Source organism: Diadema setosum, chromosome 21 (genome assembly GCF_964275005.1).
Source record: "Diadema setosum chromosome 21, eeDiaSeto1, whole genome shotgun sequence".
Taxonomy (NCBI): Eukaryota; Metazoa; Echinodermata; class Echinoidea; order Diadematoida; family Diadematidae; genus Diadema; species Diadema setosum.
In genome coordinates, this window is record NC_092705.1 from 20,110,788 (window position 1) to 20,182,876 (window position 72,089).

The 72,089-nt window shown below is 36.2% G+C and overlaps 2 protein-coding genes across 2 annotated transcripts; one reads left to right on the forward strand and one right to left on the reverse strand.

Moving 5' to 3' along the window:
- Positions 1-2,353: 2,353 nt before the first annotated feature.
- On the forward strand, positions 2,354-42,511 carry LOC140244276 (alkaline phosphatase-like). The gene is made up of 9 exons (XM_072323922.1): positions 2,354-2,436; positions 10,442-10,662; positions 11,801-11,987; positions 13,693-13,868; positions 19,724-19,925; positions 21,183-21,323; positions 23,060-23,251; positions 23,459-23,596; positions 40,446-42,511. Exons 1-9 carry the CDS (start codon positions 2,379-2,381, stop codon positions 40,730-40,732), a joined length of 1,602 nt encoding a protein of 533 aa, XP_072180023.1. The 5' UTR covers positions 2,354-2,378; the 3' UTR covers positions 40,733-42,511.
- A 7,421-nt stretch (positions 42,512-49,932) lies between these two features.
- On the reverse strand, positions 49,933-51,156 carry LOC140244381 (galactosylceramide sulfotransferase-like). Its single transcript, XM_072324020.1, has one exon. The coding sequence runs from the start codon at positions 51,154-51,156 to the stop codon at positions 49,933-49,935; it is 1,224 nt and encodes a 407-aa protein (XP_072180121.1).
- Positions 51,157-72,089: the final 20,933 nt, after the last annotated feature.

Here is a 72,089-nt window from a genome sequence, read left to right on the forward strand (position 1 = left end):
ATGTGACGAAGAGTCAAAATCTCTAAAGATTTCCGTGCTTTCGGAACACATCAGGCAAAACGTGCTTTTGTAGTCTGCTAGACAAAGTAACTGTGCGAGTGTTGTTGTTATGTTGGGGTGTGTTTTTTTTTCTTCGTTCTGTGGGGTGTTTGGACTTTGCTTCGGCGTCAGTGGCTTTACGGCTATATTATGATGAGTCGCAACGCACACAATATCTGCGATAACGAAAATATCACAGCAATATTTACATACTTTCAGAAACCCCGGTAAATACGTGCAAGAACTAATTATAACAACTCAAAGTGGCAGCATCATGTTAGGCGGAAGAAGTGGATAGGTGCTGTTGGGACGTAGCTTTCTCTGAACAACTTAACAGATTGTAAGAGCACTATAATGTATAATTATTGTAGTGATCATTCATTTCTCGAGCTTTCAGGCAGCTTGGCCTGTGTTAAGAGACCTGGGGCCCGTTGCACAAAAGTTATGGTAACTTTGCCATCCAGTGGTAACTACCATGGCAACAATATACTCAACAGCCAATCAAAATCAAGAATTTCATTGAAGTTACCACTGGATGGCAAAGTATACCATAATTGTAACTTTTATGCAACGGGCCCCTGGCATGTGATACAGGCAAAGAGTGGCGAACACGATCTCCCTCAGCAATGATATTCAACGCATGTTTGCAACTGTTTACCGTTTCATTATTCAAAACACGTGTACGTGTTGTGAGATGTACTATAGTAGTTGCCTGCTTTCATTGTATATTATATATGTCCGAAAGCACGGAAATCTTTCACTCTCTAACAGATTTTGACCCTTCGTAACATTGCTGAGCGTTGTATACTACTTGTATATAAGATCATGTATGATACTATATAAATCACAACATTAAGGGCATTATTTATCATTTACAAATCAAATGAATACGCGGCTTTAGTGCTTCAAAAATAGTTATAAATGTGTGTGTGTGTGTGTGTGTGTGTGTGTAAGTGTATAGAGTGAGGATAATCTTTATAGTTACTATGAGTGATATATAGGCTACATTATAATCTTTGACGATAAATTATGGTGAACATTGTTTCCGTAATTATTTCATTTCATTAATCATTTTAATGCGCATGCCCTTAATGTGAAAGTGGCGCCTTTGAGATAGATTCAAGAAGGACACGCTTCACCTGCAGTCTTCTCAGTGATACCCATGTCCCTCAATATAGCCAGCAGATGGTGTCGCATTTCGTTGTCGTCTGTACGCCACATGATCCCCAACGAGTTTATGGCGACCTTCCTGTCATGATTACGATTATATTCATTGATTAAAGGTACTGTTTACCATTGGGCGTAGTGATAAAAAAAAAATGTTGAGTTATCACATATGATGCCTATATGTGTAGGTCAGTTGTATCACAAAACATCCTATAAAATTTTGGCAAAAAAGCCTGAAATATAAGAAGATATCACTATTTTCTCAATAAACCATAATAATCTATCTATTGTTAACATTTTTGTATCTAATGATACTTATTGATTGTACTGATTTACATTTTCACATTGGTTGTTTTTATTCCTAGCTCACATTTTAGAACTATTTTTGAAGCACTAAAGCTTGGTGTTCGTTTTATCTGCAAATGATAAACAATGCATTTAATGTCTTGATTAATTAATCTGGCTGTCTATACAATTTTCGTCAGTGTAATCATAAGATGTACCCATGTACAAGTCTAGAGAATGATGCGGAGCTTACTGCCTGATAATATTCACACGCCTGCCCCTTTCTTTTCCTTTTTTGTTGTTGTTGTTGATAATTAAATCTCTCATTTCGTGAAGGGTGCGTAAAGACGCTTTATCTATAGCCAAATAAAGTTAAATCCATTTATGAGTGTGCAAAGTGTGTGTGTGCGTGTGTGTATGTATGTGCGTGTGTGTGTTTGTGTGTCATACGATGTCAACAACACCCTTGTTTCTTACAATTCGAACAGAACACGCTGTTCCAACGAAGTGGGACATTCAACAAAGACTAGAGGGCAAAGGGACAAGGAAACCACGAGTAGACAGGAATTGGATCAAACTTGTAAAGAAAGAAAGAAAGAGAGAGAGAGATAAATATAGGAACAAATCTACCCAGATACCACTCCCTTGGTAGTGCTACAATGTTATTCAACAATGTTGGAAGGATTGAAAGACTATTTATCTGAAACATATAACTAAGAAAAAAAAAAAAAACCCCAACCTACTGCCCTGGGGACTAGGGTAGCGGATTGTGACGTCGTGACGGGCTGGAACCACTGCTTATAAGTTGTTATACCTGCCAGGTATGCGCACTCTCATACACTGTCATATCCAGTGTCGCGTTTGAGGCGGACAGACTCGCAAAGAAAATGTTTCGCTTCGTCCTCTTGACTGTCGCCTACCTCTCTGTCGTAGCCAGAGCCCAAGGTATGACTTAACATATCGTTTTTATTTCTTTTTGTGTGTATATCAAACACCAAGTTTAATTGTCTTTTAATAGCAGTTTTCCATTCCAATGGTAAGAATCGAAAAGGCTTTATTTCTGAACGAAAAGAAAGAATGTTACTGGACACACACACAAACACACACAAAAAAAAAACCTCGATGAGGTTTCTATAACTCTGAGGAAATTAGACTTACCCATTTTTTTTATTTTTTAATGTCAAGACAATATAAACTTTAACGCTTTCTGGTTGTAGATCCTGCATTAATAGTATAAAATAAACCTTTTAAACTTTTAAACGGCAATCATAAGCATGATAAGCACGGATAAGTATTATTTCCTATTAGAGTCAAACCCATTGAATGGTGACATTTTGTTGCAACTCAGCAAGCCGACCTGTAATGTATCAGTTCATTGAAATCATCCATAGAGCACAAATTTGTAAGTAGCTACCATTTCTCTTTGACCAGGCAGTTGTTACCGTGTCAACTCATTCTTTCTCATGTAGTCTATTATGACGATGCAATTTTACTATGATTAGATGTAACTTTTTCCTCAATATTTCAAATTCTCTGCTTTATTGAATGATCACTCGTACCATTGTGAATGGCATCACGCTTTCAATCATGATTGTAAAAAAATTGTTTGTGACAGTACAGCTGCGATAAAACGTTCGTAAGTCTCATTGGCTGAGCGGTATATTAAATTCCTTCAAAATAAAACTAATATCTCAATTTGGTCGTTACGTCAGACACTTATGAAGCCATCGTGTCATAGTGTGTATCTTCGTCTACAACCAAACAGTGGTTTATCTGATTCCTACACTGTAAAATGTAACAGATATGCTTCGTAATGCACAAAGTCCGCCTTGTCGAATACGCCATCTGTGTTTTGTCGGCAGAATCCTGTAAGTTAAACCTATATTATGCCAAGTAGGGTTTAACAGAAAAGAAAAAAAAAATATTTTGAACTGATTATCCTTGCCACGAAATGTTTTTACTGAAAAATAAGCGATATACATTTCATTTCCTGTATAATTATACTAACCAATTGCTTAAACAAGACACTGTTTATTCAAAGTTCCTTTCCGCCACTTGTTTACACATTGATGATTATGCTAAACTACTTAGTGTTTTAAACGTATATGTCACACAAGTGAAGGAGGAAAAATATAGAAATAAAAAAATAGACGTGAGAGAGAAATAGAGAGATGGAGAAACAAGGCAATAAGAAGGAAAAAAAAGAAGAAATAAAGAAATACGTTTTCAAAAGATTCTTAATCATTTTACAGTGTATCGGCCAGCTTGAGATGCGTAGGTGATTTGTTCGATAACTCTGCGCCTGCTATTTGAAAAAAAAAAAATCTTGAATGGTTGATATTGTGGTGGTGGATAAAAGAAATGTTGACTGAGTGCGAAGGTTTCTTGCCGGACGATATTTTGTTATAAACTGTTGTAGATAAGTATGACTTAATTCTTATAACACATGAACAACATAGCTGAAAATTTGAAAAAAAGGCACTGCTTTACCCTCGCCCAATGCAAACTAAAAACTGCATAGGACCTGCGTGCTCATTAAGTTGCGCACGAATTATCAATCTGGCTGCTGAGGTTTGTATTTGTTGCGATTCTGGGATGTTATTGTTCGGTAGACCATTATTATGAAATACCATTTCAAAAGTCAAGAGGAGACATTATGTGAGCATGAACAAGTCTCTCTCTTTTGATCTTTTAGAAAGAAAAGAAAGAATCATTTCAATCCTGTGCAAAGCAAACAAGGCCGCTTTACAAAATTTGATTCACATGAGTAGACAATGTCAAATGTTTATCCAGTCTCACATCAAGAACCCTGGCAGAGTCAACAGTCTGTATCAGAGTGATACCTTTAAAGAGGAAATCCAGTACAAATATAAATCAATCTGATAAAAAGAGTAAAATCTTTCGAGTTTAACGGTAAAATTTGACTGAAATCGGATGAAAAATAAGGAAGTTATGACATTCTGAAGTTGTGCTAATTTCTGCAAAACAGTTCTCGTGCAGTGGATGTGAATATGCAAATGAGTGAGCTTGGGTATAACCATGTCATACCCTCACAATTTTCCATTGATCGTGGAAAAAAAAAAAAAGCCGACGAAAATTCACGGTTTCTGTCATTGAAGTGTGAAACATGATGTTATTCCTGGTTGAATATTCAGAAAAGTGATCAGTTAGATATAGGATTTGAGCCTCGGGCATAACTGCGTTTGAATGAAAAACTGGAAATTTCAGAATTATATGTACAAACTATATGGTAAGTACTGTTGTGGGTGAGTACATGCTCACTTTGCATGTTCATATATAGACTGTACAATGCTGTTTAATCATGACTTTATTCAAGTACAAGGCAGTGTTAGAATGACATGTATACAAAAACTAGGTCCACCGTTTCATTCACAACGAATGGCAGGTTAAAACACGCACATGGGGTACAAAAAAACAAAAAAACTATTGAAGTTTACATTACCGCAACACAAAATCATATACCATATGACGCACAAACTCTCAAATATGAATCAAATATCAATAATATTACTGTGTTTCAATAACAACAATTGTATGATTATCGTCCACAATATTGATACAATAATTATCGTTAAAGAATTATGATGAAGTAATACAAACATACAATATATAAGCCTTATCATCATCGTCATCATCATCTCATCACATCTTCACCAACTGGAATCTTTATTTGACTCTGTGCGCCGTACCCCCCCCCCCCCCACAACCACCTATTAATGATAAAACCCTATCTTTACAACTAAAACCATTTTAGAAATAAAACACAAATTACAGTATTAACACAGAATTTTGCATTTTTGAGTTGACCCTTCACCCATGATTCATTCTTCATATATAACGATAATCTCATAATATAACCTCAGCTTTCCGAACATATGATTTGACCTGAGATTCCCTTCCCTTCCCAACAGAAACAGAACACAAAAATCTATATATAAAAGAAATACAACCCAACCGCAGCGACAAAATAAACTTTCACCTACTATCCTCCTCTCCTACCTGCGGCTACCCTTCTCCTCCCTGCACTTTGACTAAGTTTTGCACTTTATCATGCGTTACGTTACAATACACGACAGTCGACTGCTTGCGGGCCCATTTTGACTCTCTTTCAATAGCGGAGTCAATCGCTTGGTTAACAACACGATCAGTTTTGACCCTAGATCTGGTGGAAGCGAGAGATTGAGACTGACGGTAAATGTCACATAGGATGGGAAAATAAATTAACAGATGTTTCTTAAATTCTTTGCAGCTTGACCATGATTTCATTGTGAACGAACTCGCATACTTCGGCTGGTTTGCCACTAAAACAAGCGAACCCAGACATTTATGAGGTTCTTCTTTGATTGAACGAGTACGTCCAGTGCCGATTGAATATTCAATCTCTTTTGGGACGCCACCGCAGATAGAGAGACTGCAGTATTTGGAAGGCTTTAGCAGGAGTCCCATTGATGCTGTGCTTGAGTGCAATTTGTCAATTATTTTTTGATGTTGTACTTTGTTGTTCGTAATCAAATTAAAATCGTCTGCGTACGGAGTTGTTATGATTCTGGTGCCATTCAGATCAAACCCCAGTCTTTCCTTCATTTGTCTGAGATACATAACAGAACATAACAGAACTAGAAATGTCGCTTTGGCGACTGGTATGCCTCCGCCATAATGCATGATTTTCCCAATAGGTCTAGATAGTACATGTGGACAATGTGTGATTACATTTTCACAAAATTGGCAAAATATTGAAATGACAAGTTTGTCACAAATGTGTTGAATGTTCACCTTCCTTGACCTAGGTTTAATTGGATGAATAGGAGAGCATGTATCTAGGGATTTAAGGACTTTTAACTCGACTTTGACCCATTCATACATTTAGGCATTCAGTAATTTTCAAGGTACAGGTGTGGAGAAAAAGTGCAATTTCTGAATTGAATAGTAAATTGTTACCATTTTCATCTGGCCCTTGACCCTAAAATTGATAAGATAATCACTTTCAGGTAGAACATGCATAATATGTACTAAGTTTCAAGATAACTTGAGCCACTTCCGAGATATGGAGGAAAAAGTTAGTTCAGCACTTTCACTTGATCTTTGACCTTTTGACCTTTGAGGCAAAAAAAAAAAGAAGAAAAAAAAACTTTCCAGAGAATTTCTATTAGGTTACACATGTATGCATACACCAAGTGTTAAAAAAAAAAACCCTGCTGGCATTGCATGATAGGAGGGAAATAGTAAAATTTTGAAGTGTTGCACTTGACCTTTGACCCCTGACCTTTGACCCCATGAACCTCATGAACCCCATGAAATATACTATGTTCCATGAAGATACCTTGAACAATTTTCCAAGGTATGGAGAAAAAAAAAAGAAGTTTTAATATTTTTACTTGACCTTTTGACCTTTGACCTTTGACCTCATGACCCAAACTTTCACCAGAGAATCTTGATTGGGTAATACATGTATACACTAAGTTTCAAGAAAATATCTTTACGTATTCAATAGATATGGTGGAAATAGTGAAATTTTATGTATTTGACCCTGACCTTTTGACCTTTGACCTTTGACCTCATGACCCAAACTTTCACCAGAGAATCTTAATTGGGTAATACATGTATACACTAAGTTTCAAGAAAATATCTTCAGGCATTCAATAGATATGGTGGAAATAGTGAAATTTTATGTATTTGACCTTGACCTTTTGACCTTTGACCTTTGACCTTGAGCATGTGCACCCAAAAGTTGATAGGCACAACTTCACCCCCTAATACACATACATGCCAAGTTTCATTAGGATACCTCAACAGGTTTCGATAGTTACCTTGTCCACAAAATTCATTACGGACGGACGGAAGGACGGACGGACGGACGGACGGACGGACGGACGGACAACCCGAAAACATAATGCCTCCGGCACCACTTCGTGGCGGAGGCATAAAAAGGATAGGTAAGAGGGGGTCTCCCTGAAACACAACTTTTTTTAAACCTAAGAGGTTGAGACAACCATTTGTTACCTTTTGCACTACCTTGCAATCTATCGTATAAATTGTCGATACTGGTCGATATACACCGAAATATTGATTGGCGCATGAAAACGATGCAAGGAATGTGATATTAACTCGTGGCTAACAGCCAGATCGAAAAACGTTAGATGCACCGTGCGTTTCGTGGCTTTACTGTGTGCAATGATCTCACGTAAGACTTGATTATGCACAACGCCATTGATGAAAGCCTTCTGCACATTCGGGTCAATGAAACGACTTGTAGTCAGCTTGCTAAGCGGTTTGCAAGTATTTGGTGAAAAATTTTGTTTACACAAGAAGTTAACGAAATAATTCTGAAATTTTCGGGTGCATTTGTATCCCCGTCCTTGTGTATAAGCGTTACATGGCAACAGGACCAGCTCTCGGAGGTGGGGTGGTCATTTGTTTTAAGAAGTTGAGAAAATAGAGTGGCCCAAAAATGCTGAACACAAGGAGTATTTCTCAGCAAACCGTACATATTATAGGCCATCTGGCCCAGGAGAGGAGGAATCCTTCTTGGTTTGTAACACCAATTTTACTTATTTGGGAGTAACCGGGATTAAATCAAATTCATGGTTTGATTCATCCACGTTGGGAACCATTGGAGCTTATTAAAGTCAATGTGCTCAGCTCGGGAGTATCGTTGTGGATAATACTCATCCGCCGTTTCTTTCGAAAAGGAAATAGTTTGGGTAGCTTTGTTAAAGGCGCTGTAACAGACTTATTTTGAGAATTTCCAGAAGTCTTTTCTGTAGAGATTTTCCTGGTAGGCTGCCGTTTTCCAGCTTTCCTTTAATAACATCGCTTTTTCAGAAAAAGATACTGCTTTAACTGCTGACCGAAAGTTTTTTCTGTCCTCCTCAGTGCTTTCTTGCTAAATGCTTTTCGACGGAAAATGTTTTTCTTTTTTCGCGCGTCAGCTAGAGTTTTCGCTTCATAAATATTATGTTCGACGTATGCTCGTGAGTTGTTTTCTTTGACGAAAACTCCCAAAATTCTGATCAGCGACTGGTTACAGACTGGTCACCGACCTGTTGCTGACTGTTTGCAAAACATTTCGCGACTGATTGCCAACCAGCTCGCCAAAGGATTGCTAACAACAACAACAACAACAATAATAACAACAACAACAACAACAACAACAGCAACAACAATAACAACAAAACAGATGACAAATTGGCGACTGCTCACAGGAAGACTTGCAATTTGTCAGCAACCAACTGGTCGGCGACTGGTCAGCAACTGGTCGACGATGTAATGAGGACCATTAGAATTGGTCGTCGATTGTTTGCTGATCTTCGTTAAAGGACAAGTCCACCTTCATATACATGTGGATTGAGTGAATGCAGTAATATTAGTAGAACACATCAGTGAAAGTTTGGGGGGAATCGGACAGCCCTTTCAAAAGTTATGAATTTTTGAAGTATCTGCATGCACAGTCACTGCTAGATGAGAAGACTACTACAGTGAATGATGTCGCATGCGTACAACGCTATAAAGAAAATATAAAGAGAATTTCACAAAATTTTACTTTTTCAAAAAAGTGCACATTTCCTCGACTTGTCACTGACGTATGTTAAAGGTAATATTATTCCCCCTTGCCTTCTGAAAGAGGGAAGTCAAGTGTTCTTTTTAATGCGAGAAAAGTGAAAAAATGTTGAATTTTCTTTATATTTTTTTATATCGTTGTACACATGTGACATCACAAGCTGTGATAGTCTTCTCATCCAGCAGTGACTGAGCAGAAACTTCAAAAATTCATAACTTTTAAACGGATCGTCCGCTTTTCCTCAAACTCTTGCTGATGTGTTCTATTAATATTGCTGCATTCATTCAATCCACATGTCTATGAAGGTGGACTTGTCCTTTAAGCTCTCGGCAACAAGTTAAGGATCCCTCTCTCTCTCTCTCTCTCTCCGGTTGCCTACCTCCGACCGTAATTTTATGCTAAAGGCCAGAAATCACTAAAAACCAGTCCCGAAGAAGTTGGCAACCAGTCAACTACCGGTTGCCGACTTTTTTTACGACCAACTTAAAGGACAATCCACCCTCATAGACATGTGGGTTGAGTGAATGCAGCAATATTAGTAGAACACATCAGTGAGAGTTTGAGGAAAATCGAACAATCCGTTTAAAAGTTATGAATTTTTAAAATTTCTGCTCAGTCACGGCTGGATGAGAAGACTACTATAGCTTGTGATGTCACATGTGTACAACCATATAAAGAAAGAATAAAGAAAATTCATCATATTTCGATTTTTCTCGCATAACAAAAGAACACTCGACTTCTCTCTTTCAGAAGGCAGGGGGAGTAATATTACCCTTAACATATACGTCAGTAACAAGTCGAAGAAATCTGACTTTATTTAAAAAGTAAAGTTTTGTCAAATTCTCTTTTTATTTTCCTTATATTGTTGTACGCATGTGACATCACACACCGTAGTAGTCTTCTCATCCAGCAGTGACTGCGCAGATACTTTAAAAATTCATAACTTTTGAACGGATTGTCCGATTTTCCCCAAACTTTCACTGATGTGTTCTACTAATATTGTTGCCTTTACTCAATCCACATGCATATGAAGGTGGACTTGTCCTTTAAGACCAGAGAAACCTTTTGTTGTTGAGGAATATATTTCTTTCTTATTTCAGGCTGCTTTTTGCCTTTCTTTCCTGTTTTCTGTGGGTGTGAGTATATTGTAGTCATACAAACTAGAAAGTGAGATAAAGGAAGGAAATTCTCAAAATGGTAAAAGAAAACTACAACAACAACAGCAACAAAATCAATTCAAGTTTGTTTGTTCATTTTTCGTAACACCGTATTGACGGAAAGGATCAGCACCCACAAACAAACAAACAAGCACGCAAACTAACCAAGAAAACCCAACCAGAGTGTGATGTGTATTATTTTTTGGGTAATCAGATGCGGCTTATTGGAACAGAGTTGGTCAGGACACCCTAGATCGCGTCTTGGCGGTGGACCAGAATCAAGGAATTGCCAAGAATGTCGTGCTATTCATTGGTGACGGGATGAACACAGCCACGATCACCGCCTCCCGCATCTACCGGGGACAGCTCGCCGGACGTTCCGGGGAAGACGATGTTCTCTCCTGGGAGACCTTTCCAAACGTCGGCCTGATGAAGGTACAGATAAATGTCATTTGAGGAGAGTCATGAAAGAGAATCAGTGAAGCATTGAGATGCATGTTGCGTTTTTGTTTGTTTGTTTGTTTGTTTGTTTACAGACAGTTAAAGTTAATACAGTTAATACTGAGAAGATTGAACTGTAATTGAATTTTTAGTTTAATTTTCCATATTTTTCCAAACTAATTGAAAGCCAAAAGGTAAAAGATATCAATTTGTCAAATCATTCGCTTTTAGAGTGTGTTTTGTTATTTTTTGTGCAATCATTTCAAAATCTTCCTCCGCCATATATCACACTGTTGTAGATCAAACCGCGTCGAATTTGCATTCATTTTGAAAGAACCGTTTCACCGGAGAGGTTGTCTCTCTTCCACCTACCTGGTTTAACTGACAGTGACTGAGCAGGCGAATCATTTGCGTAGGATGCGAAGTCGAACAAAATGGCAACGTCCAACATTTGAAGTTTAGTCTGCAAAAGCTCGCCCAACCGGTGCGGGGTTTCGGAAGCGTATAGTCAAATTAATGTTCGCTGGCATCGTTTTTTATTTTAAAAAATCGCGAATTTTTTCCAGAATCCTAGTCTGTGACTGCCTTATGATTTGTTCTCGAAAATTAATTAAAAGTGGTATGGTATACAGGAAGGTCAAGTTAGTGGTACGATGTACATAGTGTACCGACAGTGTAGTGCTTTTGCGCCATTGATTCTATTTCTTTTGTAAATCTAGGGTATGCTGCTCTAAGTGGTATAGCTAGCTCTCAACGGCATAATTCTCTTGACTCATTGATAAGTTTCATTTCATTTATCATTCACTTTTATTGTACTATTTGTACAACTTGAGTGAAAAAAAAACTTTATAAAAAGCATACAATACAACAAAACAGTGTATCGTACTTTGATATGGATACACGCATGCACTGATTACGTTTAAATCAAATGAGGAGGAAGAAGCAAAGACCATAGCAGCTCCCCAATGATATCTAGAAATAACACATAAATAAAACAAAGCAAAAACAAACAAAGTAAAGAAATATTAAAGGGAAACACAAAGGCGATGTTTAAGAATTCTCAATACAGTGTATATGAAAAGCAGTTTTTCCTAGTGATACATGGTGTATTTGTAATCCATCTGTCCAACAGACTTACAACACCAACCACCAGGTGCCAGACTCAGCCAGCACTGCTACGGCCATCGTCACTGGAGTGAAATCCAAGTTTGGTACGGTCGGGGTGGATGACCGGGTAGAGCGCGGACAGTGCAGCAGCATATCTGAAGGAGTCAAAGGAGGACAACTTGACTCATTGCTCGTTCTGGCACACATGGAAGGTATAGACAACATTTATAACACAGCTCCAGACTTTAAAGGGATAGTACAGTATTGGTGGAGGCGAGGACTGGGCATGTAACTTTTTGCGAGATACCAAGAAACCACTTGTGAAATAGTACAGAGCATCCCATTCTAAGACAAATTCCAAGTTTATTTGACTGAAATCGATTTTGGATGGCTGAGACATCCAAAAACAAAGTGAAATAAAGTTATCGTAATAAAAGTTAGGTCCCACCGTTTATTAGGATTACTCTGTTTTGGTATCTCAGCCATCTCTAAACCAACTTTCATCATTAAATACTGAATTCCTCTTTGAATTACGTACTCAATTATATTTCATAGGAGGTTTCTCATTATCTTGCCCCAAAATGCCAAAAACCTGAAGTTAGGTCTCATCCAAATCTATACGATCCCTTTAATCAAAGTTACACTCACAACGAAAAATTGCGACGGGTTTAGTTTCCCGATCACTACCTGTCCATGGCTACCAAACTCCATTGTTGTCATCTATCACCATTACCATTCCCACCATAGTCGAGATTAACACCATTATTCATTAACATTCCCATCATCCTATGGTCAACACAAATACCATTCGCTGTTCCCATCATGGTACTGACTATACACCATTATTCATTACCATTCCCATAATGGTCCAGTAAAATACCATTACCATATTCCCACCATGGTCCACTCCAGACTAATACCAATACCACTCGGATCCCACTACAATACAGACTATACACCATTACTATACCCACTTTAATACAGACTAGTCTAAACGCCATTACCATTCTCACCGTAATACAGACTAACACCATTACCATTCCCACCGTGATACAGACTATCACGATTAGGTACCATTCCCACTTTTAACAGACTGACACCATTACCATTCCCATCGTAATACAGACTAACACCATTACCATTCCCATCGTGATGTACAGACTGACACCATTACCATTCCCACCGTGAAACAGACCAACACCATGGGTCATTCCCACTTTAATACAGACCAGGGAGGTCTCCCACCTCCCTGTACAGTCTAACATCATTACCATTCCCACCTTGATACAGACTAACACAATTACCATTCCCACCGTGTTACAAACTAACATCATTACCATTCCCAACATGGAAACCATTACCACTTCCCCCATGATGTAGACGAACGGCATTACCATGGTCACTATCACAGCCACCCTTTACCTCACCACTGCAATCCTCATATCCAATAACAACGGTCACCATCAGGTCTCGTAACTTCTGCCGCCACCAGAGAAGTATAGTTCTGGACCCTTTTTATTGATTTTTTTCCCGCTGACTGTATACGCGTTAAGCCGAGTGATGGCGCAATCCCGAGAACTGCAACCGCTGCTGCAACGAGAGTTCTCGGGATCGCGCCATCACTCGGCTTAACGCGTATAGTCGGCGAAAAAAAGAATCGATAAAAAGGGTCCACAACTAGACTACCACCAGAACTGTAATCCACAAAAATCCCTTGAGATGGCACAACCCATATTGTATATTATTGCAACCACTTCGTCTACCTCAGTTACCATCATCCTCTCTGCACAGGCATGCAGTCCGGACATCATCACCATAGTCACTGATTTCATTAAGATTGCTGACTATGAGAAGGAACATAATGTCCTTTCAATATATTGTAATGCTTGATGCTGTTTTACTTTGTCGGTGTTTAAGAGAAAGCCACAGGATTTGTCTCCACTGCACGCGTATCGCACGCCACCCCTGCCTCCCTGTACGCACACTCAGTGGACAGAAATTGGGAAGGTGACTATGAGGTGCCAGCCGACCAGTTAGCGCTCGGATGTACAGACATTGCCAGTCAGCTGGTCTACAACAACTCGTTCATTAACGTAAGTCCATGTGTTTTATATGTGTATAGATATATACATAATATACATATAAATATTATATATATAATATATATATATACATATATATATATATATATATATATATATATATATATATATATTATATATATAATATATATATATATATATATATGTATATATATATATATATATATATATATATATATATATATATATATATATTATATGTTCATCTTGGAATTTTCCACGTGTTGGACTTCGAATGTTGTAATTATTAGAAGAAAGAGTCTCAAGTACGCCATGGATCCAACGATTACACAAAAATTTTATTACAAAATTTTCGGTCTGCCTCAGACCTTCGTCAGTGCAAAGACAATGATGGACAATGATAAACATGAATCATAACAACAATGCTATGCGCGTCATGCGCGTAGTGCGTTGCCCTGGAGCTGCGTTGTCAAGGAGAGCGCTGATACGTATGGGGGTATGGTAGAAAGTGAAATCTCAATGAATACTGAACTCAGACTCAACAAAAGTTTCAAGTGCTTGTTTGAATCATACTATGCTATATATACTCTTTATAAAAATACATAGCTTTATATACGTCCTTGTAATAATAGACTTTAGCGACTCTATTTTTTTCGTAGATAAACTTCGAAGAAAAGACGCATATAAAGCATTGATTACAAATGGAGAAGAAATTAAAAGGAATGAGCTAATAATACAACTAGTTATTAGAGCATCTGTTTACTGTAAAAATAAAAATTGTATATATATATATATATATATATATCCCTAGTTGGCACCTTAGGGAGACATATTGGGGGAAGTGTCTTCATTAGGGAGACAACTGGTCATTAAGGAGACAATTTTCGTGTCTCCATTGCGTAAACTGCCATTGAACATGTATATAATAAATTTGCATATAAAACAAACGGCAATGTCTTCCAAATGACCCATCTAGGAGTATATATATATATATATATATATATATATATATATTATACGGATAATCAAGACATCATATCAAAAAAATAGTGTTCAGTACAAATATAATGAAATCTCAACATTAACTCAATTAAAATCTAACTCAACAGTTCCGAGCGTATGTGTATATTATATGCATGCCAATGTATGCTATATATACTATATATAAATACATTACTTTATGTATACATCCATGTAATATTTGACTTTTGTGACTCCAAAAAAGCATGTAAAGACGCCTATCAAGCATCAATCAAGCATCAATTACAAATGGAGAAAAACATGAAAAAATAAGCTCATAATAATCATAACCAAATATCGAAGCATCTGTTTACTGCAATGGTGAGAATATGATAAATTTGCGGATAATCAAGACATCATATCTAACAAAAAAGGTAAGTGGTCAATGCGAAAGTAATAAAATCTTAACATTACCTTTTGTAAATAATGGAAAATATGCATATAATATAGGTCTAGTCTCAGATTCTTAGAGATTCATTTCTTCACTTCTTGTAGAAAGAGAAACTGCTTAACCATCCAAGGTCCTTGTTGAGTCCTGTTTCAAAAGACCTGGTTTGGATGATGAATTTCATTTCAGCCAATTTTCTGGCTTCTCTGTCTTTGAAATTAGTGCCGATGATACAGAATTGCAGATCCCGAATTGAGTGGTTGCCTTCGTTTCAACAATCACAGAAATTCAATTCAGCACAAGTCATCACTACCAGTTGCCGAACATTTCAACTCAGGCAACCACTCAATTCGGGATCTGCAATTCTGTATCATCGGCACTAATTTCAAAGACAGAGAAGCCAGAAAATTGGCTGAAATGAAATTCATCATCCAAACCAGGTCTTTTGAAACAGGACTCAACAAGGACCTTGGATGGTTAAGCAGTTTCTCTTTCTACAAGAAGTGAAGAAATGAATCTCTAAGAATCTGAGACTAGACCTATATTATATGCATATTTTCCATTATTTACAAAAGGTAATGTTAAGATTTTATTACTTTCGCATTGACCACTTACCTTTTTTGTTAGATATGATGTCTTGATTATCCGCAAATTTATCATATTCTCACCATTGCAGTAAACAGATGCTTCGATATTTGGTTATGATTATTATGAGCTTATTTTTTCATGTTTTTCTCCATTTGTAATTGATGCTTGATTGATGCTTGATAGGCGTCTTTACATGCTTTTTTGGAGTCACAAAAGTCAAATATTACATGGATGTATACATAAAGTAATGTATTTATATATAGTATATATAGCATACATTGGCATGCATATAATATACACATACGCTCGGAACTGTTGAGTTAGATTTTAATTGAGTTAATGTTGAGATTTCATTATATTTGTACTGAACACTATTTTTTTGATATGATGTCTTGATTATCCGTATAATATATATATATATATATATATATATATATATATATATACATATATATACTCCTAGATGGGTCATTTGGAAGACATTGCCGTTTGTTTTATATGCAAATTTATTATATACATGTTCAATGGCAGTTTACGCAATGGAGACACGAAAATTGTCTCCTTGATGACCAGTTGTCTCCCTAATGAAGACACTTCCCCCAATATGTCTCCCTAAGGTGCCAACTAGGGATATATATATATATATATATATATACAATTTTTATTTTTACAGTAAACAGATGCTCTAATAACTAGTTGTATTATTAGCTCATTCCTTTTAATTTCTTCTCCATTTGTAATCAATGCTTTATATGCGTCTTTTCTTCGAAGTTTATCTACGAAAAAAATAGAGTCGCTAAAGTCTATTATTACAAGGACGTATATAAAGCTATGTATTTTTATAAAGAGTATATATAGCATAGTATGATTCAAACAAGCACTTGAAACTTTTGTTGAGTCTGAGTTCAGTATTCATTGAGATTTCACTTTCTACCATACCCCCATACGTATCAGCGCTCTCCTTGACAACGCAGCTCCAGGGCAACGCACTACGCGCATGACGCGCATAGCATTGTTGTTATGATTCATGTTTATCATTGTCCATCATTGTCTTTGCACTGACGAAGGTCTGAGGCAGACCGAAAATTTTGTAATAAAATTTTTGTGTAATCGTTGGATCCATGGCGTACTTGAGACTCTTTCTTCTATATATTATATGTATATATATATATATTTACATATATATGTGTGTGTGTGTGTTTGTGTGTATGTGTGTAAATTGAGTGAATGCGGCAATATCAAAAGAACACATAAGTAGAATTTGAGAAAAATCAGACAATCCAAAAGTTATGCATTTTTTAAGTTTTGGTATATATAAACAGGATTTCACAAAACTTGATGTTTATGAAAAGTGCACATCCCCTTGATACTGACGTATACTTAAAATAATATTTTTTTTTTTCTCTGAAAGCCTTGAGCGCTTTTGCAGTGAGCGAGCTTATTTCTCTTATGTGCTGTCTTTACATCGTTGTACACGAGTGTGTTGCAGTCTTCTCATTCTTCAATGGCAGCTCCGAAATTTAAAACTCAAAAATATTGAACAGATTTCCAATTTTCCTAAAACTTCACCGATGTGATCAGCCAATGTTGCTTTCATCACTAAATCGACATACTTTGATACTTGAGTTTCATTCTCGTTTAATTTCACTCCACAATTTTCCTACATGCTTCTAAATCGTATCTATACACTGCTTTTGGGGTACTGACTCAGCTTTGTAGCTGGCAATTTTAGAGGTCCTGTTTACTTTTGGGTACAATAATTTAAAAAAAAAATTGTTCAAGATATCACTTTTGATGCATATGTGTAGGTCAGTTGTATCACAAAACATCCTATCATATACAATATTTGCAATAAAGCCTAAAATATAAGCAAATATCACTAGTTTCCTCATTAACGCATAACTGTAGACGGTTTAATGTGGAAAATATTTTTTATTATAACTATTGTTCACGTTTTGTATATTTAACAATACATAACATCGATTATATGGGTTCAAATTTTACATTGGTTATTTTTATCCCTAACTCACATTTTAGAACTATTCTGAAGCACTAATGCTGGTTGTTGTTATTATGCCTCCGCCACGAAGTGGTGCTGGAGGCATTATATTTTCGGGTTGTCCGTCCGTACGTACGTCTGTACGTACGTCCGTACGTCCGTCCGCATTCGTTTACGCGATAACTTGAGTAATATTGACTAGAATTTTACCAAACTTGGTCCAAGCATAAAGTATGATGGGGCAATTACTTGATTAGATTTTGGGTGAAATCGGCCAAAGGTCAAAGGTCAAAGGTCAAGGTCAAACCAATTGTATCCGTTTATGCAATAACTCGAGACTGGATCTAGCAAATTTCACCAAACTTTGTCGGAGGATGATGTATGATGGGACAATTACTTGATTAGTTTTATAGTGAAATCGGACAGAGGTCAAAGGTCAAAGATCAAGGTCAAATCCTAAAATATATCTGTTTACGTGATAACTCAAAACTGGATGAAGCAGCTTTCACCAAACTTGGTCCAAGGATGATGTATGATGGGGCAATTAGTTGAATAGATGTTAGTGACATTGGCAAGAGGTCAAAGGTCAAAAGGTCAAGGTCAAATGCTAAAAATGTTGCTATTTCCCACATATCTATGCAATGCCTTAAGGTATTTTAAGGTCAAATCCTAAAATTTATCTGTTTACGTGATAACTCAAAACTGGATGAAGCAGCTTTCACCAAACTTGGTCCAAGGATGATGTATGATGGGACAATTAGTTGAATAGATTTTAGTGACATTGGTAAGAGGTCAAAAGGTCAAGGTCAAATGCTAAAAATGTTGCTATTTCCCACATATCTATGCAATGCCCAAAGGTATTTTCTTGAAACTTAGTGTAGACATGTACTACTGGGTAAAGATTCTCCAGAGAGAGTTTCATGTCATAAGGTCAAAGGTCAAAAGGTCAAAGGTTAGGTGAAAATGTTGCAACATCACTTTTCTCGCAAATGGTTCAATGTATCTTCGTGGAACTTGGTACATACGAATGTACTGACTGGCAGGGATTATCTAGGGAATTTAGGGGTCATTTGTCAATAGTCAGGAGGGTCAAAGGTCAAGGTCAACTCCTCAAAATTTTACTATTTTCCTCATATACTAGTATATGCTTGCATTATTAGTTTTAAAACTTAATATATACATGTATTACCTAATGGAAATTCTCTAGGAAATTTCCAACCAGAAGGTCAAAGGTTAAGGGTCAAAGACCAGGTTTAAATGCAAAAAAAAAAAAATCTTTTTTCTACTGTAATTACACTCTTTCTTCATACCTTGAAAATTACTCAATGCATAAACTTATAAAAGGGTCGGTCAGAAGTCAAGTAAAAATTCTCAATTCCCCAAATATGTGTACCTGCACTCTTAGACAATTATAGCAAACCCAGTTCAAGGAAAGTGAACATTCAAGATAATTTCTGACAAACCTGTCATTATATCATTTTGCCAGTTATGTGAAACTGTCATCACACATTGTGAAGATATTGTACTATACACCTATTGGGAGAATCATGCATTATGGCGGAGGCATCAGTCGCCACAGCGACATTTCTAGTTTTTTATCTGCAAATGGTAAATTATGCCTTTAACACTTGCTAGTGGGTGAGAAAGCATGCATGAGGTCCATAAGAGATTTATTTAAGAAGTCGGTGACTCGCTCATCAGTCCTTCACAAAGCCTTTTTGCGAGCTTCAACAAGTCGCCTTCTCATTTCACATGACAGTTTCTGTACAATTGTCCTTCACAAGGCCCTTTTGCGAGCAACAAGTCGCCGCCTCATTTCACATGGCAGTTTCTGTACAACTGTGACTGCTTATCTGAGATTTGTCTTGCTCCTTTTCTCTTCATCACCAGGTGATCCTTGGAGGAGGTCGACGAGTGTTCCTCCCAACGTCCAAGTCCGATCCCGAGTACGGCCCAGATGGAGTGACTGGGAGGCGTACAGATGGGAAAGATCTAACTGAAGTCTGGCTATCTGGCAAGGAGAAGGCCATCTACGTTTGGAACGAGACAGCTTTTAACGACGTTGATCCAAGCTCAACAGACTTCTTGCTGGGTATGTCGTGACACACGTTTGATGATAATGATAAAAAATAACAACAAACAAACAAAACAATGAAAACAACAACATGACAACTTCGCAATAACAAAAATGCTAACGAAAGTAACAATAATCACCATGTGCGATAAAAGCCTCTGAATGCAGAAGAATAGAGCATCTTTAGAAACATAACAATACTATACAGCATTGTGTCAAGCGTCGAAAACAACGTAAACAAAATGTCAAAACGTAAATCTACTAACAGATGAAACATAATCATATCTTTTTTTTATATACTAATCTTCTCCAGGCGCTACTAGAGCGCACTCTAGAGCGCACGTGTTGAGTAATAAACACGAGGTGCTTATAGAGCTCCGTTGCATATCGGAGGCTCGTCTGGAGTGCGTTAGAGCGCGCTCGGGTGAGCTTGACCCGGCCATGCAGTGAATTCTTCAAGATTTTCTTTTAAAAGCGTTTCTTTCTTTCTTACCGCAGTTTATCATACAATTAAGAAAAATCAAGTCAAAATATTAAGTTGAGCTTTTAAGATTTAAATGTCAAAATCATACCTCTTTAAATGTCAAACTCACACTTCTTAATTGTTTATTACTATACACAGATTATTGATACAAAGCGCGCGCTTAAGGAGCACGTTCTAGGATTTCTGGTTCCGGCCGACGTCCTGTGTTCGTGCGGATACATTTCATACCGGAACGACATCCAAAGTTCATCCACTGTTCGCGCTAGACGGTCTATAGCACACATCGCGTCCACTGTTCGCCCACTGTTCATCCACTGTTCGTCCACTGTTCACCAAGGAAATTTTTTCGCGCTACCTTTCATACCTACAGTGGTCCAGGATGAACAGTGGACGACCTCCGGACGTCATCCACTGTTCAGCGTCTGGTATGAAAGGGACATTAAACCGACCAGTTGAATTATTGTTTATTGATTATTTTGTATGATCTGTTTGTATGGAGTAATGCAGGCCCACACCATTTACTTATGTGGTATAATGATTATAAGTTATTGATCGCATGGTGACACTAGCAGCAACTCTGACGATAAGAAAATATAAATGGGTGCAATTTGATGTATATTCTGGGTATGTCGTTCATTGATTATTATTTGCACTGTTTCAGGTTTCTTTGTGGGTCGTGGTAAAAACGTGTGCATTTTTTGAAGGATAAAAAGCACAGAGCTGTGAAACTTCTTAAAGACATTAAAGATATCTTGGCAGGGCAATTAGTTCCACCTTTTTCTTACATGAAGGTCTGTTCGAACCCAGTCACATGCGATACGATAATGACCGGCCGAACGATCGAGCTGGGGAGCCCTCTCTTGCTGAGATGACGACTAAAGCTATCGAAATCCTACAAAAAGACGAAAACGGCTTCTTTCTCCTCGTCGAAGGTTTGTCTACGTCAACCTGGTTGCACACTCAAGCAGTGAAACGTTTTCTTTTAAATTGTTGATGAGATTCTGCTCTAATGAGTGTTTTTAAGTGTTTTTTTTTATGGATTATGCATATCTTGGAATGAGCTACGATCCTTTCCCCTCAATACATCTGCAGAAATATAATTTTCTTTAATGAAGGGTTACGTGCGGCAGACGATAAAATGATGTGAATAATCCCTGAAAAAAAAACCGGTACAAATTAATGTACAATGTATGGTAGCAAGCGCAAAATCATAAATGGGCTTCCATGATTTCTTGCCATTCATCTTCATTTTGTTGCATTTATCTTCATTATTACCACTGGCAACGAAAAATTATGCTAAATCATAAAACAATATAACTTACAGCGAAGATTACAAAGAACTTGACAAAGTGTTGAATGCCCCAATGCCAATATAAAAATCATAATTACAATCTATGTCAACTATATAGCAATTATGAAAACGAACAAAACAAACCTGTATGCTTTTATAAAATTATGTGTGTGTATGCGTGTGTATTGACTATCTTCAACAAATAAATCAGGAGAATGAGGAGGGCGTTAAGTTGTCTTGAATACATTGGCCCGAATTCACGAAGGTGGTACAACTCATGAAACCATGGACAAAAAGCATGGAGCTACAAGTGTCGCACGGATTATTTCGTTACGAAATTGGCCATTTCGTTGACAAAATGACCGTTCGTTAACGAAATTATCATTTCGTGGACGAAATGTTCATTTAGTTACAAAATGTTGTTATTTCGTTACAAAATAATCATTTCATCGACGAAATGACGGATTTCGTAACGAAATATTCCATGCGACACCTGGCGCTCCATGGTTTTTATCCATGGATTAAACCATGGTTTCATTTGTACCACCTTCGTGAATTCGGGCCTATGGGTTTAGTGGCAACTTAAAGGGATATTATAGTTTTGGTTGAGACCTAATTTCAGGTTTCTCACATTTTTTGGTGAGATAATGAAAAACCTCTTATGAAATATGAAAGAGCATGTAATTCTATGACGAATTCAACGTTTATTTGATGAAAATTGGTTTTCAAATGGCTGAGATATCCAAAAAGAGCGATTCTAATAAAGTGTGGGACCCACACTTTATTACGATCGCTCTGTTTTATTTTGTTTTTGGATGTTGCAGTCATTCCAAACCCGATTTTCATCAAATAAATTTTGAATTCCCCTTAGAATGGTATGCTCTGTATTATATCATATTGTGCTTTCTTGGTATCTCGCAAAAAGTTTAAAGCCCAATTCTCATCTCCACCAATACTGCACTATCCCTTTAACGCCCTTATCATTCTCAACCGATGTCTTTGTCTTTGTAAATATAGGTTCTTCAATGTAAAGGAAAATGGATGGGAAAAGAGTTGTGTGGTGATTCACAAAAGACGTTGATATTGTGATTTACCGGCGTGTCAAAAGCATACAATTTCCTTAGAATAAAAAAAAGCAACAAAAACAACACAAAACAAAGGACCTCATATTTCGAAAATGAAATTGCTTGTTTCTTCGAAAGTATTCAAAAGGTAATTAAGGCGCCATTACGTCATTCCGTGAGCAATCTTTACAAGCCGGCAAAAACACACCCCTGCAAAGACACACCTGGTCCAACAAGTATATGGGTCAAATTGATGTCACCTTGTTTCCACAAATATCATACTTGTAAAAATGTCGTGTTGTCTTTGCTTCAGCTGCACGCATCGACCACGCCCATCACGACACCGTAGCAAAGGACGCCCTCTCCGACACCATCGCGTTAGATGCTGCTGTTGCTGCCGCCATCGACCTGACGAGCACCGAGGACACCCTGATCATCGTGACGGCAGACCACGGCCACACCTTTTCTTTCGGGGGATATCCGACCAGAGGAAATCCTATTCTCGGTGAGGCATTTTTATCACTCCCAACTTCCATTTTCTTTATCTTATCCTACAAGTAAACAAAGACTTGGGTTGATCATAAAAAAAAAAATATATATATAATAGAACCTACATAATCAAACCTCATCTCACTGGTACGCTATAATCCGATTTTTCATCAATTTTATCTCCTTCATGTTTTTTCTCTCTTGTCTTGCAATAAATGCAAAGGATTTGATGATTACTGGAATGGGACGGATGGATTGCCGTACCTCACCCTCAGCTACGCCAACGGACCAGGGGCAGAGAAGGTTGTAGAAAGCTACAACCGGACGGGCAAACGACCCAACCATCTTGATACAGACACTTGTAAGTACAGTACAGTACAGTACAGTAAAGTAAAGTAAAGTAAAGTAAAGTAAAGTAATGCAAAGTAAAGTAAAGTAATGCAAAGTAAAGTAAAGTAAAGTAAGTTACACGAGAGAAACGAGTAACTTCACTTTGAGCTTGCAATTATCAATTGAATTCAAATAAATTCTGCTTTTATTTCCATCCATATTTCCAGTATTTCCACATTTCCAATAACAAAAGTTCATACAAATACAAAGTATGCATCTAATAAATCATTGTTAACAAGTTGTAAGAAATACAAACTTTGATCTCAACCGTAGAGTTATGATACTGAATCTATTATGGTGTCAACCAACCATGCCAATCCAAGTACAAATGGGCAAAATCTGACTCTGACGTACTATACACATAGGCACCATACCACAAGCACCCAAAAGCATTACGAGAAACCAAGGGAATATACATCACAAAACCCTTTTTTATCTTTCTTTGACAAAATGTTTTCTGAAAATTTCACATAAGGGTTTGACTGTTATAAAATTGTTCCTCGTTGACGAAACCATGAAAAATATTTTTTTTAAATACTTATTATATAACGCTTATCAGGTATACTGCAGCTGTCCACCTTTCAATGAACTTTGTGTGAACGTTGTTAACCTTGTAAACGTCTGTTAGAGCCGACCCCATTAATCTTTATTAAATCAGGCATTAGCATTTTAGCTACCTTTTACCAATGTATGACAACTTACAATACGTTGTAGCGGCATTAGAATTTTACTTAGGTTTAGGATTTACCATTTCGGAGGAATATCTAATAACATAACACCTGACGCATATAACATATATTATGGTTTCTTTCATCCCCACATCACACACATCTTTCAAACATTTTCTTCATTTGATAAGACGTGGGCTTACATCTTCTCAACACACTTTACAACCCGCGCTTACAACCTTACAATCTTACTTCTTCTTGGGGGAGGGGGAGGGGGTGCTGTGGCAGAGTGGATAAGACTCCCGACTCCCAATCGGAGGACCTGAGTTCGAATCCCGCCCAGTGCTTATGTCCTTGGACAAGATGTTTTTACCCACTAGGTCCCTCTCGACCCAGGTGTATAAATGGGTACCTGGCAATGCTGGGGTAATAATAACAGCAGGGCCCTTTGGTAGAGGCTACCCTGGGTAAATAAGACCTTATTATTATTATTATTATTAGGTGATCCGAGAATCCTCTCGGATCACCTTCTGTATCTGTACGGATTCTTTGTTGGTTCTTCTTCTTCTTCTTCTTCTTCTTCTTCTTTATTTCTGGACAAAATTTGTGTAGAGGTTAGCTCAGAAAGTCCTCTTCCTATCAATTTCAAAATTATACCATATATGTATCATGTCCCAAAGACGACAGATCTAATGTATAATAGTGATCAGTCGACCGTGACGTCACTGTGACGTCATTATATGAAAACACATTCTCAATCATATCTCACTAATGGAATAGAGTTTTTCAATGAAATTTACGTCACATATATTTCAAGTTATGCGCATTCTACTCATATTCTCAAAATTCATATTTTCTCTTAAAACGTGCGCGTACGCGCGCGTTGAAATATTTGTATGCTCAAATCGAGCTCAAATTTTTTTTGCACACGTTTCAGACCATTTGCAGCATTTTTTGAAAAATTGAAAAAATTGGACGGACGCGTACGCGCGCGCACATATACGCACGTACAGCTCATATGCAACAGAAATTTCCCGATTTTTTACATTTATCGGATGTCTGAAATGTCAAGGAACATTTCTAGCAAGTTTCAAGTCAATCCGACTCAATATGACGTCATACGGGACTGTCAAAGTTGAAATTCCGCGCGCGCGTCAGTGGCGATATACAGTACAACAATGCCCAAAAACCGCCAATTTTAAATCCGATTTTACTCGTCAGGATGGACGGTGACCCCCCATTTTCTTTACATATTCTGAAAGCTGATGAGTTGTACATGTCAGTTTATGGGTTGGCGATACTGAAAAAGTGATTAAAAGATATCAAATTTCTTAATAAAGTAAAAAAAGTAAATTTTCAAAATGACGTCATCAATTTTCAAGTTTACTTGGGGGTATATCACTTATCCTCTGCCAATTTTCACTCAGATTTCAGTATGTTGTAGCTTATCAAATGTTCTTTCATTAATGTAATAACAACATTTTGATTGGATGGCGGCATCACCTCGTAAAAATGGATTAAAAGTAATCTTGTCAAATTTGACCAGTTTACGTGTTATCTCTATGGGAGAGCAGTTTTTCTGGCAGTGAAAATTGACATGACTATCTTTTTCGAGCATTAGCTCACTTATGCTTCGGTGAATTTTTCCCAGATTTTAGTATGTTGTAGCTGAGACTTTGGGCTATCGTGAATGTGCCCTCCATTTTTTCATACGAGGCCGGCATCACGTCGAAAAACTTGGTTGAAAATGGCACGTGGCTTCGATGCATCGTCATTTTGCTTAATACACAGGGCCTATGGAGCATGAAATAGGTCATTGCATAGCGCATCCGACTCGTAATCCTAAGGTCCCTGGTTCGAGCCTCACCCTTGCCAATATTTTTTTTTTCCAAACTCTTTTTTCTTCTTTTTCTTTATTTAGTCTTAATCTCCCTTCCTAACTTTATCTTTTTCTGATTTTTTTAATGCTTCTCCTTCAAATTTCTATAAAATAACATAATTTTTCTTTATTTTTCTTTCTTTCTACTACATTCTGTGCAATAGATGAAGAACAACAATGGTTATCAATCCCATATTTTGCACATGTTTAGTTCATGTCACGTACATTATTTCATAAAATAACAACTTCTTGATCGGACACCATCTTGGGTATGTAAATTAGGGTCAAAGGTCATAAATGTTTCATCCTGTATCTTGGTGAATACATGTCCTATCTTTACCATATTTTGCACACGTAAAGACCATGTTACAAGGATCATTTCACAAAATAACCACTTTTTGCTCAGATGCCATCTTGGCTGTGCAAAGTGGGGTCAAAGGTCATATGTACTTCTTCCTGTATCTTCGTTATGACGTGTTATCTGTATGGGAGGGAATTTTTCTAGATGTGAAAATTGACATGATTGTCTTTATCGACGACTAGCTCACTTACCCTTCGGTGAATTTCTTCCAGATTTTAGTATGTTGTAGCCAATTTAATACTCTTTAAGTTTTGTTCATCAAAATTTTAATCGGATGATGTCTTCACCTCGTGAAAATGGATATAATGTAACCTTGTCAAATTTAACCAGTTTACGTGTTATCTCTATGGGAGGGAATTTTTCTGGAAATGAAAATTGACATGACGGTCTTTATCGAGCACTAGCTCACTTACTCCTCGGTGAATTTCTCCCAGATTTTAATATGTTGTAGCTGAGACTTTGGGCTATCGTCAATATTCGCTCCATCTTTTCATACGACGCCGAGATCACGTCAAAAAACTTGGTTGAAATCAAACTTATCTTCGATGTATTGAGATATTTCTTTCTTTCTGCAACTTTCTTTGCAATAACTCTAGAAAAACAGCCCCTTTCACCCCCATATTTTGCACATGTTTAGTTTATGTCACGTACATTATTTCATAAAATAAAAACTACTTGATCAGACACCATCTTGGGTATGTAAATTAGGGTCAAAGGTCATAAATGTTTCAACCTGTATCTTGGTGAATACATGTCCTATCTTTCCAATATTTTGCACACGCAAAGACCATGTTACAAGAATCATTTCACAAAATAACCACTTTTTGCTCAGATGCCATCTTGGCTGTGCAAAGTTGGGTCAATGGTCAAATGTACTTCATTCTGTATCTTCGTTATAGTTTATACCAGGGAGGTACCTCCCTGGTTTATACCGAATTTGGTACCAAAGATGGTAGACCTGACTCTCTTTTGTAAATGAGAATCCAAATATCACACGGCCAATGTCTCTAAACACAGATGAAACCTATATGGTCATGCCTATTGCGATCAGGACTCGAATCATTGATTAAAAAAAAATCGGATCACCTAATTTGTCAGTCTTGACAAATTCCGAGTCTAGTTATTATTATTATTATTATTATTAGGTGATCCGAGTATCCTCTCGGATCACCTTCTGTATCTGTACGGATTCTTTGTTGGTTCTTCTTCTTCTTCTTCTTTATTTCTGGACAAAATTTGTGTAGAGGTTAGCTCAGAAAGTCCTCTTCCTATCAATTTCAAAATTATACCATATATGTATCATGTCCCAAAGACGACAGATCTAATGTATAATAGTGATCAGTCGACCGTGACGTCACTGTGACGTCATTATATGAAAACACATTCTCAATCATATCTCACTAATGGAATAGAGTTTTTCAATGAAATTTACGTCACATATATTTCAAGTTATGCGCATTCTACTCATATTCTCAAAATTCATATTTTCTCTTAAAACGTGCGCGTACGCGCGCGTTGAAATATTTGTATCCTCAAATCGAGCTCAAAATTTTTTTGCACACGTTTCAGACCATTTGGAGCATTTTTTGAAAAATTGAAAAAATCGGACGGACGCGTACGCGCGCGCACATATACGCACGCACAGCTCATATGCAATGAAAATTTCCCGTTTTTTCACTTTGATCGGATGTCTGAAATGTCAAGGAATATTTCTACCATGTTTCAAGTCAATCCCACTCAAAATGACGTCATACGGGCCCGTCAAAGTTGAAATTCCGCGCGCGCGTCAATGGCGATATACAGTACAACAATGCCAAAAAACCGCCAATTTTAAATCCGATTTTACTCGTCAGGATGGACGGTGACCCCCCATTTTCTTTACATATTCTGAAAGCTGATGAGTTGTACATGTCATTTCATGGGTTGGCAATGCTGGAAAAATGATGAAAAGATATCAAATTTCTTAATAAATCAAAACAAGTAAATTTTCAAAATGACGTCATCAAATTTCAAGTTTACTCGAGCGTATCTCACTTATCCTTAGTCAATTTTCACCCAGATTTCAGTATGCTGTAGCTTATTTAATACTCTATCAGTTATATAATAACACAATTTTGGTTGAATGTCAGCATGACCTCATAAAAATGAATTGAAAGTAACCTTGTCGAATTTGACCAGTTTACGTGTTATCTCTATGGGAGTGCAGTTTTTCTGGAAATGAAAATTGACATGACTGTCTTTTTCGAGCACTAGCTCACTTATGCTTCGGTGAATTTCTCCCAGATTTTAATATGTTGTAGCTGAGACTTTGGGCTATCGTTAATGTGCATTTTGTTTTTTCATACGATGTCGGGATCACGTCAATAAACGTGGTTGAAATTAAAGCTTATATTCGTTGTATTGAAATATTTCTTTCTTTCTGCAACTTTCTTTGCAATAACTCAAGAAAAACATACCCTATCAACACCATATTTTGTACATGCTTAGTTCATGTCACGTTCATTATTTCATAAAATAACAACTACTTGATCAGATGCCATCTTGGTTATGTAAAGTAGGGTCAAAGGTCATAAATGTTTCATCCTGTATCTTGGTGAATACATCTCCTATCTTTCCCATATTTTGCACACGTAAAGACCATGTGACAAGGATCATATCACAAAATAACCACTTTTTGCTCAGATGACATCTTGTCTTTGCAAAGTGGGGTCAAAGGTCATATGTACTTCTTTCTTTATCGTCATTATGACGTGTTATCTCTATGGGAGGGATTTTTTCTAGATGTGAAAATTGACATGATTGTCTTTATCGAGCACTAGCTCACTCACCCTTCGATGAATTTCTCCCAGATTTTAATATGTTGTAGCTGAGACTTTGCGCTATCGTAATGTGTCCTCCGTTTTTTCATACGACGTCAAAAGCACGTCGAAAAACTCGGCTTAAGTAATCAAAGCTTAGCTTCATTAGGTGATCCGAGTATCCTCTCGGATCACCTTCTGTATCTGTACGGATTCTTTGTTAGGTGATCCGAGTATCCTCTCGGATCACCTTCTGTATCTGTACGGATTCTTTGTTTTTTTTTATTAGGTGATCCGAGTATCCTCTCGGATCACCTTCTGTATCTGTACTGATTCTTTGTTTTTTAGGTGATCCGAGTATCCTCTCGGATCACCTATTGTATCTGTACGGATTCTTTCTTCTTCTTTATTTCTTTCTCCTCAAATGTTGTGCAGAGGTTAACTCAAAAAGTCATTCACCTATCACTTCTAAACTGATACCATATATGTATCACGTCATAAGGACGACAGATCTAATGTATCACTGTGATCAGTCAACCATGACGTCACTATGACGTCATTATCTGAAAACACGTTCACATTCGTATCTCATTAATGGAATGGATTTTCTCAATGAAATTTACATATCATATAGTTCAAGTCAAGCTCTATTGATATATTTCATAAAATTTAGTCACGTTCATAGTAAACGAGCGCGTACGCGCGCGTTGAAATTTTAACATGCTCCAATCGAGCTCAAAATTGTTTTGCACACGTTTCAGGTCATTTGGAGTATTTCAGAAAAAATCGACGGACGCGTACGCGCGCGCGCATATACGCACGCACAGCTCATATGCAATAGAAATTTCCCGTTTTTTCACACGTATCGGATGTCTGAAATGTCAACGAACGTTTCTACCAAGTTTCATGTCAATCCGACTCAATATAACGTCATACGGGCCCGTCAAAGTTGAAATTCCGCGCGCGCGTCAATGGCGATATACAGTGCAACAATGCCAAAAAACCGCCAATTTTAAATCCGATTTTACTCGTCAGGATGGACGGTGACCCCCCATTTTCTTTACATATTTTGAAAGCTGATGAGTTGTACATATCATTTCATGGGTTGGCGATACTGAAAAAATGATTAAAAGATATCAGATTTCTTAAAAAAGTAAAAAAAGTAAATTTTCAAAATGACGTCTTCAAAATTCAAGTTCACTCGAGCGTATCTCACTTATCCTTTGCCGATTTTCACCTAACTTTCAGTATGTTGTAGCTTATTTAATGTTCTTTCATATTTATAATTACAAACTTTTGATTGGATGACGTCATCACCTCGTAAAAATGGATTGAAAGTATCCTTGTGAAATTTGACCAGTTTACGTGTTATCTCTATGGGAGAGCAGTTTTTCTGGAAGTGAAAATTGACATGACTATCTTTTTCGAGCACAAGCTCACTTATGCTTCGGTGAATTTTTCCCAGATTTTAATATGTTGTAGCTGAGACTTTGGGCTATCGTAAGTGTGCCCTTCGTTTTTTCATACGATGTCGGGATCACGTCAAAAAACTTACTTGAAATTAAAGTTTATCTTCGATGTATTGAAATATTTCTTTCTTTTTGCAACGTTATGTGCAATAACTCAAGAAAAACATACCCTATCACCACCATATTTTGCACATATTTAGTTCATGTCACGAACATTATTTCATAAAATAACAACGACTTGATCAGACGCCATCTTGGGTATGTAAATTAGGGTCAAAGGTCATAGATGTTTCATCCTGTATCTTGGTGAATACATGTCCTATCTTTCCCATATTTTGCACACGTAAAGACCATGTTAAAGGGATCATTTCATAAAATAACCACTTTTTGCTCAGATGCCATCTTGTCTGTGCAAAGTGGGGTCAAAGGTCATATGTACTTCTTTTTCTATTTTCGCTATGACGTGTTATCTCTATGGGAGGGAATTTTTTTAGATGTGAAAATTGACATGACTCTCTTTATCGAGCACTATCTTGCTTATGCTTCGGTGAATTTCTCTCAGATTTTAGTATGTTGTAGCTGAGACTTTGCACTATCACGATTCGAATCATTGATTAAAAAAGAAATCGGATCACCTTAATTTGTCGGTGATGACAAATTACAATCTCTAGTTAGGTTATCCGAGTATCCTCTCGGATCACCTTCTGTTTTTGTACGGATTCTTTCTTCTTCTTCTTCTTTTTAGGTGATCCGAATATCCTTCGGATCACCTTCTGTATCTGTACTGATTGTTTATTTCTGGACAAAAGTTGTGCAGAGGTTAGCTCAGAAAGTGCATTGCCTCTCAATGTCAAACTTATACCATATATGTATCATGTCGCAAAGAAGACAGCGCAAGTAAAATCATAGTGATCAGTCGACCGTGACGTCACTATGACGTCATTATATGAAAACACATTTTCATGCATATCTCATTAATAGAATGGAATATTTCAATGAAATTTACGTCACATATATTTCAAGTCATGCGAATTCTACTCATATTCTCAAAATTCATTTTTATCTCAAAACGCGCGCGTACGTGCGCGTTGAAATATGTGTATGCTCAAATCGAGCTCAAATTTTTTTTGCACACGTTTCAGACCATTTGGAGCATTTTTTGAAAAATTGAAAAAATCGGACGGACGCGTACGCGCGCGCGCATATACGCACGCACAGCTCATATGCAATAGAAATTTCCCGTTTTTTCACATGAATCGGATGTCTGAAATGTCAAGGAAAATTTCTACCAAGTTTCAAGTCAATCCGACTCAATATGACGTCATACGGGCCCGTCAAAGTTGAAATTCCGCGCGCGCGTCAATGGCGATATACAGTGCAACTATACCAAAAAACCGTCAATTTTAAATCCGATTTTACTCGTCAGGATGGACGGTGACCCCCCATTTTCTTTACATATTGTGAAAGCTGATGAGTTGTACATGTCATTTCATGGGGTGGCAATGCTGACAAAATGATTAAAAGATATCAAATTCCTTAATAAAGTAAAAAAAGTAAATTTTCAAAATGACGTCATCAAATTTCAAGTTCATTCAAGCGTATCTCACTAGTCCTTTGTCAATTTTCACTCAGATTTAAGTATGTTGTAGCTTATTTAATTTTCTTTCAAACATAAAATTACAACATTTTGATTGGATAACGGTATTACCTCGTAAAAATGGATTGAAATTAATCTTGTCAAATTTGACCAGTTTACGTGTTATCTCTATGGGAGTGCAGTTTTTCTGGAAATGAAAACTGACCTGACGGTCTTTATCGAGCACTAGCTCACTTACCCTTCGGTAAATTTCGCCCAGATTTTAATATGTTGTAGCTGAGGCTTTGCGCTACCGTAAGTTTGCCCTTAGTTTTTTCATACGATGTCGGGATCACGTCAAAAATTTTGGTTGAAATTCAGGCTTATCTTCAATGTATTGAGATATTTCTTTCTTTCTGCAACTTTCTTTGCAATAACTCAAGAAAAACGGCCTCTATCACTTCCATATTTTGCACATGTGTAGTTCATGTCACGTAAATTATTTCATAAAATAACAACTTCTTGATCGGACACCATCTTGGGTATGTAAATTAGGGTCAAAGGTCATAAGTGTTTCATCCTGTATCTTAGTGAATACATGTCCTATCTTTCCCATATTTTGCACACGCAAAGACCATGTTACACGGATCATTTCATAAAATAACTACTTTTTACTCAGATGCCATCTTGTCTGTGCAAATTGAGGTCAAAGGTCATATGTACTTCTTTTTGTACCTTCGTCATGACGTGTTATCTCTATGGGAGGGAATTTTTTTAAATGTGAAAATTGACATGATTGTCTTTATCGAGCACTAGCTCACTTACCCCTAAGTGAATTTCTCCCAGATTTTAATATGTTGTAGCTGAGACTTTGCGCTATCGTTAAGTTGCCCATGATTTTTTCATACAATGTCGGGAACACGATAAAAAACTTGGTTGAAATTAAAGCTTATCTTCTATGTATTGAGATATTTCTTTTTTTCTGCAACTTTCTTTGCAATAACTCAAGAAAAACACGCCCGTTCACCCCCATGTTTTGCACATGTTTAGTTCATGTCACGTAAATTATTTCATAAAATAACAACTACTAGATCGGACAACATTTTGGGTATGTAAATTAGGGTCAAAGGTCATAAATGTTTCATCTTGTATCTTGGTGAATACCTGTCCTATCTTTCCCATATTTTGCACATGCAAAGACCATGTTACATGGATCATTTCATAAAATAACTACTTTTTGCTCAGATGCCATCTTGTCTGTGCAAAGTGGGGTCAAAGGTCATATTTACTTCTTTTTCTATCTTCGCTATGACGTGTTATCTCTATGGGAGGGAATTTTTTAGATGTGAAAATTGACATGACTCTCTTTAGCGAGCACTATCTTACTTATGCTTTGGTGAATTTCTCTCAGATTTTAATATGTTGTAGCTGAGACTTTGCAGTATCAGGACTCGAATCATTGATTTAAAAAAAATCGGATCACCTTAATTTGTCAGTGATGACAAATTACAATCTCTAGTTAGGTGATCCGAGTATCCTTCGGATCACCTTCTGTATCTGTACTGATTCTTTGTTATTTCTCCCCAAAAGTTGTGCATCGATTAGCTCAGAAAGTCCTCTTCCTATCAATTTCAAACTTATACCATATATGTATCGTCTCCCAAAGACGGCAATCGAACTAAAATCAAAGTGATCAGTCGACCGTGACGTCACTATGACGTCATTATATGAAAACACATTTTCAATCATATCTCATTAATGGAATGGAATTTTTTAATGAAATTTACGTCATATATATTTCAAGTCAAGCGCCTTCTACTCATATTCTCAAAATTCATATTTTCTCTTAAAACGTGCGCGTACGCGCGCGTTGAAATATTTGTATGCTCAAATCGAGCTCAAATTTTTTTTGCACACGTTTCAGACCATTTGGAGCATTTTTTGAAAAATTGAAAAAATTGGACGGACGCGTACGCGCGCGCACATATACGCACGCACAGCTCATATGCAATGGAAATTTTCCGTTTTTTTACACTTATCGGATGCCTGAAATGTCAAGGAATATTTCTACCAAGTTTCAAGTCAATCCGACTCAATATGACGTCATACGGGCCTGTCAAAGTTGAAATTACGCGCGCGCGTCAATGGCGATATACAGTGCGACGATGCCAAAAAAACGCCAATTTTAAATCCGATTTTACTCGTCAGGATGGACGGTGACCCCCAATTTTCTTTACATATTCTAAAAGTTGATGAGTTGTACATGTTATTTCATGGGTTGGCGATGCTGGCAAAATGATTAAAAGATATCAAATTTCTCAATAAATTAAAAAAAGTAAATTTTCAAGATGACGTCATCAAATTACAAGTTCACTCGAGCGTATCCCACTTATCCTTTGCCAATTTACATCTAGATTTCAGTATGTTGTAGCTTATTAAATGATCTTTCATTAATATAATTACAACATTTTGATTGGATGACGGCATCACCTCGTAAAAATGGATTGAAAGTAATATTGTCAAATTTGACCAGTTTACGTGTTATCTCTATGGGAGTGCAGTTTTTCTGGCAGTGAAAATTGACATGACTATCTTTTTCGAGCACTAGCTCACTTATGCTTCGGTGAATTTCTCCCAGATTTTAGTATGTTGTAGCTGAGACTTTGGGCTATCGTATGTGTGCCCTCCATTTTTTCATACAATGTCGGCATCACGTCGAAAAACTTGGTTGAAAATGGCACGAGGCTTCGATGCAGCGTCATTTTGCTTAATACACAGGGCCTATGGAGAATGAAATAGGTCATTGCGTAGCGCATCCGACTCGTAATCCTAAGGTCCCTGGTTCGAGGCTCACCCCTGCCAATATTTTTTTTAAATTTTTTTAAACACGTTTTTTCTTCTTTTTCTTTAGTTAATCTTAATCTCCCTTTCCTTACTTTATCTTTTTCTGATTTTTTTATGCTTCTCCTTCAAATTTCTATAAAATAACATATTTTTTTCTTTATTTTTCTTTCTTTCTACTACTTTCTGTGCAATAGATGAACAACAACAATGGCTATCAATCCCATATTTTGCACATGTTTAGTACATGTCACGTACATTATTTCATGAAATAACAACTACTTGATCGGACACCATCTTGGGTATGTAAATTAGGGTCAAAGGTCATAAAGGTTTCATCCTGTATCTTGGTGAATACCTGTCCTATCTTTCCCATATTTTGCACACGCAAAGACCATGTTACAAGAATCATTTCACGAAATAATCACTTTTTACTTTGACGCCATCTTGGGTCTACAAAGTGAGGTCAAAGGTCAAATATACTTCATTCTGTATTTCCGTTAGTGTATACGGAATTCGGTACCAAAGATGGCAGGTCTCACTCCCTTTTCTAAATGAGAATCCAAACATCACACTACCAATGTCCCGTCAACACAGATGAAACCTGTATGGTCATGAATATTTGGATCAGGACTCAAATCATTGATTTTCGAAGAGATCGGATCACCTAATTTGTCAGTGTTGACAAATTCCGGTTCTAGTTCTTCTTCTTTCTCCCCAAAAGTTGTGCATCGATTAACTCAGAAAGTCCTCTTCCTATCAATTTCAAACTTATACCATATATGTATCGTGTCCCAAAGACGACAGCGCAAGTAAAATCATAGTGATCAGTCGACCGTGACGTCACTATGACGTCATTATATGAAAACACATTTTCATGCATATCTCATAAATAGAAAGGAATTCTTCAATGAAATTTACGTGACATATATTTCAGGTCAAGCGGATTCTACTCATATTCTCAGAATTCATATTCATTTTAAAACGCGCGCGTACGCGCGCGTTGAAATATTTGTATGCTCAGATCGAGCTCAAATTTTTTTTTGCACACGTTTCAGACCATTTAGAGCATTTTTTGAAAAATTGAAAAAATTTTACGGACGCGTACGCGCACGCGCATATACGCACGCACAGCTCATATGCAATAGAAATTTCCCGTTTTTTCACACTTATCGGATGCCTGAAATGTCAAGGAATATGTCTACCAAGTTTCAAGTCAATCCGACTCAATATGACGTCATACGGGCCCGTCAAAGTTGAAATTCCGCGCGCGCGTCAATGGCGATATACAGTGCAACAATGCCAAAAAACCGCCAATTTTAAATCCGATTTTACTCGTCAGGATGGACGGTGACCCCCTATTTTCTTTACATATTCTGAAAGCTGATGAGTTGTACATGTCATTTCATGGGTTGGCGATGCTGGAAAAATGAATAAAAGATATCAAATTTCTTAATAAAATAAAAAGAGCAAATTTTCAAAATGACGTCATCAAATTACAAGTTCACTCGAGCGTATCTCACTTATCCTTGGCCAATTTTCACCCAGATTTCAGTATGTTGTAGTTTACTTAATGCTCTTTCATTAATATCATAACAACATTTTGATTAGATGACGGCATCACCTCGTAATATTGGATTGAAAGTAATCGTGTCAAATTTGACCAGTTTACGTGTTATCTTAATGGGAGTGCAGTTTTTCTGGAAATGAAAATTGACATGACTTTCTTTTTCGAGCACTAGCTCACCTATGCTTCGGTGAATTTCTCTAAGATTTTAATATGTTGTAGCTGAGACTTTGGGCTATCGTTTTGTGCCCTTCATTTTTTCATACGGTATCGGGATCACGTCCAAGAACTTGGTTGAAATCAAAGCCTATCTTCGATATATTTTCATATTTCTTTCTTTTTCCAACTTTCTTTGCAATAACTCAAGAATAACATACTCCATCACCACCATATTTTGCACATGTTTAGTTCATGTCACGTACATTATTTCATAAAATAACAACTACTTCATCAGACGCCATCTTGGGTATGTAAATTAGGGTCAAAGGTCATAAATGTTTCATCCTGTATCTTGGTGAATACATGTTCTATCTTCCCCATATTTTGCACACGTAAAGACCGTGTTACAAGGATCATTTCACAAAATAACCACTTTTTCCTCAGATGCCATCTTGTCTGTGCAGATCGGGGTCAAAGGTCATAATATTATGTACTTCTTTCTTTATCTTCGTTATGACGTGTTATCTCTATGGGAGGGAATTTTTCTAGATGTGAAAATTGACATGATTGTCTTTATCGAGCACTAGCTCACTTACCCTTCGGTGAATTTCTCCCAGATTTTAATATGTTGTAGCTGAGACTTTGCGCTATCGTACGTGTTCCCTTTGTTTTTTTATATAATGTCGGGATCACGTCCAAAAAAGTGGTTGAAATTAAAGATTATCTTCGATGTATTTTCATATTTCTTTCTTTTTCCAATTTTCTTTGCAATAACTCAAGAAAAATAACCCCTATCAACCCCATATTTTGCACATGTTTATTTAATGTTACGTACATTATTTCATAAAATAACAACTACTTGATCAGACACCATCTTGGGTATGTAAATTAGGGTCAAAGGTCATAAATGTTTCATCCTGTATCTTGGTGAATACATGTCTTATCTTTCCCATATGTTGCACACGTAAAGACCATGTTACAAGAATCATTTCACAAAATAACCACTTTTTGCTCAGATGCCATCTTGGGGGTGCAAAGTGGGGTCAAAGGTCAAATATACTTCATTCTGCATCTTTGATAGTGTATACGGAATTCGGTACCCAAGATGGCAGGTCTGACTCCCTTTTCAAAATGAGAATCCAAACATCACACGACCAATGTCCCTAATCTTAGGTGAAAACTCGAATCATTGATTTAAAAAAAAAATCGGATCACCTAATTTGTCAGTCTTGACAAATTCCGAGTCTAGTTTCTTCTTCTTTTTCTTTTTTCTCCTCAAAAGTTGTGCAGAGGTTAGCTCAGAAAGTCCTCTTCCTATCAATGTCAAAATTATACCATGTATGTATCATGTCCCAAAGACGACAGCGCAAGTAAAATCATTGTGATCAGTCGACCGTGACGTCACTATGACGTCATTATATGAAAACACATTCTCATTCATATCTCATTAATGGAATGGAATTATTCAATGAAATTTACGTCACATATATTTCAAGTCAAGCGCATTCTACTCATATTCTCAAAATTCATATTTATCCTTAAAGCGTGCGCGTACGCGCGCGTTGAAATATTTGTATGCTCAAATCGAGCTCAAATTTTTTTTGCATACGTTTCAGACAATTTGGAGCATTTTTTGAAAAATTGAAAAAATTGGACGGACGCGTACGTGCGCGCACATATACGCACGCACAGCTCTTATGCAATGGAAATTTCCCATTTTTTCACACTTATCGGATGCCTGAAATGTCAAGAAATATTTCTACCAAGTTTCAAGTCAATCCGACTCAATATGACGTCATACGGGCCCGTCAAAGTTGAAATTCCGCGCGCGCGTCAATGGCGATATACAGTGCAACTATGCCAAAAAACCGCCAATTTTAAATCCGATTTTACTCGTCAGAATCGACGGTGACCCCCCATTTTCGTTACATATTGTGAAAGCTGATGAGTTGTAAATATCATTTCATGGGTTGGCGATGCTGGAAAAGTGATTAAAAGATATCAAATCTCTTAATAAAATAAAAGAAGTAAATTTTCAAAATTACGTCATCAAATTTCAAGTTCACTCGAGCGTATCTCACTTGTCCTTTGCCAATTTGTACCCAAATTTCAGTATGTTGTAGCTTACTAAATACTCTTTCATTAATATAATAACAACATTTTGATTAGATGACGGTATCACCTCGTGAAAATGGATTGAAAGTAATCTTGTCAAATTTGACCAGTTTACGTGTTATCTCTATGGGAGTGCAGTTTTTCTGGAAATGAAAATTGACATGACTATCTTTTTCGAGCACTAGCTCACTTATGCTTCGGTGAATTTCTCCCAGATTTTAATATGTTGTAGCTGAGACTTTGAGCTATCTTGAGTGTGCCCTCCATTTTTTCATACGACGTCGGTATCACGTCGAAAAACTTGGTTGAAAATGACACGAGGCTTCGATGCAGCGTCATTTTGCTTAATACACAGGGCCTATGGAGAATGAAATAGGTCATTGCGTAGCGCATCCGACTCGTAATCCTAAGGTCCCTGGTTCGAGGCTCACCCCTGCCAATTTTTTTTTTAATTTTTTTAAACACTTTTTTTCTTCTTTTTCTTTAGTTAATCTTAATCTCCCTTTCCTTACTTTATCTTTTTCTGATTTTTTTATGCTTCTCCTTCAAATTAAATAACATAATTTTTTCTTTATTTTTCTTTCTTTCTACTACTTTCTGTGCAATAGATGAACAACAACAATGGCTATCAGTCCCATATTTTGCCCATGTTTAGTACACGTCACGTACATTATTTCATAATATAACAACTACTTGATCGGACACCATCTTGGGTATGTAAATTAGGGTCAAAGGTCATAAATGTTTCATCCTGTATCTTGGTGAATACATGTCCTCTCTTTCCCATATTTTGCACACGCAAAGACCATGTTACAAGAATCATTTCATAAAATAATCACTTTTTGCTTAAAAGTGAGGTCAAAGGTCAAATATACTTCATTCTGTATTTCCGTTAGTGTATACGGAATTCGGTACCAAAGATGGCAGGTCTCATTCCCTTTTCTAAATGAGAATCCAAACATCACACAGCCAATGTCCCGTCAACACAGATGAAACCTGTATGGTCATGAATATTTGGATCAGGACTCAAATCATTGATTTTCGAAGAGATCGGATCACCTAATTTGTCAGTCTTGACAAATTCCGAGTCTAGTCATTATTATTATTATTGTTATATATATACAGTGTGCGCATATTCATTTATTTATACATACAAATACATGTATATAATGATCTCAACTGAGAATCAAATCACATTTACTTCTCGAATTCATACTTGTTTTCACATTTTTTTTTTTTCACAAAGGGACAATGTAGTGTATTCAAGTTGATGTTAAACCCCATTATAATAGCATTATAAGTATTTCGTCCTGGAAAGAAAAGAAAAATCATTATAAGTTGGATCAAACCTTAAGATTCAGTCATAATATGCTTCGTGATACTCCAGACGCAGATGGTTTCATGCAGGATGCGATCGCCCCCTTGTCTGAAGAGACCCACGGCGGTCAAGATGTCAGCGTTCACGCCAGCGGCCCATGGTCCCATCTCTTCTGCGGTGTCCAGGAGCAAAACTACATCGCCCATGCGGTCCGCTTCGCTGCTTGTTACGGCGATAGGATCGACAACGCGTGCACAAGGGACTCGAATGATGCCAATACGAGTAGCCCACTTTCAATCAAACTGATCTGTCTCGCTGTGATTACTGCAATCGCTGGCCATGTTATCAGTCGTTAGTTTTCTGAAGACTACGCTGTCTTCCACAGGCACGCATGAGATTTGAAAAAAAAGTAACCGTATAATGGATTGTAGACTAGTGCTTTGGAGTATAGCATTGAGATTTTCTCTCTCTTTTTTTTTTAAAAGCAACTTGATAGTGTCATTCGCTAACTGAAAATGTAGTAAGTATTTCATTAAAGTAGTGTTGTGTCATTCAATTATGTGATATTCATTCCTGCCCCTTTAATACTGCAATGTCTTGATCTTTCTACCCCAAGTCGTTCACGTTATCCCTCGGTCTATTGCTCTACCATGTGGGGGAATTCTCCCTGTGCACAATGTATAATTACCCCTATGATATTCTTCTTGAATCTTGTTCAGTCCTGAACAGATGATGATTCCTTTAAAACGTTACAATGATATTTGTCTCAATTATAAACTGATAAGACTGTTTATTGATGAGTTCCCGTCACGCCTTTACAAAATTAAATAATTATAACATATCATGATGTAATTATTCTGAAAGAAAAAAGAATTAACGTATCCTTGGGCTATTGATGAAAACACCTGTTTAATTGAATATTCATGATAAAATGAAAAGACACGCAGCATGGTGAAAACCCCCATTGTCTTTATGAAAACATGAATATGAAACTTGTCCGCACATCGATCATCCTATCTCTACTTGCTTTAAATAACTGATTATTCAGATATTGTGTATCACAGTGTATCGCTCATCTTTCAAAATTACACGAACATAGGTACGAAAGTTAAAGGGATGGATAGTACTGGTTGTGGTGAGGATTCGGCCTTTAACATTTGTTGCAAGATACTTAGAAAGTAATATATGAAATGTAAAAGAGAATACAATTCTAAGAGGAATTCAGAGTTCATTTGATGAAAATTGGTTTTGAAATGCCTGAGATATCCAAAAACAAAATGAAACAAAGTGATAATAACAAAAGGTGGGTCCCACCAGTTATAAGGATTGCTTTGTTTTGGATATCATCATATTTCCTATAGTAATAAGAGGCTTCTCATTATATTAATAAAAAAGTCATCATAAAAAAAAAAAAAAAAAAAAAAAAAAAACGTTGGAAGCCTGTAGCCCCATCTCAACCGAAACTCTGCCATCCCTTTAGATAGAAAACACATTAAAAAATGCATTATTCTTATGGCGAATCCGTATTATACATGTATCTCAATCATTATTAAACAAATTTTACATCTTACAAAGGAATCAGACCTAGCTATCAGTCAGTGGCTTAAAACTTCCTACAGCCACAATCATTAGTTCTTCTAGAAAATTTCATTTAACAGCGAACATGCGTCATAATAATGGCATCAGTGTGATATAACCTTTAGCAGCGTGATCGACGCCGCCTTTCTTTTTAGTATACTGAAACAGTGTGGTGAATAGAAAATCTGCATTCTGTGTTATTGATCATTAGAGGGTATCAGTTTTTGTCGTTTATTGAAAGTATATTTTTCGCTTTATCTTGTTCTTGTTTCTTTTGATCTGAAATGATTTAGGTGTGTAATTGCTCTCCCTAAACTTGATTTACCTGGACCCTGTGGTAGAACAGCTCTGTTTTGACTTTACTTAGCTGAGTAGGGTTGGATGTTGGATTACTTTTGTACATGGTATATTGTCTCAATATATGCGTGCACAAAAATGCAAACTGTCTAAATTCCATGTTACGCGGAACTTCATGGACAATGAAAAACTTGATGAATATGTCATAAGACGGTAACGTGGTACAAAAAAATCGTATATTAAACAAGATATTGAAAAGATTGATTTGTCGTTTGTTTCTTATGTAAATGTTTGTTGGTTGGGGAAAGTGACGAACAATAATGCAATTATATCAATGGTTAGCAAGGAACCTGTGTTATGGACGAATGGTTGAAGTGAGACATCTTTTTCCTCGTTTGTAGCGGATTAGTATACCATCCTTTAAAGCAGTGTTGTGTGGTACTCACAGTAAAATCGGTTTTCATTGTCCAAAGAAGCTTATAGGCTCATCGAGTACCAGCAGATGACCTTTGATAATAGCGAAGGAAAGCGGAAAACATAAGGTTTGCTTTTGGCGTGGAGAAGAAAACTATCTTGTATTCAATCCGATGAAAATGTTGGTTAGTGCGTCTAATGAAAGTAAGTTCAGTAGTGTGATAATTCACAGGAGGTGTTCTAATGCAAAATGCAGGCATGAACTTCTCGGAAAGATGTAACATCGTATTTTGTTCTCGCACTGGTATAGTTACGACTTTTCAAGTGCAAAGTAACAATGACACAGAAGTCTTGTCATGTGACCGAGGTATTAGAGACTTCTTGATGATGATGATGATGGTGATTTATATATATATATTTATTCATTCATTCATTCATTCATTCATTCATTCATTCATTCATTCATTCATTCAGCTGGTATTTCAGCGTTAAACGCACAAGGAAAAAGTCATATCACATGATGCAAATAATGTGGTGATTCTAGGTGCGTATACAGCTATAGTTGCTAGGAGAGAAAAAGGCATGCAAACTCCCTAATCACTGAGGCTCGAGGCCATCCTCCCCGACATGAGCCCAGAATCAGCTATATTGCTTTATCAATATCAAGGAAATACATTATAATAATTATGGTCAAACGATATACACTTCATATACAAATAAACAAGAATTCATACAGACCTACAATAATATAATCTGCAGCTTTGAAGACACCTACATTCTTTTTTTCTTTTTTTTAGGCAGTTCGCATGTAAGGATATCATACGAACCGCAAAACGAACTACATTTTATTCCAGTCATAATCTCATAATCGCCTCCAGAATCACTTCAAAATTGATATTATGGTGTACATTGATCTGACATCAGGCTATATAAGCAAAACTGAAGATTCAATGTTTTTATATTCCATACTAATAACAAACATCAATTTTTAAAATAGCAGAAGTCACATGGAACCGTCAGGTTACGAATGATCTCATGGATAACACTACTAATAATGTCTTACAACAAAAAGTGAAGTTATGCAATAATGCCTCATCTCAAAATGATTTCTCATGCCCTCATTTTTTTTGCACAAATTGTGATAAACACTTGCTCAGACACTACTTAATGTGTGTGTGTGTGTGTGTGTGCGTGGGGGGGGGGGCGCTATGGAAGCCAACACAACACGTGGCCAAGTGTCAATCGCAATTATGTCATGGTACGAATGAAATAGAATAGGGCCTACTTATGAGAGCGATTGATGCATCTTTACATGAGAGAACGCATGAGCGAAGTTGATTTTGCCCTGAGATTGAACAAAAACTAATCGAAATAATATCATTGCTTTAGATTAATAGAAGGATGTCCCATAACACTGAGAATAATAATGGTAGTAATAGTAGTAGTAGTAGTAGTAGTAGTAGTAATAATAATAATAATGATAATGATAATGGTAATAATAATAATAATAATAATAACAATAATAATAATAATAATAAAGATAATAATAATAATAAAAGTAATAATGATAATTACGATGATAATAATAATTATAATAGTAATAATAATAATTTACAATATTTACATAGCGCATTACCACTTTAAAATATAATGTCTCTAAGCGCTAACAAAACAAAATATGCAAATGGCAAAGTTTACAAACTTCTGAGTGTGAAATCTATAATGGAACCTCAAATCATCACAACGTGCAACAACATAATGGCAGTGGTGAAGTCAGTGTCATCACTGACTAATTCATAATGGCTTTTAAAAATGGAAGTTCAGTAGCAAGTATGCGTCAACATTTTTTCCCCCTATCTCCTCATGTGCATTGTGTGGCGTTCATCTAATCTTGTCTACGGCTCAGTTCACCCATAAATCATATACAAGTGCATATCCACAGTGAAGTAAATGTATACTCTAAATATTCTACTGTCAATAAAAACCATACATCATCCAGTTTTCATTTTAATTAGTCTATTTGTTCTTACCTTGCTCGGTCTTTCTTTTCCTGTATTCCTCTCTCTCGGAAGGGAAGGGTAGGGGGTGGAGGGAGAAGAAGGTGTGAATGTTATTGTGTATGATCAACGCTTCTGTGTATGTATCATGTGAAGTACATTATTATAAAAGAGTGTTACTTGCTAGCCTGTGCAGTTCAGGAAGAGGATTGCCAGCTTTACATAATATGGAGTGAGACACTTTCTCCTATATAGCCAGTCAGGCTTTATAAAAGAACATTCAACCACCACTTCATTGTTGAAAATATCGGATGAGTCGTTGCATGCCATTGATAAAGGCCGGTTCACTGGGGCAGCTTTCATTGACGTGAAAATGGCTTTTGGCACTGGGCACTATAGTCCGATAAAGAACTACACTCATAATGGGTGTTTGGTTCTGAGCAAAACTTTGGCTGGTTTGAGAATTACTTGTCTTGTCGACAAATACATGCCTACAATGTCGAATCTTTATGAAGATCATTACCATGATAGATTTTCCTTGTTGACTTCATTTAATAGTGTAAATGAACATAGGATTAAGACAATAACTCCATAATGCCTTTGTTTGATTAGAAAACATAGTTTACGACTCTGCTATAATAGTAAGGGTATACAGAACGTTTACCACACACACACACACACAAAAAAAATACAGGGTAAAACAGAGAAAATGATCCCATATGAGTAAGTCCACATATGCCTAAATATCTGGAATCAAGTGGTTCGTCAGACACTGAAATGAGAATCCCTTCAAGTATTTTCTGTTTATGGTATATGTAATGTTGGATAAGGTGAGCGTTCCTGATTTATTGACCGTTTTATTTCTCTATTATTCTAATTATATTCCTTTGAGAACGCTCCTGCAATGGAAAGCTATATACATGTATATCGTTAATTGTGAAAACCATGAACAGAATGCTGTAAACGTGTGTTCGTCTGCCGTGCATGTATCCACTTTTAACACTTTATCATCTAACATACAATAATGTCACCATTATATAATGCATCGAAGAAAGCGAATAGCAAACTTGTTTTGAGCACTAAGTGACACGGAGGTACTTTCTATGATTTTCCTATGTTAATGATGAAGATATATATATTTGCATGATGAGATGCGGGTCGGGAAGGAAACAGCGGTAATATCAGGCCTTTAGTTCGGATGGGTGAGAGATTTCTAGAAAGGGACTCTTGAAATGCCATGAATGCACTATACCGAATACATAACAGTTCTGATAACGTGTAATCACAATGTGATTTATGTTTTTTGCATGGTTGATTTCATTGTGTCATGCTCCAAGTGTTTGAAATTCATTTGAAATTGATCCCTTACACATACAAGACCAGCACAATCCTGAAGACAGCTTAGCAGGGCGCAGTCCATCCGTTCTTTAGTTTATTCTTGCAATTGCATTGTATTACAATTTAATTATGTCAAGGTGAATGAATAACCAGACATATCAAATGGAGAAACGCACACAAGTGCAGGTAGTCAGAGAGAAGATCATGCATGAATATCGTGATTCTCCAATCTGTAGGCTCAAAATTCATTTGAAATAACTGATCCCTTACACATACAAGACCAGCACAATCCTGAAGACAGCTTAGCAGGGCGCAGTCCATCCGTTCTTTAGTTTATTCTTGCAATTGCATTGTATTACAATTTTATTATGTCAAGGTGAATGAATAACCAGACATATCAAATGGAGAAACGCACACAAATGCAGGTAGTCAGAGAGAAGATCATGCATGAATATCGTGATTCTCCAATCTGTAAGCTCACGAACACACACACACACACACACACACACACACACACACACACACCCACACACACACACACACACACACATATATATATATATATATATATATATATATATATATATATATGTGTGTGTGTGTGTGTGTGTGTGTGTGTATATATATATATACACACACAGGCGTGCTAAAGCTCAGTAGAAAAATTTATACCCGCGAAAGTTCAAAGTAAGAACGATAAAACTATGAGCCAGGTTGCGCTATGGTTATATCTGCAATGCAACTGGAAGGAAGATAATGAGAAAATTGCACGCAGAGAAAATAAAATGTGGAAGTGACCACTGAAGCTTAGAGAGGTTATCAAGTATCTTTAAAAATGGGTGGGGGGGGGGGCAGGGATCTTCTTATGTTCGTTTTGGACGATGGGAAATGGTGACATAATTGATGATGAAGATGATATAGATTAGCAATATTAATTTGTTTTCATACGATTTAATTCGCTACTTTGTGACTAATTCTTATACGCTAATACGAGTATGTCTAATCAAGAACGGATTCTAAGAAATTCAATAACTCTACTGTAATGTCCGAAATAATTTACATATGCTTTCAAAGCTGAAAGTTTTGAGCTGGATTTTATTGGTTACGTTAATGCCAGATTGTCAACGCAGAGAGTCGCGTAAAACATGTCATTGGGCAAAGACACACAGTCCCGAAGAAGTCTGCTACACTATGTATGTAGTGCAATAGAGTGTGTCTTCGTTTAAAGGGGATGGCTAGTAACTGATCAGTGAGAATCAGTGGGAGTGTTGGGGGATGATTGTTCCAATCCTTGTTGGATTCATTTAAAAGTAAATTATATATCTATTGTTGTGTGAAAATTATTTGCTTCAGAATGGTCTCATATTCAAGTAATGTGCAGTTTAATGGTTCCAGGCTAGCATGCCTGTACAGTGACGGGGCATTAAACTGCACATTACTTGAATATGAGACCATTCTGAAGCAAATAATTTTATCACAACAGTAGATATATAATGTACTCTTGAATGAATCCCAAAATGTAATGTTTTTTATTGGACGAATAAAAATGAATTGAATTGAAGAGGCATTCCCACTGATTCCTACTGATCAGGTACTAGTCATCCCCTTTAACCTCTCGCAGCTTCAAGGAGTAAGGAGAGGGCATTTAATTGACTGTTTAATTCGAAAATGAGGATTATTTTAGGCAGTATCAGTGAAGGGTGGTTAACATTATATAGCAACATAACCACATTTAGGCCTCTTTGAATTATGGTGTTTCAATACTGAGTATAAGTCAAATGACAAAAATAGTTAAGGATTCTTTCTGAAGGAACAACATACATACATATGTATATATATATATATATATATATATATATATATATATATAATGAAAACAAAGAAAGGGAAAAATGACCACAAACAAATGATAAACAGTGAAAACTTTGAGCAAAGAAAATGGGTTTCTATCGGGATTCGAACCCGAGACCTCCGGATTGCTAGACCGGTGCTCTATCGACTGAGCTATATAGAATTCGTATGTTCGTCCCATAACACTTGATTCTATTTGCTAGTGTGGTCAGAAGCTTTAGTGTGTGCATGTGTGCCCCCCACATATATACATATATATATATATATATATATATATATATATATATATATATATATATAAGGCCTTTACATTCATAATTATCAAGAAATAGTACATTACGCTCAATTTGGTGAGCGTTTTCATGCGATTTAAGACTATATACGGGCTTTCCTACCTAGAGTATAGGGGATTCTATTCATCTGTTAAAGAATTGTCCAGTGAGATGAATGAAATCATATTCCTCTTAGGAGATAATTAATGTTACAATTTGCGTATCATGTACGCATTGAATACAAGCGGACGATATTTTGATCGAGGCCTGATGGAACATTGATATTATCATGCTATTTTAGTCCGCAGTTTACAAATTCAAACTTTGAAATATAAGTTTCAGCAGTTTCTATGTGGTTGTTTCATCAAAGGGGAATCTATTCGCTCCCCCCCCCCCCAACAAAGAGAGAGAAAGAGAGATACTAACAAATATGGTCTAACTCCCACAATAATTATAGCCTTATCAATATGTAATGACTTTTAGTGTGCAAAAAACGGGGGGGGGGGTTGAGGTAAAAACCTTTGTTTTGCAATGTACCATTTAAACTGTCGTAAAAAAAAAAAAATATATATATCATAATCTTTCCGGTTTTTTGACAGGGGGTGTGCATGCGCAGAAAAAAAGTCCCGGAATAATTCGGGCTTTATTTTTTTCCAACTTTTGCGAATGCGCAGTTCAAAATTGTCTTTGAGGGGAGGCGATAGAGATCAGTGCTCTTTAGGAAGGCGGGCGTGCAGTGGGTATTCCGCCTCATCGAAGGTGGGTATCAATAAAAAAAAAAAGTTACAGAGATCTAATAATCTCATTAAATACATCCAATTGGAGTAAAGTACACACCATATCTCTTGCACTGTAGTTATGCATGGGCTTGGTGGGTGTATACTGAACCTCTTCCACGTTCGAAGGGGATTCAGGAGGTGACCCGTGATTATATTAATATGTACGTTGTTTTTTTTTTTAAATACATAATTTAAAGGCATTATTTACAATTTGCATATGAAACAAAAACCCAGCTTTAGTATTTCAAAGTAGTTCCAAAATGTGAGCTAGGCATTTAAACAACCATTGTAAAAATTCCAATCAGGATAATCAATATTAAGTATTGTTGAATATACAAAATGTGAACAATAGTTACAATAAAATTGTTTCTAGACTAAATCATCTACAGTTACGGTTTAATGAGAAAAACAGTGATGTCTCCCTTTATTTTAGGTTTTGTTGCAAAATTTTTATATGGTGGGATGTTTTGTGATACAACTGACCCACACATAAAATGTGATAACTCGAAAATTTTTAAAATCACTGCTCCCAAAGGTAATCTTTCATCAATAAGCAGCTTCTGAAAATTAAATTACTAAAAAAATCTAATGTATACTACTGTGATTATTCTGAAAGGGTAGTCATTTATTGACAAAGCCATAACAGAAGACCATAAAGGTGCCAAGAAGTTTGAAAATAATAATTTTGACTGATCTCGCGCTCTTCACTCGATGGTATTTATCTCTGTTCTCATGACGTGTAAATGATCTATATTCTTTCTCAACAAATTTGGGGGCGGAGCAGCAATCATATTCTCGTATCCACCTCTGCTATACAGTACCCAATGACTGCTCATAGCTACCCTCTCTTTTCCACTGTGAAAGGAAAGTTTTGAAAAACATATACGTACTTTACTTATTCACGATTAATCCACGCGCCAATTAAGAAACCTGAACATAATATGTGAATACATATAATAGTGATGATAATGATATCATAATAATGCCACCGAAAGAGTTCTACAAAAGACGGAAGGTTATGTGCAAATATTTAGACTCTCGTGTATGTCCTCTTTTTTATACTTATTGGTCGAACGATTCTTGTTGGCTGTCTGGCGGTGGCTTTCCGGTGAGGAAACCTCTCCGTAAAGGAGTATTGAGGTAAACCAAGCTGATGCATTCTGCTTCTTATCAGCTCTGTGAAATCATAATCAAGTCTGTTCATGTCTTTACAGAAAGCAGGAGCGCTTCTCTTCAGGGAAGGTTGTTCCTCTCTGATGTGAGTAGGTGTTCTTGCTTTCTCTAAACATTCCTCAGACACAGAGGACAACTTTTCCCTGAGCGTTGCCAAGTCGGTGTCAAAGCTAGGTCCATATGCTTTAATTTTCCTCCATAGAGTCTGGTTGAAATGTTCGTAAAGCTTTGCATCGCCAGCATTCCATGAACGGATTTTTGCTCTCAGTGCGTCACTCATCTCCCCGTGTCTGTACTTCTGCGCTCGACGTCCTTTTAGCAGATACACGACGTCTTCAATCTTCCAGTTGAAAAGCTTTTTCAGGAGGAGTAGCGACTCGTCGAAATACTCGCAAATCATCACCAGGTCAAAATTTGCATCAATCTCAGCGATTTTATCGTCTACCACGTTCTGTAGGTACATGTCCGCAATATCCACACCAAAGTCGAAGAGTTGATGATTATGCATTGAATGTTTGAGATAAAGATCTTTAGACAGTAAATTGACATAATTTTTCATAGGATCTCTCATAAAGTATTCGAGTGGGTTATCACTTGATTTTGACGGAGGTATTGTATCCGATATGTCAAAGTAGTAGAAAGCTGATTCGAGTTGACTAGCTGGGTTGCGAATAATTGTTATAAAATACGCATCTGGAAAGATTGTCGAAAGTTCGACTCGGTCGTATCGCGCGTGGTTGGTGAGCAGGCGATAGCCCATGGTTTGACGCCATCTTGGATCAACTTTGGAGGCCTTGAATTTGTCTGCGTAACTAATCAATGATCCTTCATTCGGCACGAGAAAAGTTAGATTGCGTGTGTAACCATAACGCTGAAGAATGGAGGTCATCGTAGAAGAACCTGTTTTGTGAGTTTTGATAAACACAATCGGTTTGTCGTCTCCGCCCACACGCTTGGACCTCACAGTGGAATAATCGTCTTCCAGACTTTCAGTGGAGGTCCCAATGATCATGGAGGTCTCATTGATCACCTCGGCAACATTCGTAGCAGGCCTGATGGAAGACAAGCAAGAATGTTTCATTGTAAACAAAGATTTTATAATGCAACAAGTAAAAGTCATCAAAATGTTGTTACAAATGATTATTTACATGTGAGAGTTTCAGTATACATTAGCGGAACCCCACATTTTTCAGTACATTCTAAACTATACATTTTCATGTCATCTCAAAATTAACATTAGAATATGATGCGAAAGAAACGAAAATCATCTGTACAAATGGTCATGACTTAAAAAGAAAAATCTTCTTCATGAAATAATAATATTAACGAAAGTATTAGAATACGTGCACTTACCGACTAGGTTCCATTCTAGACTCGACAAGCAGCGGGTATCGGACACGGTGAGCAGAAAGAAGGACCCAAATCACTGTACAAGTCATCAGGATGGTGAGAAGCGCGACACGTTTTAGTGAAACCATGGTGGACCGTACAGCCATTAAACTTGAGAATGATTGCCTACCTCAAACACGTTTTGTGTTCATTTCCTGCAAAGATTCCAAGGATAAAAATGGACAGTTCAGAGTTGGATAAAAATAATAGTCTTATTGGAAAGAAGTATGCATATAGAGTGTTTATCTGCGTCACATAAAATACAAAATGGCGTCTACAAATCCAAATAACCTGGCTTGCTATATAGCAAAATGCTGAAACAGCCAATTATAATGTGAAGGATGTACGCCAGCAGCGACCAGTCACGTTTCTCTCGATTTCTGGCAAGTTGACATTTCATTTATACCGAGCAATTTGAAATGAGATGGACAGAAAGAGAGAGAGAGAGAGAGAGAGAGAGAGAGGGGGGGGGGGGGGGGTAGAGAAGAGCCCTATACATTATGACTGAGCTTGCAAGAGCTCCTTTTCATTTCTTTTTTTACAATTTTTTTTGCCTATTTTTAAAACGAAGACATTAATTACAACTATGTATTTCAATTCTTATTTGACATTGCCGTGTTGTGTAACCAGTGCTCTTGGACGGCATTATTACAATGTACACGTCTGCTCTTTGAATCGACAATTTTCTTTTTTCATGGCTATTTATAAATATGGGCAATCAAACCTCTCTAAGTATCCTACATTAATGTACGTTGTTATTTTATGTTATAATCATAATCTAACTTGCTAGAGATTCCACAAACTTTTCAAAATACTGCGCCTCGAAATACCTGGTCTAGGCCATACAAAAAAACCCCACAACAACAAACAAACAAACAAACAAACGAACGAACGAACAAACAAGTAGGAAGATATCATGACTTAAAGTGACATACAGTTTTGGTTGAGATGGGACTTCAGGTTTCCAACTTTTTTGTGAGATAATGAAAAACCTCTTATGAAATATGACACAGCATACAATTCTAAGTCTTATCACATAAGCATCTGACTAAAAAACAAATTGCTAATTTTTTATAACGCATTGATATTGCCGCACATATTACAATTATGTAACTGTAATATTGTTTGGGATTACAATGGTTTCATCAAAATCAATACTATTCAAATTCATGAAAATTCTTCCGTCGAGATGTTTTCACTGCAACTGATTGACAAATTGCCCTACATCGACGTAAATTATTTACGTCGATGTAGGGCAATTTGTCAATCAGTTGCAGTGAAAACATCTCGACGGAAGAATTTTCATGAATTCGAATAACAAAGCAGTACCCGCTGCATGCTATAAGGATTAGAACCAACACTTGCTGTCGGGCGAAAGCTCGGTGGTCTAGTGGAGATGACGCCTGTCCGGTGATCAGGAGGTCGTAGGTTCGAATCCTGCTCGAGTATGTACGCCCATGATTTTTTTATCGTGGCTACTACTAAAACACTGATCAATTCAGTGCTTATTTACGTCGATGTAGGGCAATTTGTCAATCAGTTGCAGTGAAAACATCTCGACGGAAGAATTTTCATGAATTTTAATAACAAAGCAGTACCCGCTGCATGCTATAAGGATTAGAACCAACACTTGCTGTCGGGCGAAAGCTCGGTGGTCTAGTGGAGATGACGCCTGTCCGGTGATCAGGAGGTCGTAGGTTCGAATCCTGCTCGAGTATGTACGCCCATGATTTTTTATCGTGGCTACTACTAAAACACTGATCAATTCGGTGCTTATTTACGTCGATGTAGGGCAATTTGTCAATCAGTTGTAGTGAAAATCAATACTATTTTGTTTTTACAGAAACGTGCAGCACGGAATATCACTGGTTCTCACTATTAGCACACACTGATTCATTGTTCCATGACTTAAAATCTCTCAAAATCACTAATCTACACACATGGCAAACTGCAATATGTATGATATACCCATAACCACCTCCCTGCAGTGTTTAAAGTACACTAATCTCATACTCCAGCACTCATCAAATATCCCACCCGTTATGCAGCTGATTTTCATTTTGAAAACTTCCAAACTTCTTCCAGCACAAATATTTATAAGACATTATGGACCAGATGTGGAACTCGTTGTCTGAGGATCTCAGACGCAATGTTCTCTGCGCAGTTTGAAATCATCTTATAAAAGACCATTTTTTTTTTTTTGCAAGTATCATACTATTAATAATTCTACTCGTTAATCTATAGTTGTATATTTCAGTATCACCTCCAATGTTGTTGTCAATTTTACTATAATATCAAGGTGAAGGTTCAATATACAGAATTCAAATAAAATTCTTTTTGGCTACTACTATAGAAGATAGCTGCAATCTTTCAAGCACTATCAAACTTTTTTCTCCCCGTCTCTATTTCAGATATACCCTTCTCCGTCCTTCGTATCTATTTCCAGATCGATCCAGGTCGAATTATAAAAAAGTACCAAAACAACCATGGATTTCAAAGTCCCTACTTAGGTCTATCAATAGGAAGAATAAACTGTTTTGCAAATACCGAAGATCTCCAAATGATGTAACTAAATCCCGTTACATTCGTTACCGCATCATACTTACTTCTTCGTTGCGCTTAGCCAAGCAACTGTATTTTGCTAATCAGTTTGAAAAATGTAAGTTTGACATTAAGAGTACGTGGAGGTGATAAACACAGCTTTGAAATCCACCACTGTTACAAATTCCCCTACTCATATTTTGAATGACGGTCATCAAGTTGATGATCCACAGGAAATGGCCGATGTATTTAATGATTACTTTGTTAACTTAGGACCTGATCTTGCCAGCAAAGTACCAAATATCCAGACAACTTTTCATTCTTTTTTTTAAAGACAGGAATGTACAAACCATGTTTTTTATTCCTATTGTTGAAGAAGAAATCAAAGAAATTGTTAATAACCTAAATATTAAGAAAAGTATAGGTAATGATGGCATTTCAGATTTTCTTGTGAAGAACATAATAAATGAAATAATTTCTCCACTCACTTATATTTTCAATCAATCTTTATCTAGTGGCAAAGTCCCAGATAAAATGAAAATCGCTCGAGTTGTTCCCATATACAAAAAGGGTCCAAAAGAATTTGTGAATAGTTACCGCTCAATATCTCTTTTAACCTCAGTTTCGAAAATTCTGGAAAGGCTTGTTTATAAAACGAAATCTTAGATTTCTTGTTAATTTCAATATTCTTTCCAATTTCCAATTTGGCTTCAGAAAACAACATAGCACAACTCACGCATTATCAGCCTTTATTGATAAAGTAGCTCATGCTTTAGATGATGCTTCCCACACCATCGGTGTTTTTCTCGATTTTTCGAAGGCTTTTGATACCATTGACCATTATATTTTACTTTATAAGTTAAGCCATTACGATATCCGTGGGAGGGCTTTAGAGTGGTTTAAAGACTATCTCACAAACAGAAAACAATTTGTTTACATAAATGGTTATGAGTCAAGTATGACATTAACTTCTTGCGGTGTCCCCCAGGGTTCTCTTCTTGGCCCACTTTTATTCATCCTGTACATCAACGATCTCTAAAATTCGTCACAGATTCTTTCTTTTATTTGTTTCGCTGATGATACAAATTTATTTCTGTCTCACCGCAATCCCACTACCCTTGTAAGTATAATGAATAATGAATTGAAATCTGTTCAGTCCTGGATTTACGCTTACAAGTTATCATTAAATGTTGATAAAACTCATTATGTGTTATTTAGCAATTCCCTGCAAGTTATTCCTAATGAAGATTAATTATATTAATCTAACCCGAGTAGATAGTACCAAGTTTTTAGGACTTTACATCGATAGCGACCTCTCCTGGAAAACTCATTTTAATTTTTTTTAAGCAAAATTTTGTCACGAAACACAGGAATCCTAAACAAACTGAAACATTTTTTGCCCAACCATATTTTGCAGATTGTATATTCAACCATGATATCCCCATATCAACTATGGAATTCTTGCGTGGGGTAACGCATCCAAATATTTGCTGGATTCACTTTTTCTTCTTCAAAAGCGAGCGATCAGAACTATTAACCATGCTGGGTATTCATCTCACACAAACGCCTTATTTAAGAAAAATAAGATTTTAAAATTGTTAGACTTGTTTGATTATAACTTGTTATAACTTTTATAGCTTGTATAAATTTTCCTCAAAAGATCTTCCCGATGTTTGTTTTTATTATTATTATTATTATTATTTTTTATACAGATGTTCATAAGAAACAATTCTGTCCACCACTATAGTATCCAACTCGCCAGAGTGACGCTTATCACCTTCTACGCACTCGAACAATTTTCGCTAAAAACACAATTATGTATACAGGTCCAAAATTATGGAATGATCTCCCAACAGAAGTTAAAAGCTGTTTGTCATTATCATCCTTTCAGCGTAAACTCAGACAGCATGTATTGAATAGCTACAACACACAAGTGCGCTAACATTCCTTTTTATTATGCTCATGGCTGTTCTGTTATACTACTCGGTTGGTTGCCATGTGAACAGACTTATGCATATATACATTTAATTACATGCTCTCTCAAATTCCTGCCCATCGGTGTTTTCCTTCCACTTCTGTAAGACCTTCGATCGTGTCGCATAGCGTCATAGTTTCCCCTTCTTTCTTTCTTTCCTTTTTTTTTTTTCAATGCGGCATTGCAGCTGGCTGGTATATCGATAGGAATTGCAATTGATTCATGTTTTCCATTTTTCGAATCTTTCCCCGTGTCTATGGAAGCCGGAATGTTTAAACCCTAAAACTATGTTGTATTCACATTATCACTCCCATGTCAAAATTGCTATTAGAGCAACTGCTATAGTGTGCAGCATGTGATTACTTGTTCTCATTTTATCACACACATACATATGTGAGAAGAATCCTCTGTACCCCCGAGTATTAATAGTCATTCTCCTTTATCCTTACTTTTGGTCTTTAATTGTACCCGTGCTCCTCATCCTGTTCCCCATTCTAGGCTTTTGTTGGGACCTACACTCAACAAGCTTTGCTTTTTAGTAGGTTCCATCGTATTTCTCTTTGCATCCTTTACTTTGATTGGAAATGACATATCGACCGCTATGTAATATGTTTGTATTCCTATTTCTGTATGTATATATGCAAGCTGGACATTCTGTATTATTACATTTTGTTATACATCATGTATATTTCATCGAGAAATAAGAAAATAAAATTGAAAAAATTGAAAATTGAAAAAATTTCGTTATACCATGGAGGTCTTTGTACCTCCATGGTTATACCGTAGTCCCTTGTCTAACGTAAAGTATTTCATTTACCGCCCATGCGAAATAATAGGTTGAATTGATTTTCTATTTCTTGTTCCTCCTTCAGTTCCATCTAGAACTTCGATTTTCTGATGTATCATATTACCCGAGGCCGTCATCCAGTCAAGCACATTACTTATTGATGACGATCTCCTGCACTTGTACCTTCAAATATATTATTGTTCACACGTATCATCCAGTCAAGCACATTACTTATTGATGACGGTCTCCTGCACTTGTACCTCCAAATATATTATTGTTCGTACGTATCATCCAGTCAAGCATTATTGATGACGGTCTCCTGCACTTGTACATTGTTCACACGTATGCCATTTCCTTGTTTGTACCTGTACGTCTATATCATGTTACGAGTAAGACTAGAAATCTCTGATTGTCATTTTCACGGTGTATTTGTGTGTGTCTCTGTATATTGTACAAGTAGAAAAATGAAATTAAACAGAAACAGGAATTAAACTGAAACTGAATAACAACAATCATCATGCACTTTCGAGACATCAGTATGTACTCATTAAGATGCGCATAATCAGGTGGCAGCGGATCTCGTGGTTGTATTCGTTGAAAGTCCATTCGTTATTAGGTTCGTGATTCTTCCAACAGGGTCTACCATGGAGCTGTATAGTTCTCCACGGTCATACGAAGGCAGTATAGGCCCTACATGATAAGGCTGATGAACCAGTCTGATTACCGAGGCTAATTCCGGCGAGACATTGTTCATATTGTAACTGACTACGATAATGTTAATGAGGTAGCCCCCCCCCCCCCCCTTTGGAAAGAACACAAAAAGTCATGATAAACACTGCTGTTTTTCTTTTCTCCTTATGTCTCGAATGCGTCCCATACCCACGGCATGAAAAATAAAAATATTATTATATGCATGACGGAAACTGAAGAGTGTTCGTTACAGACCTATTCGGTTTGGGTGCTGTTTTTAATATTAATATATATTTCAGCCATAACGAGGATTTCAGTATGCCTATTATTATTGTAAGAATAGTTGATCTAAGTTTTGACATAACAATGTGCCTAACTCATTGCATAACCCATTGTATCATGATTCCTCTTCTTTTGGAAGCCCCCCCCCCCCCCCAAAGTCATGGCCGACCAATCAAAGTTACAACGTTTTATAACCAAATAGGCCTATTAACAGCAGGCCCACCGTTCATCCTGTTAACTATGGCATGATTTTCCGGTCGAAAAATTCAAATTTTTTGTTGTTATTACTATCACCATTACTCCTATATACTACTACCATACTGGCCACTTCTAGAATGGTAAGTAAGTCTATATGAAGTTAAAATAATAAATATCAGTGCACACATTGAAGGGGGCTCATCTCCCTGTTTCAGTCTTGGTTTTCAAGTTATACATAGAAACATTTGCTCACAAACCTCCTCTCCGCATCGAGACTAGCCTTTTGTCAAGGCCCTCTCGTTAATGGTGAAGAGAGCCCAACTGAGTGGGGTAGCGCCAGGGCTCGGCTGGGCTCGCTTCGCTCGCCCGTTACAGCAAGAGAGCCTTGACAAAAGGCTACATCGAGACCAAAACGTGTGCAGTACCACGTACCTTATCTCGTTTGTTTGTTTCTTTCTTTTTTATGATGATTTTCTTCACATGAGCTCTGTAGTTCTGTGATAGAGAACGAAATACAGAATTTGTGTGTTTCGGAAAAATGAACATTAGCAATAGCGAAAATTATTTCATCTTCCGATTAACAAATTTGTGGAGTAACGAACATCACCCAAACAGTAGGAATTGGCAGTTATCTTACTCTAAAAGTAATAATCTTTGTACTTACTTTAACACAAACTTTTGTTTTCTTAGCGGATTTATTATTTATTATTGATAGACTAGTTTGGATTAAACAAATACAGAATGCGCTATACAAAGGCGGACAGTCAATGTCTGCAATAATGTACATGTACCAATTAATACGCATAATCTAATTGGCGCTGTTACTGATAAAAATGATCGTTGTTCAAGTGAGGGAAAGTGAGACCCTGCAGGGAACGAGTAAATTGAGAAAACTGACCAGTTGACCTAAATACTCACTTCCTGTTTTCCATCTTCAACTGGCAGAACTCTGTGTGCACAGAAAAGACCTATCTATGTCGTCCTGTACTACATGTGAGTAGCCTCAACGAGAGACCGCCAGTGTTGTTGCATACAGTGGCATTCGATCCCTACTGCACGCCCGAGAATTAATCAAGACATGTTCAGATTTGACAAAAATCAGTTATGAAATGGGTTCAAGAATGTAGTCAATGAGAAGCGCTGAAATAACTCACGTGTGCACTCATTACTTTCTTACGACATGGGTTACGGGCGTGGAAAAAAAAAAGTGCGCAGAAGAAAAAAAATGCTCTCTTACAGTGACGTCACAATGTAGGCTACATACTTAGCATTGAATCAGTTACATACAAGCGCGCGATCAATCATTTACTGCAAACAACTTCTAAGCTCGTGTTCAATGTTTGCTCAAATTGATTATCTTCGGACATCTTGACTTTGGAGAAAGTTCTACGTGTAAGCTGACTGGTATTTACCCCATCAAGGTACATGAATGACAGTTCGTGACCTATTTATAAATCAAATAATGCACAGGTTTAATTTCGTGTCGTTAATAGTGGAGATGCATCTCACAAGTGTCGTGCAACATGCACTCGGCTGCGTTTTACGCTCTTAAATCACATGTGCATTACTTTTGTTCATTAACCAATGAATCCCGTATAATAAGACACGAGAGCTTACGTAGTGTCAAGGTTGGTTTTCTCGTTATATTCCACAGGTCTTTTATTCCGAAGGTTTGTTCATCCGAAAATGGGATAAGGTTCCTTATTCCGAAGATTCGCTGAACCGAAAACGAAGTAAGGTTCGTAATTCTCTTTACAGTTTTGGATCGAACTTTCGGAATAACGAACCTTATGCCATTTTCGGATTATAATGAACCTTCGGAAATATAACAAACCTCTAGGTATAGGGAATTTGTGTGTATCGGCTTAACAAACCTCCAGAATTACGAATCTGATTTAATTTTTCGGATTTACCAACCTTCAGAATAACAAACATTACCATGTTTTCTGTAACACCTGACAGCCGCGCGGTATTTGAACTACAGGAGCCTGTATGCTTTGTACGGCCCGAATTCGGTCTTCTGGTGAGAGACAGGTTGCAAAAGTACTCAGACCCAACGTATAGGTCACAGAGTGCAGAGGAAACGCAATGGACCTCCGGATTTCCAGTTTCGAGATAGGTGGAAAACCAGTCGTGTCCACCATCAGGTACCCGTTTACAGGGATGCTTTCTCCAATATCAAAAGTGAAACACAACGGTGAAAGTATGAAAAAGTTTGTCATTAAGCCACTCGATCGGACCGTCATCCTAAAATCCTATATACAATGATGTTGTATTCAAAAATGAAAGAATTCAGAGGGCAGAAGTCATGCATAACCTATATTTGATTTCACACACACACACACACACACACACACACACACACTCGAGTATTGATGTATGTCCATGATTTTAATCCTAGCTCCTACGAAAACACTATTCACGTCGATGTCAGGCAATCTGTCGGATTGCAACAAACGGTAACTTACATACACTTTCGAGTCTTGAATCTTGAGTCTTGTGTTTTAATATGGTTTAAAAACAAATACTTGACAACTATTCGAACTATATCACTGCATATATCGCATCTTCGAGCGTTCATGGCAAAAATATTTTCAAATTCTGGTGATCGAGTCTTGAATCTTGTGTCTGAGTTCGATTTGTGTTTTCTAATGACGCCATAACAGAATCAGGAGTTTTACATGGCTAATGCTACTGGTCAACTCTTGAACTACTCTATATTGGTCATCCCTTTGTATCAAAGTATTGAAAGAATTAAATTCTGCAGAGATTATTGCCCCATACATCAGTGGGTAATGGTATCGACATGCCACGGGGACGGTATATATTCTACTCTCCATACAAATATCCTCAAACGACATTTTAGAGTTATTAAAGAGTTATTGTTGTATTGTCCTTTACAGTATAAGTACTCTTATTTATCAATGGACATGACATATCACTAAAAAGGGAATTATCGTCATTTTATGTGACTTGATTTTCGTCTTAGAGTGGTTTTACTATTACAATCTCCTCCGCACTGTTACTTTAAAGGGATGGTGCAGTATTGGTGGAGATGAGAATTGGGCTTTTAACCTTTTTGCGAGACACCAAGAAAACACTTTTGATATAGTACAGAGCATACCTTTTATAGAGGAATTCAAAGTTTATTTGATGAGAATTGGGTTTGGAGTGACTGAAACATCCAAAAACAAGGTAAAACAAAGCGATCGTAATAAAGTGTGGGTCCCACACTTTATTAGAATCGCTCTTTTTTGGATATCTCGGCCATTTCAAAAGCAATTTTCATCAAAAACATTGAATTCTTCATAGAATTATATGCTCTTTCATATTTCATAAGAGGTTTCTCATTATCTCACCAAAAAAATGTTAGAAATCTGAAATTAGGTCTAAACCAAAATTATACCATCATTTTAACTGAACATTGTTACACATTGAAAGCAATACAGCTGTTTGTCTGTTATTGGATGCGATGGCTTTTTATCCATCTCAAACAATCTAATCAAATCAAATCTAATCAAATCGTCTTTGTTATGATAACTAAATATTTCTTATTTCCGTTGTCAAAGCCTTGCTCACTGGTTGGAGCCTGCCGTAGCCAGCGTGAGAACTATACATTCTGCATGTGATGTCGTGGCAGGGATTAGAATGATATTGCTGCGACAGCTGTTCCCGGTTAAATGGACTAGTTAATTTTCAACTTGTTTGATATTACCAGAGAGGTGTGAGAGAAGGAGGAGAAACAGGCATCCCTCTATACCCACGTTCCGTGCCGCCGAGAAGTTACGCACTCTATCGCGCAGTTGTGTTAATAATAAGGCATTATTTATCATTTGCGGATGAAACAAAAACTGAGCTTTAGTGCTTCAAAATAGTTCTAAAGTGTGATTTAGGGATAGAAACAACCACTGTCAAAATTTGAATCAGTATAATTCATGTTAAGTATTGTTAAATATACAAAATGTGAACAAGAGTTATAATGATTTTTTTTTTTTTTGACTAAACCGTATACAGTTACGGTTTATTGAGAAAATAATAGTGATATCTCCTTACATTTCAGGCTTTATTGCAATATTTTACATGGTAGGATGTTTTGTGATACAACTGACCTACACATGTATATATGCATCAAATGTGATAATCATCTCAAACATTTTTTTTTCTTATCACTGCTCCCAATGGTAAACAGAACCTTTACGGAATTCTTTTGACTAAGACAGCATTCAAATTATGAAGGCATCATTCCTCATTCACAACGAACCGAGGAGGCAGGAGTTCGCTGTCCCGTTAAATGTTTTCGGCAGCAGATATCATGTGTGTGTAGAGAACTTAAGACACGTGAAAAAAAATCATTAAAAATTTTGCCTATTCTTTTACTGTAAAATTATGCACGCGGAAACACGAATTTGCCAATTGTTTAATCTGAAAGATTATCACATTCAGGTACAAAGCCTGGCAAATAAAATTATGCACAAAATGTGCGCAAATGGTTAAATGCAACTTTCTTTTTTAGAGATACTTATGTTATGAAAATCCTGGGTTATTGATAACATGAAGATTAGAAGAAAAACTGAAATGATTTGTTACGTAACTTCTATATAAACCATGAATTCCACACAGGATTTTCAACATTTCCTCTGAAATACAGCTTAAAATTAAGAGCATCTTATTTGGTCTCCATATCAAAACTACAGTATATATCATGGAAGAGCGGCTTGGAGCGTGGAACATATCAAAACCAGTGGAATGCTGACCTTTCCAATTGTCATGCTATAGATACTACGCATAAATTTGCACAAATTAGAAAGAGATTCCACTCCTCTAACACCTCCTGATATCACCCAGATCTCAAACAATTTTCAAGCTTTGTGAAAATTATATTCCTTCTTACCTGTATTCCACTGCTGGAGATACTTCTCCAAAGCAGTCTGAGGTCCTCTTCATCCAACCAGCAGAAATGTGCAGGTGCAGTAATTGCTCTCTTCATAATAGCCACACGCTGTCACCTATCTCGACTACCAGCCTATAGGTTTGTTTACTTAGCCCATGCAATCGTTCTGTCTGTGCAGTCAAGGTTTTCCGGTATGGACGCAGGAACATCCCTGCGCGTCCTGTCGTAATTCAAATTGAGACGTGACACGGTTTGTTATAGACACGACGTGTTACGTAACTCCCTTTCACTCACAACATTTTCATCATGCGTGTTTTGTCAGTATGGAATGCAGTTTGCGGATACTTCCTGGTCCGGAATGAGAGAGACTCAACATACACATACACACACACACACACACACACACACATACACAAAAGGAAGAGTAGGAAAACAGTATTTGCAATTGTGTATAGTATAACATATAAAACTATCGATATCAAAAAGAAGAAAATATTGCCCGGTGTGACATGATATTTTGCCAATAATTCCCCAGATGACCCATGGTGCGTATGTACAAAATAATAATATGGTTATAATTACCCTCTGATTACCACGCTGGTAAAGGTAGATTAATATAATCATGCCAAAGGCTCTCTGCTTCGGTAGAGCGATGAAGAAACTGAAGACTGAAGTCGGCGAATGCTAAAATGGCGAGCAAGATTCTACCTCGCTGAAAACCCCTTTTAGGCTGGCTTCATGGGAATGGTGGACTGACCTGCTTTTAGTGTGTTTGTATCCCCACGGGCCCCAAGAAAACTACGGCAGAAATCCCGCACGACACAGAGCTCGACGGAAATTGGTGGAAATACTCGTATTTCATAAGAATACATTATTTCAACTGTAGAAAACGTACCAGCCAAAATTTACACTCGAATCAAGAATGATGTTCCAGCACCGTTTTGTGGGAAGAACGTATATCTCGTACAGTGTATAATAATTTACAGTGTATGTGAGGGAGAATAAGAGTAAGACGGACATTGAAGAAAAGTTACAACATCTCTGCAATGTTTGAGTCGTAGATTATGATTGACAAAATCAAACTCCTTTGGCTAACCCAACCGTTTTAACTCATGCACATTATGCATGTAATATATGGGATGAGTGGTTTTGGAATGATTAACCTATGATGTTGATTAAGGATCATGCCTTTAACCGTTAACCCATATATTTAATCTTTCTTTATCACAAGCTCTTTTTCCAGATTTGCTGAAAATAGCCAAAGTTAATCCTATTATATATTCATGATTCTCTCACTTTCAAAAACAGAAATGATATATACATTGATGGAAGTGAAAATATATATATAGAGCTTACAGCAATACTTCAAAAAATATGATTATCGGAGTGGTTTATAGACCCCCTAGCAGCTCAACTTTGAATTGATTTGTTTTTAGAAACATTAGAATATATTCTTAACAAATTGGCACGTGAAAATAAATATATTTATCTTATGGTTGATTATAATATTACAGGGGTGTATCCAGGATTTTTTCTGGGGGGGTCGTAATCACAATTTTTGGACCTCTACCTTTGCGAGGGAGCGGAGCGACCGAGCGGGGGGAGCGTGTGGGAGGGGGGTTGTCCCCCCCCCCCCCCCCCTCCGACGGTAAGGAGCTTTTGAATTTTATATCGTAAAATGGGGCCATTTGGTGCATACAAAAGTGACTTTTTCAGCATACTTTAAAAATCCATATATGTTAAAATTGGTGATAAAATCTGTGTTGGTCACTTACAAGTTCGTTAATCGTTAAGTTGAAAACTGCATTTAAAAAAAGTTGCGACTAGCTAAACCTTCCTGAAGTACATAGACCCCAGGGTAAAAAGCCCTCGAAAAACAAAAATTGTCTTTTACAAAAAGTGGACCTTTTGAAAATTTGGGGGGGGGGGGGGTCGTACGACCCTCCCGACCCCCCTTGCATACACCCATGTATTTTACCCTCTAAATTAGATAATGATAGTTTAAAGTTATTGAATACACTCTCCATGTATAGTTTATATCCTCATATTAATAAAGCAACCAGAATAGTTAATAATTCTGAAACTTTAATAGATAATGTATTCTCTAATGTTAATGAGTTAGAAAATTTTAATGGTATTTTATATTTTGATGTATCTGATCATCTCCCTTTTCTTTTGTTATTTCTCAGAATAAGGTTGATAGTATCAGGAATAAGTATGAACGTGAATATATTAGAAGAGAAACACAACAAAATATTGATAGACTAATTGCTGATTTGGCAGTTGAGCTTTGGGATGATGTTTTCGGTGAATCCGATGTTAACAGCTCATATGAATTATTTATAAGTAAGTTTCTTTTTTTGTATAACAGGAATATACCCCTTGTACGAAAGAGAAAAAAATAAGAGAAAGCCTCGCAGACAATGGATTACTAAGGGTATTTTGATATCGATAAAAACACGCAATAATTTATATAGGAAAGCGTTACACACGCGATTAGATGCTGATTTTAATAGATATAAAAAGTACAGAAATATATTAACAAATATTATACGATTGTCACGTAGATTTGATTATTAAAAAAATATTGAATCTAAAGGATCCGATACAAACTCAATTTGGAAGATACTTAAGGATCTTTTGAGAAATAAAAAAGTTATTTGTTCTAAAATTACTGAAAATGGATATGAAATTACGGACGCAAGTGATATTGCTAATTCTTTTAATGAGTATTTTATTAATATAGGATCAAATTTAGCATCTTCCATAAATGAAACCGATATTGATTTTATGCAGTATTTTTCTGAATCATTTGATATTTCTCTATTTCTCATCAACTTCATACCATGAAATAGTTAACATTGTTAATGACCTTAAATTTAGTAAGTCTTCGGGTTATGATGGTTTAAGTGTTTATCTCCTTAAACAGATTATTCATTTTATCGCACCCCCACTAGTACACATATTCAACATATCTCTCAGTTTCTGGCCGCTGCCCAAACTCACTGAAAATCGCAAAAGTGATTCCCATCCATAAAAAAAACGATCACACACAACTAAAAAACTACCGCCCAATATCCCTTCTCCCAAGCATATCAAAAATTATAGAGAAAATTGTGTATAAAGGACTATTTTCTTTTTTAAATAAAAATGAAATTCTTATTCCGAATCAATTCGGATTTAGGAAAAATCATTCCACAGATTACGCTATTACTCAACTTTGTGATAAGATAATTGAAGCTTTTATTAATAAGGAACATATTGTTGGAGTTTTTATGGACCTGAGTAAGGCATTTGATACTATTGATCAGAAAATTCTTATCCGCAAATTAAAACATTATGGAGTTCGAGGAATACCTCTTCTATGGTTCACCGATTATTTATCTAACCGTGAGCAATATGTTGAATTTGATTCATGTTCCTCCAGGAGGTTAAAAATCAATTGTGGAGTACCACAAGGGTCTATCTTAGGCCCTTTGTTATTTCTTATTTATGTTAATAATATAATTAATGTTTCACCAATATTAACTTACATTTTGTTTGCAGATGATACAAATATATTTTATTCACATAAAGATCCACAGATACTTATCCACACACTTAATTTTGAATTAGGTAAAGTTTCTTCCTGGTTCAAATGCAATAAATTGTCTTTAAATATTAATAAAACTAGTTTTATACATTTCAAAAACGTTCATTCTTCTGATATTGAATGTAATTTATATATTGATAGGTTACCCCTTGTAGAAAAAAAAAGTCTACTAAATTTCTTGGTGTAATTATTGACGCTAATCTTACCTGGAATGAACATGTAAATAATATAAGTAATATTGTATCAAGAAACATAGGTATATTGTTCAAACTGAAAGATTTTTTGATGGAAAAGTCTCTTTTTATTTTATATAATGCACTGATTTTACAATACATCACATACTGCAATATGGTATGGGCAAATTCTAACAAGACAAAAATTCAATCAGTTCATCTTCTCCAAAAAAGAGCACTCCGCATTTGTACCAACTCACATTATCTTGCCAATTCTGAACCATTATTTTTTTAATTGAAAACTTTGAAAATCCATGATATTCATACATTACAAAGCGCAATATTCATGTACAAATACAAATCCAACACCCTCCCTTCCTCGTTCCACAACCTATTCACTGTGAACTCCAGCGTCCACGCTTACCCAACTCGACATTCTAAAGATTATCACCTCCACAATCCCAAGTTAATGATAGCTCACAAGTCAATTAGACATCATGGACCTGACGTTTGGAATAATCTCCCTGAGCAAATTAAGACAACCACCAAATTATATTCTCTTAAGGCACTTATGAAAAAAATATCTTTTATCGAAATATAATGATGTACGAGTGATAAGAAGTTTTGGGGGTTTTTTTTACGTTAACTCACAAACAGTTTATATTGATATAGTATTAGTTTTAGTACTTTGCTGCGCATCAAAATTGTTGATATTGTATACAGAAGTATGTAGAAGACATACATGTGACACAAAGAATAAACCAGAACCAATTTAATCAGGTATATATACCCAAACATTAAATTAACAAAATTGTATTTCATCGCATGCACAGCTCAGCACAGCACAGCACAGCACTCACCTCACCACAGTATTATGGTAAAAAATGCCTATTGATAACAAATAAACGAAAACTATTTTGAATTCCCCCTTTCATAAAATATTACAATATTTTGGATTTGACTATTGATTCTATTTCTGTAGACACGTCCGTTATACAGATATGTAAATCGATTTTAAGTCTCGAATTTTACCCCGAGGCCTCGATCCATGTCAAGCTGCTGCTTATGATCGCGGTCTCCTGCTTTTCTGTTATTATAATAACCAAAAATATTTGATTTTAAAAATCAATTTATTCAAATCCCCTCTGTTATATTCTTTTTTTCTAAAATCCGTTTAATGAAACGACGAATGAATAATCAATTATTCATAAAAAAGATGATCCTCATGAAATTAGCAATTATCGTCCCATTTCTTTGTTGTCTAGTATATCCAAAATTTTAGAAATTTTTTTTTAATAATAGACTTCTTAAATTTATCAATAAGTATGGTATGCTTATTCCAAATCAAAATGGTTTCAGAAAGAATTATTCTACTGACTTATAGCATTGATACAAATTTATGATAAAATTACGAGTGCCTTTGCAAATAAAGAACATGTTGCAGGTATATTTTGTGATTTGAGTAAGGCATTCGACACTCTTCTATTTTACTCTCCAAACTTAGTCATTATGGTATTCGGGGTCAAGCACTTTTATGGTTTAAAGATTATCTAACTAATAGAAGACAATATGTTATTTTAATGGTTTTGAATCTGATCCCCTTTTAATCAAATGTGGTGTTCCTCAAGGCTCAATTCTGGGCCCACTATTATTCCTTCTTTATGTCAATAAAAAATATGTTTTATTTGCTGATGATACCAACATATTTTATTCTCATAAAGATCTTAAGATTTTAAATGATATTCTAAATATTGAAATGAGTAAAGTATCAAATTGGTTTAAGTCTAATAAACTTTCTTTGAGTATAAAAAAGACTCATTTCATTTATCTTAAATTTCATTCTCATAATGCAGATACGTTGATAAATATTAACATTGATGATATCCCATTAGAAAGGAAAACAAATTCAAAATTTCTGGGAGTAATTATATAGATGAAAATTTGACTTGGATGATAATTTGCATCATGTTACAACGTGTATTTCTAAAAACATAGGGATCATTTCTAAGCTAAAGTTCTTTCTTCCTCGTTCAACTTTATTTTTATTATATAATTCCTTAATTCTCCCATATATAAGTTATTGTAATGTTGTATGGGGAACTTGCGTCTCTGCCAAAATAAATGCTATTTTTAAATTACAAAAAAAAAGTTATACGTATTTGTACTGGATCGCATTTCCTGGCTCATACTGATTCTTTATTTCATGAACTTAAAACATTGAAGGTTTTTGATTTGAATATTATTCAAGTAGCAGTAATTATGTTTAAATGTATTCATGATCAACTTCCATCATCGTTTACTAACATGTTAAGGTTTGATACTTCTGTCCATTCGTACCCTACTTGTATATGTAGAAATTTCCATCTTTTGAATCCCAAATTATTAGTGACACATAAATCTATAAGACATTCGGGTCCGGACATTTGGAATAATCTCCCGGACAATATAAAGTCTTGCTCAAGTATTTATTCTTTGAAAGCTTCACTAAAACGACATTTGATACAATCATATTCTCCCCACTCATCAAGATAACAAATATTCATGGTAAATGGTTGTTATTTTTTTTTCAATCTCTATTTTCTTCCTTCAACTGCATCTTGCACTCACACCTGCAACTGCACTGCACCCACCTGATCACTTTCCTCCAAGAGAGTTGTGTCGTTGGATAGTCCTTTAATGAGGCCCCCATCCATTTCAAGCTTAATCGCTTACGATGGTGGTCTCCTGCATTCAATGATCTCTGTTATTTACTGAAAAAAAAAAATACTGTATATTTTATTTTAAGTTTTTGTGTATGTGCACTGCTCAATGGAATCACCTGTGTGTATCTATTTGTGTACTGTTATCGATTTATTTCACTGCACTTGCTATTCTTTGTCTTTGTACTTTTGATATTTGTATTTAAATTGTATCTGATTGAATGCAGAAATAAAACAAATCAAATCAAAATCAAATGCCTATAAAGCGTCCCGCCATAATCTCTGAACACAAAACAATCATCAAGCCAATTCAAAGCCAGTAGAGGTCGTTTAATTTTCTTACTCCTATTTGAAAACTTTGAAACCAGTTATTTTAATCGTTGTGTGTACATTACATGCACCTTTACTCATTTCATTATTGACTATTTGAATTTGAGTGTTATTGGTGTACACTACTAGTAAAAGGAAGCCATCGCTTCACTCTAAAAAACAAAACAAAAAACAAAAACGAAATGGTTAATCCAATATTTTAAATGTTGTCAGTCCTCGAACCTTTTGTAAAATGTTCAATCAGTGTTCCCTCAAATTATTTGATTAACAATTCCATTCTCACTAAAAGTGTTGGAAAAAGAAAATGATGAAAAAACACATATGAAAATTCAGATAATACTATGCAACATTATAAGAAACATTGAACACAACAACGCCAACAATATTATGTGATAACATAAAGGTACACAAAAAGGTAAAACTCAAATTGCCTAGTCGAATGACTGATGTTTGATATTTGAATGTTTATTTCGTATAATCCGTAATCGTTATTAAGCAGGCCAACACCAAGTACTTAAGTGGTATGAGATGATGATAAGCTAATTATAGCATTCTGACACTAGCAGCAACTAACTCTGAAGATAAGATCAATATCAAACTTTAAGCGTACCTCCCAGCTGGGCATTATGGGTACAGTTTGATGCAGACTGGGCATATCGTTCGTTCATTTTATATTATTTGCACTGTTCAAGGATTCTTTGCGCGTCGTCGTAAAAAAACGTGCGCATATTATATATACATATTTTTTTTTTTTGAAAGGGTAGTCAAAATCGTGAAATTAGTTCAATAAGCACAGAGTTTGACTCTTCTAACAAACATTATAAATATCTTAGGGAATCAGTTTTCAACCTCTTTCTTACCAGAAGTTCTATTCGAACAGACCGGCCATCTTTTCAAGCAATGCTTATAATGGTGGCCTTCTGCATAATCGTTTCTTAATTACAATTGTTATTGTAATCACTGCTGCATAGACATGCATACTGTATATTATATCATTAATTTTCTTTCATATCGTTGTTTATGCAAGTCAAACGACTCTGTGTTAAATTTACTTTGTATATTTCGTACATGTTCATGATTATGTAACTTATGTATATCGTTGTTTACGCAAGTCAAACGGCTCTGTGCTGAATTTACTTTGTATATTTCCTACATGTTCATGATTATGTAACTTATGTATATCGTTGTTTACGCAAGTCAAACGACTCTGTGCTGAATTTACTTTGTACACTCAGCAAAAAAAAAAAGAGAAAGTAAACACTTTTTCAAGTTTATATTACTCATAGAATTTTTGGTGAAATGTTAACGTATTATATACCATATGAAAGGTAATTTAATTGGCTATCAACTTGATAAGACAATAAAAAGGGAAACTTTACGCATGGGTGAACACCTTTGTTTTTCTTTTCCAAGGCACAAAAGTGAAAATTGCAAAAATGATCAAGTTGTCATTCATGCGTAAATGCTCTTCCATGTAACAATAATAACAAAAGACAAATTTGACACAATAATGAACATGGATTCAGTTGCAAAAATATACCTATGATCTCTATAAATTCTTTAAAGTCCAAAAGATCAATAAAGGCTAAAAATAATGGAGGAAAATGAAGAATGTTCTGTCAAATCCAAATTCACATGGAATGAGAGAATAAGCAACATTAACAAAAATGGTAGAATTTTGAATTGAATATTCAAATTAGGAAAATTGTAAATTATATTTGGTTCTTGAATTTGTCTTATGAATTCTTAAATTACTAAATTGAATGAATGAAATAAAGATATTTTGTTCATTTGATCATCTTCGTGCCCTTACTCCCTATGACACTTGAAGTTATAGTTCAGTAAAAATTCTTATTTTCCGCCCTGAAGTTTCCAACCTTTATTTTGTTTGAGGTTATAAAGAGATTAAGAGAATATAAACTTATTTTTGCCATTTCTTTGTGTCTCTCATTGTGTTAAACTGGTCTTTTGTTATTACTGTTGTCTTAAAGGGCATTTGCAAATGAAAGACAATATGTCAATTTTTGCAATTTTTACTTTTGTGCTTTGGAGGATAAAAACAAATGTGTTCTCATGCGTAAAGTTTCCTTTTATATTGACCTACTAGATTGATAGCCAATTAAATTACCTTTAATATGGTATAAAATATATTGATTTTCATGAAAATCTTCTATGAAAATTTTGAACTCGAAAAAGTGTTTACTTTCTTTTTTTGCTGAGTGTATATTTCCTACATGTCATGATTATGTAACTTATGTATGTTGATTTGCAGAAAATAAAGTATCTATCAAACAAACAAACACAGTTACATGCAATACAACAATACCCGGCCAAACCAATCGGAGCCTAACTTAGCTTAGCTGGGGAGCCCTCTCTGACGGCTATTGAAATCTTTCCAATTCATGAAATTCTTCCTTCGAGATGTTTTCATTGCAACTGATTGACAAATTGCCCTACATCGACGTAA

Bases quoted from the DNA above. Each gene is read 5' to 3' on its own strand.
- LOC140244276 (XM_072323922.1), top strand. From the start codon at position 2,379: ATGTTTCGCTTCGTCCTCTTGACTGTCGCCTACCTCTCTGTCGTAGCC. The intron at 2,437-10,441 runs GTATGACTTAAC...TTGGGTAATCAG, and splicing joins TGTCGTAGCCAGAGCCCAAG to ATGCGGCTTATTGGAACAGA. The intron at 19,926-21,182 runs GTATGTCGTGAC...TCTTACATGAAG, and splicing joins CTCAACAGACTTCTTGCTGG to GTCTGTTCGAACCCAGTCAC.
- LOC140244381 (XM_072324020.1), bottom strand. From the start codon at position 51,156: ATGAAACATTCTTGCTTGTCTTCCATCAGGCCTGCTACGAATGTTGCC.